This window comes from Brienomyrus brachyistius, unplaced genomic scaffold, assembly GCF_023856365.1.
Source record: "Brienomyrus brachyistius isolate T26 unplaced genomic scaffold, BBRACH_0.4 scaffold38, whole genome shotgun sequence".
NCBI lineage: Eukaryota > Metazoa > Chordata > Actinopteri > Osteoglossiformes > Mormyridae > Brienomyrus > Brienomyrus brachyistius.
The window spans coordinates 1,379,545-1,451,633 of record NW_026042313.1 but is presented as its reverse complement, the minus strand read 5'-3'; the positions used below and the strand labels follow the sequence as shown (position 1 = coordinate 1,451,633).

The 72,089-nt window shown below is 44.4% G+C and overlaps 1 protein-coding gene across 1 annotated transcript; it reads left to right on the top strand.

Moving 5' to 3' along the window:
* The first annotated feature begins 19,856 nt into the window (after positions 1-19,856).
* Positions 19,857-28,293, top strand: LOC125722413 (serine/threonine-protein kinase pim-1-like). Its single transcript, XM_048998567.1, has 6 exons — positions 19,857-19,860; positions 20,404-20,498; positions 20,644-20,688; positions 20,772-21,150; positions 27,928-28,104; positions 28,196-28,293. Exons 1-6 carry the CDS (start codon positions 19,857-19,859, stop codon positions 28,291-28,293), a joined length of 798 nt encoding a protein of 265 aa, XP_048854524.1.
* The last annotated feature ends 43,796 nt before the right edge of the window (positions 28,294-72,089 follow it).

Here is a 72,089-nt window from a genome sequence, read left to right as displayed (position 1 = left end):
AACTCTTCTTGGTTCACGTGCTATTTCTATGTCACATTTACTGTACCCACCTTCCTGTTAAAAAGACAGACAGTGTGTCCGTCCAATCAGCGACGATCCTTGTCAAACAGTATGTATCTACATTTTCCGGTAAAAATTAATGTTGTGTTCAGCATTTTGGGAGCTCGGTTTTGGGGGCATTTCCATTTGGGTGTTTTTGGGGGGGTGGTATTTGCACTTCAGGGCCACCGTACATTATGCACACATCATGTTTCATAACACAGCCTCTTTAACAGTGTTTCTGTAGGTGAATGACTTCAGCAATGGGAACTATTTAAACCCATCTGGTAAAACGCAGCCAGTCCAGCAGTAAAAACGGCAAACAGGATGACCAGGGTGATAGTAATGGCACCGCGTCCAGCCAGCTGCGGCAGGGAAGCATGACGGGCTGAATGACACAGAAATATCTCTCTTTAATGGCCATGCTGCCCAGGAAAGAGGTTGGGACCACAATGTAACAGGAGAGCGATAGCTAGTGCTGCTTAAACGGTTGCTGGACACTCGTGAAAAAATGGAGGTGGATATTTCAATACACTCTCTGTGGAAACGATGGGTCCGAGAAAGATGGAAATGCTCACATCACTTTGCATGTGCATAAAGGCTGCCTCTGTGTCGGGGCATGTATGTTTACGAATAACCTTCCCCCTTTATGCAGCAGTCTTGCTGATTTCCTCTTCTTCAAAATGGTATTTAGGTTGCTACTGTAATCTGACCAGTAGCCCACTAAGCAGAAGAAAATGAAATAACTCCCCAGGATAATAAAATGTTATGCGATGATCTTAAACCTACAAGACACAGAGCATCCAATGTCTGTTCCTAGACCTTCATTTACAGGGTGTGAGAATGACTTCATAGTGCATGTATTATAAGCCAGCATGTGACCCTGAATGTTAGCAAGACTCTGGCTATGAAAGGATGCTGGATTATGCCTCAGATGATGCTGTACCCAGGTCAGGTCAGGTCAGGTTATACGTGTCACATGCAGCTGTACACTAGCAGGATGATGATACTTCTGCGTTTACTTGATCTTTCCTACTTGCCGAATGCACCTTCATGCCCACAGCTTACTTCATTACGCTGTCAGCCTGCTGTACTGCAGCCGGTCTGGTTAAGTTCTCTGAAGGACAGCAGACTCACCCCCAGGGCCCTTGGGCTTCTTTTCAGGGAGCTGCCATTGTTTGACTACAGTCGGGCACCTTTTAAAAGAGCCCATTTAGCAGTTTAATCTTTCTGAATGTGTGGGTTTGTACCTTCATAAGTACAACTTCCCTTATCCACAACTAGAACTTTTCAGTTAGCGGCAGACAGTATCTCTGGACTGACAACTCGGGCAAAACATGAGAGCACAACTGACAGACAGTAACAGTGATTTTGTCTCTAACTGTGATTTCTGCCTGTGTGTGCATGCAGCAGGTCTCACTGGATTCCGCTGGATTCCTATATCAACGCTTGTACCAGTAATGGACCCTACAGAGCCCTGGGAAAGCCTTTGGTCTTGCGGTTTTGTACGCTGACCTTATTGCAATGCATTATGGGCTGCATATATTACCACGATCATGATGATGGAGCGGCAGAGATGGGGCCAGAGTGTTGAGTGAGTCCTATCATCATTAGGGTTGAGATATTCAGTTTTCAGCCCAATCCCAGACTATCCCCTCAACAGTCCTTCATTGCAAGTTGCACTTTTGCTGATCGCCCTTGCAATAGGCCCAATGCACTTAAACAGAAAGATGTGAGACAGACTCAGCCTCGCCCGCCTTGTTCAGTCTGCTATACTGTAAAGAGGAAGTGCGTTATGGTGCCCTGTGACAATATGGCTCCCTGAAGAAGCTGTATTGTTCTTTCTTTAATAATACATTAGTTGTTACGAAAATCAAAAAGTGTGTCTGCTGTGAGAAGACAACAGTTGCGTGGTCTTACCATACTGAGCAAAGTTTGTAAACGTTTTCAGGGTTTATAGGGGAAGTACCTTGTGTGACACATTTGCACAGGATATGCACCTTTTCTGTTCTTCATCTCTCCCCATGTATCAGGGTGAAAAGGCTAAATAACTGACAAACTACACTCGCTTACTTTTTAATTTTACTTTATTCACTAACTAAACAAACTAAGACATATCAAGAAAAATCTGCATAGAATACAGAACCACCGAATAATACAGGACTATCCAAATATACTACAGGGGGTCCTCAGGTTACGACACAGTTTTGTTCCTACCACAGTGATGTAACCTGAATATTGCTGAATATTACAATTCTAAATGTATTAAAGATGTCACATACTCTTTGCAAATGCAAAATGACATTGGACCAAACACACACACACACAGAGGACACGTAGGAGAAGGCCCGTTCAGCTGTACACAGGCGATGCCCTTCATGATCAACCCCAGAAGACTGAAGAGAATCTCATGGATGAAGGTCACTCTCTCCAGGAAGCTCTCCAGGTCCTTCTAGTAAGTCCAGTGGAAAGCTGCAGTGTGCTGCATGATGACGGCGGTCCTCTCTGGGATCTTGGGCATCCTGGCGATGGTGTGGTGAGAAGGTCCTTGGGAGTCGCACAGGGGGTCGAAGTTTCCTATCCGGGGGTCTAGACTAATAAAAACACAGGAATTAAAAGAGCTCGAGACCCCAAGCTCACCCCATGTACCTGACCGTTGCCAAAAGGCTGAGAAGCGACCTACACTATGTTTCTAATTCTATTGTTATTTTTAAGGGGTGGACTGTAGCGAACCCAGCCATGTTAAAAGGATATCCACATGGTCTTCAGTGGTGTTCCACACTTCCTCCTTTAGGTGTTCTGGGTCCTGGAAGATGCTCTTGTCCTTCAAGAAGATTTTGTCTAAGAAGGATAATATCTGGTCCTGAGGACATGACACATCACTGTTACACCCAAACATGAGGACATACGTACAAACAGGACTTAGCTGTCGGGTGCGGCAGTGAGATGTTACTATGACCATCTCCCAGTAGTTCTTGGCTTTCCCCTCCCAGCCAGTGAGCGGGCTGAAAGACTCCAGGTCTGGAAAAATAGTCCACAAATCCAGGAGACTCCTTTTGGGGAAGAGATTTTGAGATTTTAGCAAATAACAATGAGGCTGAATTTGGATAAAATTTTATTGTCATTCTGCATCTTGGAGTTAGTTACCATTTTCAGGATGTTGCGAACACCCAGAAACCTAAACACAACAAACTCCAAACTGGCAGATCTAAAAAAAATACTGAAGCATCCAGTGAGTGATTTTGCTGCAGGATTTGTACAGGGGTCTACATAAAATGGCAATGAAATGACATTGACTTACCCACGCCTCCGCCAGTTCCCTCAGCATGATGTCTCTTTTCCCCGGGTCGCCAAGGAAGGCCAGGAACTGGCTGAATGCCATTTCAAAGGCATGGATGTCCTTTGTCAGAACAAAGAACAGATGAATTGGTTAAAATCAAGACAGGGAATAAGCCCATTGTCGTACCATTACCTCATTGTGGTTGATGACACTTACCCTGTTGTTGATCTGGGCCAGTCCACCAAGAATCATTTTACCAGCTCGGATCAGATCTTTCTGGTAAAATCCTTGGCTGATGAGTGTTTGCAGAGAGCAAGCAGAATTTATAAATTTGACACTGAATTACTGGAACATTACAGTATGATGAAAAATGCTGACTAAGAAGATCTTCCTGAATGTAAAAGCCTGCAACAAACCAAAGATTGATGCGTTAATGTTAACAGTAACTGAGGTGTGAATGTACTCACTGAGAAAGCCTGGCAAAGGGCTGCTAGTTTGAATGTAAAATCTTCAACCCCTCTTCTGGTGAAATAGGTGCTGCAAAACAATGCAATGTAGAAAAAAAATCATATTTTTAAATCACATTAAATAAATGGTGACAATTTAAAGTAAAACAACTTAATATTTTTTTTGCATAATTTAAACAAATAATTGGGGTAATAATTACATGGTCAAAAAGTATTTTTTTTCAGTGCACCTAGAGGAACTTTTATGACGTCCCATTCTAAATCCATAGGCATCTCTATGGAGATGGTACCTCCTTTGCAGCTATAACAGCTGCCACTCTTCTGGGAAGGATTTCCACAAGATTTCGGAGTGAGTCTGTGGGAACCCTGTACTTCCTAGACTAGGCTCCAGGTTCAACAAGATCCCAAAATGGATAAATGGTTATTGAAGATATATGGCTGTAATCTTGTTTTTGTTTGTCCATTTTTTATACCCGCTTGTCCTATACTGGTTCGCTTGGGTCCAGAGTGTATCTAGGAAGCTACAGGCCCAAGGCAGAGAATAACCCAGAATAGGGTGCCAAACAATTGCAGAATTTTGTTTTTATTTACAACAGTATTATAAAAGAAGCAATCTGTCTAGACTGTTTGGAATGTGTCACTCATTGTATGTTTCATCTGAGGAGGACCTCAGGGCTTCCACTGATTCTATTAAAGGAAAAGCTGAAGAAGTTTACAAAAGTGAAGTCTGAGAAAACAGCTAAACACATCAAGGTATGGGGGTTTTATTTTTGATATAATTTATGATATGGAGCATTTATTCTGAGAAAGTTAAACTTTACTGTACAAATTACCTTCAGGTTTACACAGCATTTCTCCCTATCAGTCAGTCCCAGAACACCGAGAAGGGGATAAAGGAGGAATCAGAGAAACTCCATTAGTTCTTGAGAGAGGAAGAGGAGGCCAGACTGGCTGTACTGAGAGTGGAAGAGATGCAGAAGCAGAAGATTGAAAACATAGGAATGTTGGTGAAGGAGCTTCTGATGCTCATTAGCATGTAGCCGAATGAGATTCCTGACTCCTGCCGCAGAGAACATACCCCACCCAGGACACTTACCCCTCCCAGCTTTTCTGACTTCTTCACACGTTTTTGGTGGAGTCTTTCCTCAATTCAACTCCACAAATAATGTTTCCTATCTGTCATCTGACCAACTAAATGAAGCTTGCTTTCACCACTGAAATTAACTCTGGACCCGTTCTCCTCTGTGCACATGACATGCTCCTCAGCAAAGGGCTACTCTCACCTTTGCAGACTTCTTGCTGATGAGTGGCTCGGTCACTGCGGAATGAAGTCATAACAGACATGCTGTCAACCTTACACAACATCACAATGACTATGCGCACACTCAAGACATGTTTAGCAGAAGCTGGGTTGTATAGAATAAAGAAGTATTCCTACTAGCTGAGGTGAGACGAACAATTCAGGCAGAGTTGCGTGGGCCTGGGCAACTGTTTGGCTATCAGACTATGTGGCAAGTCAAGCCACAGCTATGGCTCATCAGTAGGGAACCAGCGTGTGGAGAGTTGGTGGTCCAGTTGGTGGTTCCTTTCAGGAAAGGAAGGTAAGAAACCTACATTTCTTATTACTGGATCAAGAAGACAGTGGGAATCACTTAAGGGATCGGTCAAGGGATTGCTGATTTCATGAATATTGCCGTATAATTGACGTTTGTACAGGTCTACTCATTAGAATAAAAAAGTAATAAAACGGGCAACTTCAATATTTCAATATTGACTACAATATTTTCTAAACGCTGTTTCAATCATAATGGTTCTACGCAGCCTGGAAAAGTAATTTCACAGATTTGGCCACTATTGCCTGGATCATCTTGTCAAAAGCAAAGTTCATCTTTTTTGCAAAGTGATGTAAAATGTCAAATTTGTTAAAACGCATGCAGCAGACCACTTTTTTAAACTGAGGATTGCATTCTTCATCTGTCTTCTCTTCTTCGTCCTCCTCGATGCTGCCAGCTTTAACTTTAAGTGCAAGCCCTACATGATAGTTGGATACTTCATAGGACTCCAGTATTCCGTCATAGAATATTACACATTGCTATTAATGAAACATCACAGTCACTTATGCAAGAATGAATATCAGTGTTTTTGCGCCCATGTATTAAAGCAGACATTCAGTTTGACAAATACCATGACAAATACTCCCTTTTACCATTCTGACTTTATTTTGCTTGTGTTTTATAGATTTAATGTGTTGACACATTTTGTCAAAATTAAAATTAATTATTAAAATGACAGCAAATTCACATATCTGAAGTTGTGCAAAAAATTATAACTAGACACTGGCATGGAAAGTTTTTTGCAAGTTTCTAAGGTGAAATATCAAGGGAAAAAACTAAATTAGTCAGAAACGACCAGTTTTACCGTGGACTCCTAAGGGTTACGTAACTCAACTGCTTCTCCTTAATGTTAGGCCTCTGATGTCATTGCAGTCTTCCAGTTCTTCTCGGCGATGATGGCAGCAAGTTCTTCAAAGTATTGCATCTATTATATAGCAGGGATTTATCAATGATGCTTTTTGCGTGGGGAATTTTCACCTTATTGTCTCAACCCTCCTTTATGTTTGCAGGAATCCGATGTCACTGCAGATCACACACAGGTTCCTGTTGGAGTATTGACAGTTATACCCGACAACAGCCAGCAGCCGGGCCCAAATGCCCTGCATCTCCAACCATCAGGCACTGATATAATACTGGAAGGTAACATCATGGACGGTATTGAAAACCTGCCCCAAGCAGTTTGCCTCACATTTGGGCTGATATATGCTCTTCATCTTGATTATCCAACAAAATTGAAGAAGACCTTTGACTTCATTCAGAGGGTCCTGCTAATCTTTGGAGAAGGAAATCTGAGGCTGAACCTTCAGAGCCTGAAAAATGCTCTTTTGCAGTAGGTCTCTACACTTCACCTCTCAAACTCAAATATTTTGAACTACTAGATTTTGGTTGCATCTTTTTTTTACATTGTTCAGTTTTCTATTTTGTATCATGCAGATTGAAGGGTTATACTTGTCATTAGTAACCTAAATTTGCTGGGATGCTTGATTGAAAGTTTTGGAAAACAAGAGATCGATCTGCTGGCCAAATGTAATAAGAATCATAAATATGTCGCAGGTCGTAAGTAAAGTAAAATATAAATAAAAGGCTGTATCCCGTTTTGATTGATTGATCCCCCAAATAACTAATAAATTATTATCTAACAAAGCGACTTATTTATGCTCCGTTGTTTTGGTGTAGCGGTGTAATTATGTGTGAAGTTTAACCTACGAGCTTAAAGCTGAAGCTGAAATGCTGTGTTTCATCTTGCACCAATAAGGGACATATTTTATATTTCATCGTGAAGGAAAGTCCCGTATTTCTTTAGATTGAAAGTGGCAACAGTTATAGGATGGAATGACCTACAAACACTAAAACTCGCATTGCAAGGAATTATTATTAGCCAGCAGCACTTCTGTCACGTAGTATTGAGAGCCAGGCCGCTTTACCCAAATAGACTCATTTCTCACATGCATATACATGTACAACATGCAGTGAAATGCAACCCTGAATCACGCCTGAGACTGCATTGCTCGTTTTTCGTATGTGTCATGGTCGGCTGTTCTGCTTTTGACAAGCGATATTCTTTCCTTTGACAACATGATCTCTGCAAACTCTGCTGCTGTTGAGGTTCTTCTTAGTATAATCCACTCCTAAGATTCTGTGTAACTCTATTGAACGCAATAAAACTTTCTCTCTCCTCTCTGGATTCCGGTTCTTTACAATTTTTGGAATTCAAAAGAATCCTTTACCTTTGTCACAGACACTTGCTACAGCCCAAAGCAGAACACCCAAACGTGACAAACACGACAAAAGAGCAGAGATGATCCACGCAGACTCAACCGGGGGTGCATTTCCCTTACAATGACGGAAGTTAGTACGATGCATCGTTAATGCTATGTTAGTTCAAACTAACATCCAAAGTACGACTGTTTCCCAGAACCATCGTACTTTGTTAGTACCACTATTCAGGGTTGCCAACACTGCTGACCCCTGGGGGTTGCCACAGGGATGGGAGCAGATCCAGTGGAGGCCGACATGGTCAGGGTGTCAGTGTGTCTCATAGAAAGCATCATGGGGTAGGTGAAAAGATAACTTCCCCACAAGGGAGAATAAAGTATCTCTTCTATTCTGCTGGGTGTCTCAATAATACAGCATGATTTATTACATGCAATAAAAATGCATCCATCCATCCCTTATCCATACACAGTGATCCCCGCCTATCGCGGGAGTTACGTTCCAGACTCATCAGCGATGGGTGAAAATCCGTGATATTAATATATTTTTTTATATTTTAAGCCTTAAAATACCCCTCCCACATCCTTTAAACACATGTAAACATATTAAAACACACTCCGTAAACACGTATGATATGTGCATGTTGGGCTAAGGCTTTCATGTCCTTTCTCTGGCTGAAGAGCTGCTGAACTGAGCTGCTTTGAACGTTCGAATTAAAACTCTAAATGAAATTGAAATATGTTAGGATGCATGCAGAAGTGCTGCAGATCTGTTCTCAAAACAATTGTGAAGTTTCCGGGTGACAATGAAACAAGACAGACCGATTTTTAAATGTTTACAGAGTATCAGTACATCATCAACACGAGATATAGAATGACATAAGTTTATACGGTTTATATCGATATGATTTCATAATTGTTTTTAATTAGGGCTCTATTTAGAATCTTGGAGAGACCAATACTGTTCCTTCCTTATTGTAATGTAAGGTATTGTGTCTCTTTGGAGTATCGCTGCTTTGACTTTGTGATGAGGGAGAGGTTGCTAGAGGAGTCCCGAATGAGGCACATTACCTGCATTGTGATGGAGCGTCAGTTACGGCACTACAGTGTTTCCCTGAGGGTGATCCGGCTCATGGGATCCTCATTGCTGATGACCTGAGTGGCTGGACCAGGCCGAGGGGACGCCCACGTAACACATGGCTGCGGCAGATGGATGGCTATCTCCAGAGGGTGGGACAGGACCATATGTCTGCCTGGGGGGTCGCCAGCCGAGATCCCAAGGAGTTTAGCCATGTGGTGGGTGCAGCAACGTGCTGCATCAACGCACACTCCCCGACCTGACCTGACCTGTTCGGGATTTGTAAGTTTAACTATTATCGATTAAAGGTAAGCTAACACCTTCTCCAGCGGCTTCACATCTAAATTCATTAAGGACAGATGAGAATAGCTGGAACAATCAGCAGGGCTCTTGCAATATTTTAAAAGGGTTAACAGTGGCCAATAGGACATTTCAACTTTAATAGCTAGGAACCTTTTTTTTTTTCAATCATTGATTTCATGAGTATTATTGGTTTTAGTACCATATTTGGATTTCACACATGAAATAGTAGCAAAGGAGTTATGCTGATGGAGCTTGAGCGTTAAAAACTCACTAGGCTTTGCTCCATTAACATAGTACCGTGTCCTGGGTCGGTGAACATGTAATGCAGCCTTACACATAAGCAGACCATTAAGTTTGCCCTGCACTCTGGAGATCTGAGACTCTGGGTCCTGCTGCTGAGATTGCAGACTCCAAACCATTCAGTCGTGCCAAACACATGGATATTTAAACACACCAGGTTCAGCAAGGAGCTTCTGGTTTCCCTGTCTTCTGACATCATTATACCGCTTTCAGCACGTATGGTCTGCTGATGTAAGAAAACGAGGACATACTCACTGCTACATCCCATGCCTGTTTCACCTTGGAAGGCTGAGCTGGAACAGTGGTCCTCCCATAAATGATGTGCTCCAGCAGGAGCAGGTCTGTTTTCACAGATGAAAACCGATCAGGCTTGGCAGGCAAACACACCATTGTAATAGCAATCCGCCATAGCTCATGCACTGCTGCCTTCTAAAGCTGAGGTGGTTCATTCTCATTGGTTCATTACATTTTACGCCTAAACATATCTCTGAAACATTAAGACAGTCAGGACAACCCTTTAGTGCCTTGCACTGATGCAAAGTTTTTTTTTTCGTTGTCAAAATAGCAAAATGGATTTGGATACACCCATAAAATAGCTTAAAGAGCTCTCAGTTATATTTTCTGAAAATATTTTATGTGAAACTTTTGCACTAATGTAACAGACTTATACATACACAGTATTAGTACTTCTTGTGTGTTGTGATAAGTACCATTAGTGAGCTGTGCCCCTTCAGAGTTGCTGTAGGATGGGAGTGTTTTGAATCCATTCATAATCTGTGTATCTTTCATTCTTTGAATTTTCCGTTTCAAAACCAAATTGGAAAAACAAAAAAACAGACGACGGCTTCATGAAGCATTCATAATGCACAAAACACATGGCCATAATGTATTCTGCCTTTTTTGAAACATTTAGACCCATGTTTGTGATGCTTTTTCAATGCACAATAGAAAGTACAAAGTATATTTGCATTTTAAATGACGTCAAGAAACATTGTCAAAATGAAACCAGGAACAAATGAGTTCTCATACCACAAAATGTTGATGTTTTTTAACGCTCATCTCAATCACAGATATTATTTTTGCCCAATTCTTGAAATCCCATTCACTTTCCTCTTAGGCCTTTTGCCGAGGGAAACGGATGATCTAAAATGCTAGAAAACCTACAAAATGACATCAGACTTGCACTTGGCCATACCTCCATTCCATATCCAGAAGCAGGATCTGCTCTGCACAAGTTCAAAAGTCAGTGGGTGAATCTCTGTACCAGGAATTCAAAGACTGTACTTGTGATCTTGCCATAACTGGTCTGCTAACTTGCCTTCCAAGAACGAACTTGGGGCGCAATGAATCATGGGATTGTTCTCTTTTGGCAAGGATGCATCCAATGTATGCTTGACATTTGGGGTGGAGCAAGACCAACATTTACCGTCCTCATGTACTTGTGTTCTTAGTCTTGGAACTGGTCTTCAGCAATGGAAGATGAGGTAAAACAGGTACATGAGCACACAAGTACGGTCAAGTACATATACAGCCTTTTACCAAGTATGTGCAGAATACGACACTGCCTGATCTGTTCCACGTATGCATACATTTTTATGCTGCTTCAAATCTAACTTAGCAATTACCGACCTGATTTACGTTCCATTTTTGGCAAAAGTTCTGGAGAAGACAGTCACTGCTCAACTTCAGTCATACTTGGAGACGCACAACATACTGGATTGATTCCAGTCGGTCTTCCGCCAGTGACACAGCATTAAAACTGACTTACCTAAAATAAGTAGCCCTGTGTACGTGTGTACGTATTCAGTAAGTAATTGTTTCAGATACAGAGCATTACATCACAAAGCATTATGTCATACACAGCATTGTCACATGGCATTACATCATCCTCATATAGGGCATGTTCAGACGTTCACTCTAATCATATTGACTGCAACAGAAACAACCCTCTTTTTTTTCTTTCTTTTCTTTTTTTTTGTAAAAAAATGCAGGTAGTGTGGCCAAGGCGCTGGATTTAGGCTCCAGTCTCTTCGGAGGCGTGGGTCTGAATCCCACCGCTGCCATGTTTACATCATATTCCCTCGCTTCACCGGCAGAAGGAGAGGATGCAGTGCTGCGAGCTCGGGTCCGGACGATGACGATGACTTTTAACTGAATGCTTTGTGGTTTTTTGTTTCCTTTTTTGATGTATGTTTCTTGTCTATTTATTGTGTTTGGTTCATTTTTATGATTTACCATCGTCCCATCGTGGTGCTGGCGGTTTAATTCGGTGTGGGGACGTCTCGCTTTTAGTGGTTTTGTGTGTCTTTTAGCTCCGTGCCCCGGTTTTACTGGTTTTCTCGTGTCTCCTTGTGCCTGCTTTTAAAATGACTCTTTTATTGACTTCTTTGAATGCAGGGGGCTGCGCTCCTGGGCGAAGGTGCAGGCTATGTTAACAATGTCCAAAGACACTACTGTTTTATGTCTCCAGGAGACTGGGTGGGATGGGGCTTTTATTGATCGGGTGCGAGACGTGTGGGCGGGTGACGTCTTCTTCTCCACCGCCTCCGTTAGGCCGGGTGTCATTGGTTGGGGAGTCGCGCTGCTCTGTCGTGGCCCCCTAGTCGAGTCAGCATCACTGTTGTACTCGGACGGTGGGGGTAAGTGCCTGGCAGTCAGGCTGCTTTTAGGGGGCGGCTTCGCCTGTACTATAGTGGTCGTGCGCGTGCTGACTGATGAGGCCCGTTGTGCCTCCTATCTTGACTGTCTGGCTGCACGTGTAGCACAGTGGCCCTGTCCTCTCGTCATCGGGGATTTTTATTTATTTATTTATTTTTCCCTCCACCACCCCCCCTCTGCGGAGGACTACTTTATTTCTATTTCCATCCCTCCATTTTCCAAACCGCTTATCCTACTGGGTCGCGGGGGGACCGGAGCATATCCCGGAAGCAATAGGCATAAGGCAGGGAACAACCCAGGATGGGGGGCCAGCCCATCGCAGGGCACACTGACACACCATTCACTCACACATGCACACCTAGGGGCAATTTAGTAACTCCAATTAGCCTCTGCATGTTTTTGGACTGTGGGGGTAAACCGGAGTACCCAGAGGAAACCCCACAATGACATGGGGAGAACATGCAAACTCCACACGCATGTGACCCAGGCGAAGACTCGAACCTGGGTCCCAGAGGTGTGAGGCAACAGCGCTAACCACTGCACCATCTCAGCCAACCCTGAGAAATGCCCATCATTCTTAGTTTAAGGTCTGGATCCTGCTGCATCCTCTGCTCCAGACTGAGTTGAGGAAGGTCTTGCAGGGGCAGCAGTGCCTACGTCCAACAACTTAGCCTCACAAAGTTACAGAAGACCAATAATGGTTTTTTGTTGATCAAGCACCATCTCAAGTTTCATAAGAACTTCCCTAAGCAATGCTATGAAAAAGAAGTTTAATATATTAAAATGAAACCCATACACACACCATAATGCCCTATGATAGCCATCTTCTTAAAGTACAATCAGCCCAGCAATGTCTAGGCAAATAAAACTGCAACAAAATCCATTTAGTTGTATGGAATACATGCTTATACCGTGTGTCCCCTGGCCAGTGGATATGTAAAAGAGGTGGGGTAACAAAACAATCTGGCCAAGATGACAGAAGCTAATGGCTGGGCAACATGCAGCATGTTTGGAGTACATGTTGGAAAGCTATCTGGGAGATCAAGTTTGTCTACGTCAACACTGACTACTGTTTATATGTTACATTACCTTAAATGAAGAGAAACAGACCTCTGTACATCTTCATTTAGGCACTCAAGCTTTTGTGCTGACTGACAGGCCACCCACTAATGTAATATGATGGACTGATAGCTGCGAATCACCACAATCCAAAACAACATAGTCATCGATGGCAACGGCTATTTGTTATTGATTTGTTAATTTATGGCTTCTAATTAGTTTATTTTCTTATCAAACATAGAATTGAAATTATGTGTTCTTTACCTTCATCCATCGATTTCTTATCTTCACATTTAAAAAATGTAATGAGGTTAAATGAGGCTTCTCGCGGCAGGGCTGCTCTTCTCAGCCTTCCTCTGAGGCTTTGCTCTGAGGTGCCAGGTTTTATGGTCTAAAGTTCATGGACAGGGATGACCAGGAATCCGACACCTGAACCAATGGCTGGCCATCTAGTTGCCGGGCAGATCAACATCCAACACACAAATACCACACTAGTAACAAACTGTGTATTTTAATAGGGGTTATATCAAAGGTGGGATGACCGAACCAGAAAACAGGTCTCATTACATCCACTTGTCTGAGAAGGAGAAAGCTATTACTTTTTATTGTTGGCATTTTATTAGATTTAAATATCCAAATGTTAGTGAAAAGAAGAAAATGTACTTGTCATGACCAGTAAAGTTCTAGAAGTGGGACAATCCTAACAGTGATTTCTGCTGTATATTATAATGCACAAAATTAAGGAATTTCAACCGTAAGTTTCCATCACTTTGCAAAAGAATGAAACCTTTGGATATTATGGATATATAATGTGAGACATGAATTTATAAATAGGGGAGAACCATACATATGCCATAAAGAACCATAATATGATTAGTCATGGGGACTGGGTCATGATCACTGATCATTCTACTCCTACTTATATCCTGAGAAGCTTGATAAATACTGTCCCTGAACTGGAACAGACTGAGAACTCCAACAGAACACCCAACACATCCCTAAAGTTACTCTCAGGCTGTGTGGCTTCCTCATAGCCATGTGACAGGCCAGGCTGCCCAGGTGCTAACATCACCACTCAGCCTGTCTTTGTATGATACTGGGGGAAAATAAGCGACAGCAAGACTATGAACCTCTAATAGCTGGCAATAAGAAGTCAGAAATTTGCAGAGAGTTCTCTATCGGCTAAGATGAACTTGTTGGTGTTAGATTGCTAGTGACGTACTGAATTATCCCCGTTCAGGATTACTAACGTTAGCTAACATTATAAAATCCATTTTTTTCTTAAGGCTCTATCCTAATAACATTAGCTAAAATAAGCAGATACGTTCACTTGTAGTTGCTTATGTATGAGGAAGCGTATAGCTTAAAGCCCTTATCCATTTTGGTGGCAGGAGTTTTAGATGTCAACCTGCACCCATCTTTGGTAGCTTGTGAAAGCATCTCTTGAGTAAAACAGCAGTATATTCAACTTAGATCGTAGAGCAGACCTGACCTGGAAGCAATGTGACCTGTTTTACAGAATATGGAAGTCTGTTGTGCCTAAACCCCATACCCATTATATTAGAGTAGACCAGTGGTTCCCAAACTGGGGGGTGCACCCCAGGTATTGCAGGGGGGCACGCCAATAGGATAGCCTACGCTCCACTCGAACACTGCTAGCAAAAACATGGACAAGTTTGTGCGCCCAGCCAAGCCTCCAGCAGAGGCTGACTCTTCATCAGCTGCAAGTTCAAGCTCCAAAGCAAAGAAGAGAAAATATGATGAGTCATATCTGGCCCTTGGTTTCACAACGACAATGGTGGGTAACCAGGAGAGACCACAATGTGTTGTGTGTCTGAAAATACTCGCTGCTGACAGTCTGAAGCCAAACAAATTAAGACGTCATTTGGAGACAACACACCCTAAGCATAAAGATAAGCCAGTTGGTTTCTTTAAAGGAAAACTCACAAACCGCCGTGCACAACAAAGCATCATTACTAAAGTTATACAGCATCTTTACCTAAAAACGCTCAACTGGCATCATCTAAAGTTGCCTACCGAGTTTCTCACTATCAAACACCACACACAATAGCTGAGGAATTAATACTTCCCTCCGCTATCGATATGGTTGCAACTATGATTGATGAAGCAACAGCCAGCAAGTAAAAGGCAATTCCGTTATAAAACAATACGATCGCAAGCTGCATTCATGACATGCCAGAAGACATAGAGGAGCAGCTGACTGACAAGGTATGGGACAGCTGCTACCTCGCGCTGCAGGTGGATGAAGCTACTCACAGTAACAGACTGTTTATTCATAACGTACATCAGATATATCGATGCTGAGGATTTCAAGGAGCAAATTTCAAGGATTCTGTAAGCAAATTACTGGCAGAGCCACTGCAGAAGAAATGCTTAAAATCATAAACACCGATGGGGCTCAGGGTATGGCTGGGAAACGGGGCGGGCTGCAAGCGCTTGTGGGGCGCGTCTCTCCCAGTGTGCAGTGGACACACTGTATGATCCCTTGAGAAGCGCCGGTGTCTAAACAGCTGAATCCCGAGCTAAACGATGTAATGACGGATGTCTTCGCTACAGTAAACTGCATTAAAACACGCCCCATCAAAGCCCGGATTTTTCCTGCCCTGTGCGAGGAAATGGGCTCCAACCACACAGCTGCTTTGTTTCACAGTGAGGCTCGTTGTCTGTCACGCGGGAAAGTTTTTACCAAAATATTTGAGCTCCGAGATGAGATCAGCGCTTTGATGGAGGAAGAGGGCTACGAGCTTGTCAATAAGTTTAAAAAGGACAAATTCCTCCTGAAAGTTGCATACTTGAGTGACATGTTTCAGAAACTCAATGAACTAAATCTACAGATGCAAGGCACCAACACACACCTTCCACATCGGGCAGATAAAATCACATCATTCACAAGAAAACTGGAGATGTGGGAGCAGCGAGTTACTGAGGGAAATATAGACTCATTTGGGAACCTGAAAACATTCATTGAGCTTAACAAACTTCAGAACACAATGATCCCATGCATGAAAGCTCACCTCTCCGCTCTACAAAAACGTTTCCAGGACCCTAAAATATTTGACTGGATCCGAGACCCCTTCAGTGCTACACCAGATAAGGATTTCAGCACTACAGAGGAGGAACAGTTCATTGATGTCACCTCAGATTCTTCAATGAGGCTGCAGTTTAAGTCTAAAACACTGGCTGCATTTTGGATTGGAGTGGAGAAGGATTACTCAGTGCTAGGAGGGAAAGCTGTGGACACACTCCTTCCTTTTGCTACATCCTACCTACGTGAGGTAGGCTTTTCTGCTGTGGCCTCTATTAAGACAAAATACAGATCAAAGCTGCACATTGAAAAGGAACTAAGAGTGACTGTTTCCCAGCTGCAACCCCGAATTGAGAAGATGTGCAGCACAAAGCAAGCCCACACCAACCATGGAAAAGTGTGAGACGTGAGATGATCCCCTTTTAAGTTTTCTTCTGACTGGGAGCTGGTTAATTTCCCAGCCATTCGTGTGGAGACAGCTGTTTATTCTTCTTTATAACTTCAATATGCTATTTATTTCTCCCACAGTGATGAAATTGCACCATTTGTAATTGTATTTGTTTCGCTTGATTAGAAAACTTTATTAAATAAAGTTTGATTCTGAATCTGTGTAGTTTGAATGGGGGGGGGATCAATAATGTTGCTATCTGGGAAAGGGGGGCCCTGCAGAGAAAGTTTGGGATCCACTAGACTAGACAATGTTATATTAGACAATGACATGGCTAATGATGCAGCTGTAGATCTAGACTCTAGATCTTCCTTGGGCTAAATGATTTCAAGGGACAATAAATAAGACATTCTACTTTTAAAATGTTCAATTAAATCAAGACTGACATTTCTAAGTAAACTCATAATGTATGTGCTATATCTACTGCATCGTGGACTACAGTGTGAGACGATAATAGCCAAAATAAATACTAAAATAATGAATATTAAGTATATAATAGATTATTATGTTATAGTTTTATTATTTATCAAATTATTTATCAATAGAAAATTGAATATAGATATGAGTAACAGTGTTGTGTGGTTTGGTTTTTGGGTTGTGGGTGAGCTTCAAGTTCAGCCATGTCTTTGGCATGGAGCTGGGTAATCTCAACATTTACACGCTAAAAGATAACGTGTTCCCATTAGAGTACTGTAGTACACTGCATTCCTTAGCGGTCAAACCGTCAGAAATATTTACAATATTCTTTTCTTACAATATCGCAACACAGTTTCTATTACACTATACATCCATTTTCTGAAACCACTTGTCCTATTTAGGGTCGCGGTGGGGGGGCCTAACCTGTCAGTCAAAAACGTATTAGCCTATGGGGACGCGCCCCTGAAAAGAAACCCGCCCACGCTAGAAGTTTGTGTCGGAACTATAAACAAAAAAGTCAGGTAGCGCGAGCAACGAAGCTTGCAACGTAAACAAATGAAAACATTATCAAAAGATCAATCATGTGTTTGCAAGTTATAATTTTTACTTCTGAGATGACATTTTTTTGCTTCAGTTAGTTTTTTCCTTTAGCCTTGTTTTTGCTTGATGTCAAAAAAGTTTGCTTGATAATACTGGCATAAATCCGATTCTATATGTAAGTCGCTTTCACAGCGAAGTTACGGAACCTGGTCCCGGTTTACAAGGTCCTGGGTTGTCATGCTTATACCTTTTGTAACTCCTGGTCACTTTCATGTGTCACACCGCAACACAAAAACTGCGAACTTTAAGATCGTAGCTTAAACTCCTAGCTTAAAGATCGTAGCTTAAACTTTAAGATCGTAGCTTAAACTTTAAGATCGTAGCTTAAATAATTACACCGCCAAGCCGAAACAACGGAGGATAAATAAGTCAATCACTTTGTTAGTTAATAATTTATTAGTTATTTGGGGGATCAATTGATCAAAACGGAACACAGTCTTTTATTTATATTTTACTTTACTTACGATCTGCGACATGTTTATGATTCTTATTACATCTGACCAGCAGATCGATCTTTCGTTTCCAAACAGAATAATACATGATGTAACGTTATTCGGCTAATAAGCACTGGGTAATTTCAGGGCTGGTACCGGCAATATTGGACAAAAGTGTATTGGTTATTCATCTAATTTTCCGATGCAGAGATATGGAGACACAAGGGCTCCGTAGTGTTAATATATATCTGATACACACTTATAATGTAGCAAGTGCCAAGTTCATGTCTGTTGTTTTGAACTTTTGAATCAATATTAACAAGCACCTGAGTATTAAGTAACAAACCATTTTAAGATCCATGACCTATTTTATTTGTTTGTATGTTGTTTTCTGTATTTTAACAATATAGGTAATATATTACCTACGTTTCAGGAGCTTACATAAATAGAAACGATCATTTTCACAGCCTACCGTAAAGAGCCAGAAAGATGAGAAAGACAGGCTGCCTTGGGAACATATCATGCATTGAGACAACGTAAGGTTATGAAGATGCGCTGTATACATAAAATTTAATTGAATATTATGTACAGCACTGTATTGTGTTATATCGTATTGGCATTATACACACTTCAAAATTTTAATTGGTACGGTACTATAATTTGAAAAGCGTTTGAGACAACTACTGTAGTTTTAAATCGTCAATAAAATGAAGTAAATAGCGACGCTGTCCTTATTTTAATATAATAAATGTACAAATGTGAATCAGATAGTAATCTGTCTGAGACATAATTAAGAAGCAGAAAAAAGCGGTAATAACCATCATCCGCATATATAATGATCAATTTCTCCCAGACAAACGTGATCATAAGAAGCGGTGCCGAGTGTATTTCCATTCAGCTGAATACGACTGCCTGGTGATCTGGTTCGCTTTTTTCCTCCTTAACCATTTTTATTAAATATTCACACAAACCAGTCACGCTGTTTATGACTGAACCAGAAACTTTAGATTGCATTTCCTATGTGATCGGTGAAGTTGTTTCTGCGTTTTAATCGTAATGGGAGATTCCTTGTCACGCCGTGATTTCTGATGTACTAGTTGGAGATATTTTGAGCTTTGGAACGAATGAACCACAGCTTATTAGAGAACAGGTAACTAACAATTAACAATTCATCCATATTCAATAGTCGTGTATGATTTTGGACTACGGGGAAACCGGGGAACCCGGAAGAAACACCAATATGCAAATTCACAGCTAATTATCCATCCATCCATCCATCCATCCATCCATCCATCCATCCATCATCCATCCATCCATCCATCCATTTTCCAAACCGCTTATCCTACTGGGTCCGGAGCCTATCCCGGAAGCAATGGGCACAAGGCAAGGAACAACCCAGGACATGGGGCCAGCCCATCGCAGGGCACACTCACACACCATTCACTCACACACGCACTCCTACGGGCAATTTAGCAAGTCCAATTAGCCTCAGCATGTTTTTGGACTACAGGGAAACCGGAGAACCCGGAAGAAACACCACGATGACAGGGGGAGAATATGCAAATTCACAACTAATTATATTATTGCTAAATAATATATTCAAATGTCTCATTTATTTTTCAATTTTACAACGGGGGGAGTGAGGGGCCTCTGGGCTGCAGCCCATGTAACCCCGTGCATGATGCCGTCTGTTGTTCTAAAATCAACAATATTTGAATGATGCTCATCCATCCAACCGTAACTGGTCAGCCACAAAAGCATCATTTAATTGCATCTTGCTTAGCATTCAGAAGGACGTCTTTACTCTTTCATTGTCTTTATTACTCATTACTCATAATATTACTTATTATTAATAACATAATATTACTCATAATATTACTTACATCATATTAATAGTAATAATGGGTAAAAAACGCTCCCACTCCGATTCCGTTGATGAATCTCCTGTGAAAAGAAGGAGAGAGAGCACGGAAACCCGGAGTACCAGCGAAGTCGGGTCCAGAACTCCCCGCAAAGGTTGGAAGTTAAAGTTGATCGTCTTTTGATAGAGAATGAAAATGACACCTAAGAAAGTCATGTAAATCTCTTTCATAAGGCTTGCTGATGCGAACAGTGTACTGGACTTATAGATTAAACAAATAAATAAATGCAACAATTGATTCATTGATTAATAAAAAATGTCGCTGAACGTTTGAAAAGCAAACATGCCCAAATTGATTCAATACTGTAGCTGTTTTGATTCAGAACCCGAGCTTACTCTGACTGCAGCATCTAAAAAGCAAACTAATGATAATACTGAATTAAAAGGCTACGTTTAGGATAGGCATGTGGTAAAGAAATATTAATGCATGCTATTTAAAGTTATTAGTGAAGTGTCTGCAACTGTGTTATCCTGTAGAAAATGCTGTATGGACTGTTTTTCTGAAGTGTACCTGCTTAATGTTGTAGAACATCTGGAGGACCTGTACCTCCAGGGCCATCTACTTGGACAGGGTGGCTTTGGGGCAGTTTTCGCCGGCATTCGCAAGGCAGATGGCTTCCCAGTAAGTGACCAAATGGTGTAGTCGCGACATGCGTAGTAATATCTCTCATAGTGATCCCTTTTATTACACCTGTTACAGGCACCTATAAAAGGCCATGCTTTCTCAATATATCCTACACTAAATTTGTCATTTTTTTTACCTTTAGGTGGCGATCAAATATGCCAGAAAGTCTGAAAAGAAACTAGAACTGGTAAGTGTTTTCAGCCATAGAGCTGGGTTTATTTGGAAGAATTTCTCTCTAAATATATGTATATCCTGTCCTCCCATTCATAGCCAGGACTTGACGGGCCCATGCCATTGGAGGTGGCGCTGATGAAGCTTGTTAGCAATACGTCATCCTGTGCCAACGTGCTCAAGCTCATCGACTGGTTTGATGGACCACAGGATTATATTATGATCCTGGAAAGACCGGACCCATGCGAGGATCTCTTTGACTTTTGCCAACGCAAAGGAGGGCTCCTGTCAGAAGGTGTTGCCAGGCACGTGCTGGTGCAGGTCCTCCGCGCCTTACGTCACTGCCGGGACTCAGGCGTCCTCCATCGAGACCTGAAGTCAGAGAACCTCTTGATCAGGACAGACACTCTGGAGGTCAAGCTCATCGACTTTGGCTGTGGCGACATCTGGACAGATTCCCACTACACACAATATTCAGGTCAGTGAAAGAGGCTAATTAAAACCTGTCAAACTAACCCCTGGTTCAATAGCAAGTAGTGGGTAATCCAGTGCTGTGTTTTCCAGTGCAGTGTTTCCCCTACCATTAACCTGCATGAAGTTGCCCCCCATATGTTTCAGATTTCAACCAAACTGGTCTCAATCATATGTGCTGCACTTCTGCCAGATTGGGCCATTAAAACTATCTTTTGTGCTGCTTTAGTTTATGTAAGGAATAATTGACGACGGGCCGTTGAATTATTAGAAAATAATGCACACCCGAGGTGGTAATGCGGCCACGACGCGAAGCGGAGTGGCCGTTACACCTCGGGTGTGCATTATTTTCTAATAATTCAACGGTCCGGAGTCAATTATTCCGCTTATACTACGGTTGCCACACCTCAAGACATCGATCAGATGATATATTTCAAGGGATTCGTCCGGTTTTTTCTACTTAAATCGCTATTGTGAGTAGGATTATTTCTTCCGCATCTCATCCAACGACTCTTTTGCTAGTTCCAAAACGTCATTTTAAAGCTGGCAATGGAGGCTTGAGCCGTTGATAGCAGACTAATGCAGTTAATAATGAAGTTATTAGAAAGAGAGCGAGAGACAGACACAGATAAATAGAAACAGAGAGAGAGAGAGAGCTTGTATGAATTAGGCTACCTCTGTGTGTCCCTCAATAGTGTTCTGAAGCACCGTCTCTAAACTGTAAGTCTGCTTTAAGATGCAGCGCTGTTATTACCTCGCTAGTGAGAAATGTCATGTGTAGCCTTTAAGTTGGTACACTAGGCTAACTAATACTGCTGCAGCCCAGTTGTTGAAAGTTTCATATTCACCGTAAATATTAAAATTTACTTTCGGAAAATCGTCTGTCATGTTGTTGTTTTTGTTAGTCCTGTGTGCTGTATAGGTACTGTATGCTAATTTCTATTATTACAGTTAACTATGCGAAGTGATATGGAACTGTAATGCGGTCAAGAGAGCTACCTGGAACTACGTTCGCCGTGCGGTTATCTGAAAATAATTGCACACCTCAGAACGTTCGTCAGCCAATCAGATTCAAGCATTCAACGGTCCCGTAGTATAAGAGATATTAATGTCTGTTTACATGGTGACGTCATCAGCATGAAGTTGGCCCCCCATTTATGTCTGATTTCCACCAGACCGATTGCAATCCTGTGTGCTGCGTTTATGCCATTAAAACTATCCTTTGTGCTGCTTCAGTGTAGAGATATTGCTTATTTACATGGTCACGTGATTCTGCTGTTAAGTTGGCCCCCCATTTGCCTCCGAACCGGTCTCAGTAGTTTGTGCCATTTAAAAATGGTCTGTGCTGTTATTTTTCTGAGTTATACCTCTTAGTTTACGCCGTCACATGATCGCCGTATAGTGCTCAGGCTCGTGTTTCTCATGTTACCAGAAGGTGGAGCGTTTGATGACTCCGCGACAAAGCTGGACGTAGACTTAATACTGTACAACAATGTATAATAAATTCTTGTCATTTTGCCTGCACTGTGTGTTGCGATGTCTACAGATGTAGCCACTTGAATTTTCCCGTTTCCATGATGGGGCCTTGGCTGGTCCATGACTGGCCCCTGCTGGGTTCTGGGTGGGACTTTGACTGTAATGAGATCCCCCACGATGATGTAATGGACAAGGGGGCCGGCATGATCCGCCCCTTACCTCTCTGTGTGTAAAGTACTTGCAATGATTTATCCATCCACCAGGGGGAGCAGTGATTATGAAAGCTGAAGTGACTTACCAGAAATCAGGTATTGTAACTCCACTGCAGAAAATGAAAATCTAAGCAAGTATAATTTTCTTATGTTTAGACAAAATTCCAATTTCATTAATAAACTGACTACACTGTAATAAATGGCCTGTGAAATTTAAGAAATTGTTTTTGTTGTGAGTCAAAGACGGCCTACAGCAATATGTGTTTTTTTGATTAAATTAGAATTTTGTATTTTACTTGAGGTGTACCCAACATGTGTGCAATACAATAATTATAGGCCTAAACAAAGTAATAAGACTGATATTGAGCAGTGAGGGACAGTGTGGTATATGACAATGAAACAGATTTGAAGCCCGTCGAGCTTGTTTGGCACATGATGAAATACTTCATCCGTAAGGAGGCCAAGCCAGGTACAAAGCAGCAGCGTGTCCAAGCAATAGAGTTATTTTGGGAGAGGAGAGTGACCCAAGATGTGTGTAACAGACTAATTACAGGCCTAAACAAAGTAATAAGGTTGATTGTGGAGAATAAAGGTGGACAGAGTGGAAAATGAAAATTAAAAAAAAACATATGGTTCTGTATTGTGCTTGAATAAAACAGACATATTCCTTAGTGCAGAGGTCTCCAACTCCGGTCCTGGAGGGCTACTGTCCAGCAGGTTTTCTATCCTACCTGGCTTCTGATGAGCCACACCTGTCCTCAGGTAAATATCAGGAACAGGTGTGGCTCATCAAAAGCCAAGTTACTAGTCTGCAAGTTGTGTCTAACTAGGTGAGCAAGGTTTAAAGTTTCATCAAACAAGTGACTGATTCAATAAATGACTTTTGGCAATTGGCAGTTTCGTTCCCAAAATGATTTTTTATATTTCAACAATCTGGAAAAACTAAAATATTTCACCTATCTAGAAAAAACATTTATCCCAAATTGCTACAAATACTTTTATTCAGCACCAATAATCTGAGATCATTTAGAGAGTGATTATTCTATCTTTTTGTTAAAACCTATTTTCAGTGGTGCTGAGAAATCGTAAAAAATCACATCATAAACATTTCTAGTCAAGACGTTTGAGCTCTGAAGCTTATAGACATTGGGGCTGGCTACACAAAGGTGAATGAAACATTCAAAGAATTGTGTGAGGTTTGATTACTAAAGTGTTACAACTTTGAAGTGACTTTGGAGTCACCACACCTTTGCATACTGTCAATGGCCCATCAGTCTGGAATGTCTGTCACTGCTCCTCACACTAATCAGTTTGGAAAGGCAGTGTGAATTCTGCAGTTTTTTTCAATTGCTAAGACAGATACTGCAGTACTGGAGTTGCTTTCTCAAAACTCTTCAAACAGTCACCACAACATTAGCTTATACAAAATGTAATCAATGACTAAAAGTCATGGATTCCTGCCTCACTCACAACATTAAATTTTCAGAGGCCATTTTGCACATACCAACATACTGACCCTAAAACTGCTAATAAGACAGTCAAAACTGAAATATGTAATTTCCCTTTCTAAAAATAGATGGTAAAAGCCACATAATATAAACAAATTGACACAAGATCAAACAATGAATGCTGGATGCCAAGATATTTCTCCAGAGAAATGATAAGGATGGATTATGCATGTGAAGAGATACTACCCTAGATACTACTTTGTCTTAGCAATTGAAAAAATCTGTAAGAAAAGACACAATACTAGCCTTTTTACAGTTTATAACATGCAACAGATTAAATGTTGATGAATAAAGTGCGCAGTCACATTATATTACAGGAATAATACAAAACAATAAATGAATATTAGAACAACAAATTGTCACTGATGAAGATTCCAAGCTTCAAAACAGTTCCTGTCTGGTTGAAGGCAGAGATAGAAAGCACATGCTTTGCACTTCCGAGGGGTTTTTGTATGTACTGTACAATATTATAGCGCTGGATTAGTATGTACCGGCATGAGCGCTAGCAAAGTACCTAGCCCTGTTTGTCTCTGGTGTTGTAAAAACTTCGGCTGTGTCTTCAGTTTACCTTAACTGCAACAAGTTATTCGGCTAAGCAGGAATCCTGCTTTATGAAATACCCCCGATCTCAACCCTATTGAAAATGTGTGGGTTATGCTTAAAAGCCGGGTCCGTGCCAGGAACCCAGCTAGTTTAATTTAACTAGAAATTCTGCAAAGAAGAGTGGTCAAATATTCAGCCAGAATTATGCCAGAAGCTTGCTAATGGCTACCAAAAGATTCTGGTTGATACCTGTTGTACCTGTGTGTGTAAACTTGTGACCACAACTAAAATGTGTTTTTGTAAAGAAAGCGCTATCTCGTGGTAACACCTTGCAAGTGAATAGATGGGCAGGTTTAGACGAGAATTTAGGCACACCCCCAGAAGGAGGGGGGTTACTCCCTTTGGCTGGCTTTTGGCAGGCAGCTGACTTGGAGGGGAAAATTGGTTCCCATGGACCCTCTTACTTGTTGCACATGGCGGTTAAATAAAAATGTCCGATAATGAAGTTTTACTTTCTTTGTAAAAATACAGCGAAAAATATCTATGTCTGTATGTTGGGCTGGGCGATATTGTCTAAAGCTAAAATCTCTGATTTTTTTACTTGTATCGGTCTGGGTCTATGTCAGGGGACAGCATATAGGCTGCCAACTTATTTTTGACATTTTCTGACTTGGACTGGGAGGTAGAAGGCACTTTCTTCTTGAAGAAGCTTGCCAATGTCTTTCTTCTTCTGCTTCTTCATCTTGCACCTGCAAAGCAGGGTCAGGTTGTGGTGTGGCTTCATCAGCAAGGAGAAACGTCAGCTCCATAACAGCTCTTTCCTTAATTTGTTCCACCTTGTCATGTTCAGTGTAAGTCGTGCGGAATCTGGGCTCCATTAGTGAAGCCATGTCCAAGAGTTCATCTGTCTCAGTTCATCTTCTATGAAGGTACTCCAGTATGTTGTTTTTGTTTAGTTTTGTAAGTGCAGTATCTCCCTCATCTGGCTGTAAGAGACTGCTTCTGAACAGATGAAGCATCGGTTTGAGGTAAGAGACACTGACATAAGTCTCCCCAGACTGGGCCTCAGTGAATTCTTGGAGTGGTTTCACAGCTTTGTTTACTGATTCTAAAATATCTATGTCTTGCCATGTTGGCATGAGGTGCCGGGTTTTCTTCTCAGACCCCAAGATCCGGGCTATGGCTTTTTCCTCTTCCAGAACTCGCTCTACCATCCTTTGCCTTGAAGCCCACCTTGGTGGGCCCTCTGTGATAAGCTGGTGGGTGGGGAGGCCGAGCTCGGCTTGTACCACAGCCATGTCTCTTCTTCTTGTCCAGATGAATGTGAAGGCACTGACAACCTTTTTAGAAACGCCAGTGGCTTGTCAATTCTTGGGTCCTTTACACCATTCTCTGTACAGCAAAAAGGCAAACTACAATTACACACTGTACAGCACAGACATTTGTTTACTTATAGGATGCCTAAATGTTTCCCCTCTTTACATTTCATTAATGCATACGAAAGACTAGCATACAAACTCACGTATGGCTGCATGTTTCGGCTGGACCACAGGTCTGAGGTAGTTGAGTAAAACAGCACATTCTTTAGCAGCTGTGTGATTTTTTTCACTGTACTGCTATATAAACATGGTAGGGCTACTTCAGTATAATACTTTCAGCTTGGGAGCTCACATTTGGGGTCGATTGTTTTTAGCTTCTGGACAAACCCATATTTTTCAATAGTGTAAATGGGCACCAAATCTTTGGCGGTATGAAATGTCATCGCATCTGTAATTTCTTTCCATCGGGGTCCCTTCTTATCACATGGTACGCAACGCGAATAAGACGCTGATATTTTTATCTGCTCTTTAGCCAAGTTTGCAAAAGGTATGAATAATTCTGGACATGCCACTTTTTGTTCAAATGTAAGTAAAAGCTGAGAAATATTTTTTTCCACAATGATACCTCTTGTACATGTCTTATTGTCTTCTGGGAGACGCCTGTGTCATTTCCAATCAAGAAAAAACTTGCTGGTTGAATAAAAGTGCTGGTTGAATACCAAAGATATGGTATTCATATCTCGGGTCCTTATTGAGCTAGCATCGGAAATTCATCGCAGAGTCTCAAGCACTTATGTAAGTATGTAAGCACTTATGTAAGTCGCTCTGGCTAAGGGCGTCTGCCAAATCCTGTAAATGTAAAAGTAACTTAAAGTCAAAATTTGCCAGGTGTATGAATGATTCTGGGCTTGACTATATGTGTGTGTGTGTGTATAGTTAATGCACACGTATAGACTTCACAAATATAAACGCTCCCCCCCATTTCTGAAATGGCATTGCTCACGTGAAAATTCAGCACTCCCTTATTAAATAGCAGCACAAAATGAATACAAAGTGCTACATATGAAATGCATATGGCTGCTAGTCGCTGAGAATCTGAATTTATTCAGCAGGACCCTGAAATGCAGTATCTGGCTACCGGGGCTGACTAAGTCTATGTCCAGCTTTGTCGCGGAGTCATCAAACACAATCATGTAAAGGCATAAACTAAGAGGTATAACTCAGAAAAACAACAGTACAGAATTTTTAAACGACACTACTGAGGCCGATTCAGAAGCAAATGGGGGGCTAAGTTAATGGCGGAGTCACGTCACCTTGTAAATAAATAATATCTCTGCACTGAAGCAGCACAAAAGACAGATTTAACAGCACAAACCAGCACAAACGCAACACACACGATTGCAATTGGTCTGGTGGAAATGGGGGCCAACTTCAAACTGATGACGTCAACATGTATGATGACATCTGATGACAGCAAACATTTATATCTCAGAAACTAAAACAGCACAAAAATTTTTTTAACGGCACAAACGCCGTTCAATGCCGTTAAACGATTGAGACCAGTATCTGAACACTGCAAAGATCAAGAAATCTGGACATGTGATCAAACTTCCTGCAGGGGAGTTGGATTTGTGTTCATGAGTCCTAATCTAACTTGTTTCAGTAAAAATATGTACGTTTCTGAAGATTTTGTGAGTTTATGAAAGATTTTGCTTTGTTGTTTCAGGCACAAAGATCTTCGCTCCCCCAGAGTGGTTCCTGAGCAGAAAGTATCTGGCTGGTCCCGCCACAGTCTGGTCTGTGGGGGTTACACTATTTAGTCTAGTGTGCGGCTACCTACCCTTCCACAACCAGACGGCAATCATTTCAGGCCGCCTGAAATTCCCCCCATGGGTCTCTTCTGGTGAGCAGCCTATTTTTTGTCCCGTGACTTGAGTCTCCTGAAGGTGAGTGTTCATTTCTGACTAACTATGTGCCAAATTATTCTCTGACAGGCTGCTGCAATCTAATTCGCGGGTGCCTGAGACGCAAGGCGGCGAACCGGCGGAGCTTGGAGCAGATTCAGCGGCATTTTTGGCTGCAGCAGAAGTGACTGCTCACTATTATTGGGCCGTGTCAATTATTTCACACAAGTCAAGTCCCAGCGGGCGGGCGGCCCCAAGTCAAGTCCCGGCGGGCGGGCGGCCCCAAGTCAAGTCCCGGCTGGCGGGCGGCCCAAAGTCAATTCCCGGCGGGCAGTCAGCCCCAAGTCAAGTCCCGGCGGGCAGGCGGCCCCAAGTCAAGTCCCGGCGGGCGGGCGGCCCAAAGTCAAGTCCCGGCGGACGTGCGGCCCCAAGTCAAGTCCCGGCAGACGGGCGGCCCCAAGTCAAGTCTCTGCGGGGAGGCGGCCCCAAGTCAAGTCCCGGCGGGCGGGCGGCCCCAAGTCAAGTCCCGGCTGGCGGGCGGCCCCAAGTCAAGTCCCGGCGGGCGGGCGGCCCAAAGTCAAGTCCCCGGCGGGCGGGCGGCCCCAAGTCAAGTCTCGGCGGGGAGGCGGACCCAAGTCAAGTCCTGTCGGGCGGGCACCCGCAAGTCAAGTCCTGGCGGGCGGGCTGCCCCAAGTCAAGTCCCGGCGGGGAGGCGGCCCCAAGTCAAGTCCCGGCGGGGGGGCGGCCCCAAGTCAAGTCCCGGCTGGCGGGCGGCCCCAAGTCAAGTCCCGGCGGGCAGTCTGCCGCAAGTCAAGTCCCGGCGGGGAGGCCGCCCCAAGTCAAGTCCCGGCGGAGAGGCGGCCCCAAGTCTACTCCCGGTGGGGAGGCAGCCACAAGTCATGTCCCGGCGGGCGGGCGGCCCAAAGTCAAGTCCCGGCGGGCAGACGGCCCTAAGTAAATTCCCGGCGGGCGGGCGGCTCCAAGTCAAGTCCCGGTGGGCGGGCCGCCGCAAGTCAAGTCCCTGCGGGGAGGTGGCCCCAAGTCAAGTCCTGCCGGGGGGGCGGCCCCAAGTCAAGTCCCGTCGGGCAGACGGCCCCAAGTCAAGTCCTGGCAGGCGGGCTGCCCCAATGTCAAGTGCCGGCAACCAGACAGCCACAAGTGAAGTCCCGGCGGACGGGCGGCCCCAACTGAAGTCCCGGGGGCGGGCACCCGCAAGTCAAGTCTCGGCGGGTGGGCGGCCCCAAGTCAAGTCCCGGCGGGCGGGCGCCCCCAAGTCAAGCCCCGGCGGACGGGCGGCCCCAACTGAAGTCCCGGGGGCGGGCACCCGCAAGTCAAGTCTCGGCGGGCGGGCGGCCCCAAGTCAAGTCCCGGCGGGCAGGCCACCGCAAGGCAAGTCCCGGCAGGGAGGTGGCCCCAAGTCAAGTCCCGGCGGACGGGCGGCCCCAACTGAAGTCCCGGGGGCGGGCACCCGCAAGTCAAGTCTCGGCGGGTGGGCGGCCCCAAGTCAAGTCCCGGCGGGCGGGCGCCCCCAAGTCAAGCCCCGGCGGACGGGCGGCCCCAACTGAAGTCCCGGGGGCGGGCACCCGCAAGTCAAGTCTCGGCGGGCGGGCGGCCCCAAGTCAAGTCCCGGCGGGCAGGCCGCCGCAAGGCAAGTCCCGGCAGGGAGGTGGCCCCAAGTCAAGTCCCGGCTGGCGGGCGGCCCAAAGTCAAGTCCCGGCGGGCAGTCAGCCCCAAGTCAACTCCCGGCAAGCGGGCGGCCCCCAAGTCAAGCCCCAAGTCAAGTCCCGTCGGGCAGACGGCCCCAAGTCAAGTCCTGGCAGGCGGGCTGCCCCAATGTCAAGTGCCGGCAACCAGACAGCCACAAGTGAAGTCCCGGCGGACGGGCGGCCCCAAGTCAAGTCCCGGCGGACGGGCGGCCCCAACTGAAGTCCCGGGGGCGGGCACCCGCAAGTCAAGTCTCGGCGGGTGGGCGGCCCCAAGTCAAGTCCCGGCGGGCGGGCGCCCCCAAGTCAAGCCCCGGCGGACGGGCGGCCCCAACTGAAGTCCCGGGGGCGGGCACCCGCAAGTCAAGTCTCGGCGGGCGGGCGGCCCCAAGTCAAGTCCCGGCGGGCAGGCCGCCGCAAGGCAAGTCCCGGCAGGGAGGTGGCCCCAAGTCAAGTCCCGGCTGGCGGGCGGCCCAAAGTCAAGTCCCGGCGGGCAGTCAGCCCCAAGTCAACTCCCGGCAAGCGGGCGGCCCCAAGTCAAGTCTCTGCGGGGAGGCGGCCCCAAGTCAAGTCCCGGCGGGCGGGCGGCCCCAAGTCATGTCCCGGCTGGCGGGCGGCCCCAAGTCAAGTCCCGGCGGGCAGTCTGCCGCAAATCAAGTCCCGGCGGGGAGGCCGCCCCAAGTCAAGTCCCGCCTGGGAGGCAGCCCCAAGTCAAGTCCCGGCGGACGGGCGGCCCCATGTCAAGTCCCGGCGGACGGGCGGCCCCAAGTGACGTCCCGGCGGGCGGGCGGCCACAAGTCAAGTCCCGGCGGGCAGTCTGCCGCAAGTCAAGTCCCGGCGGGCGGACGGCCCAAAGTCAAGTCCCGGCGCGGGGTGGCAGCCGCAAGTCATGTCCCGGCGGGCGGGCACCTGCAAATCAAGTCTCGGCGGGCGGGCGGCCCCAAGTCAAGTCCCGGCGGGGAGGCGGCCGCAAGTCAAGTCCCGGGGGCGGGCACCCGCAAGTCAAGTCCAGGCGGGGAGGCGGCCGCAAGTCAAGTCCCGGCGGGCAGTCGGCCCCAAGTCAAGTCCCGGCGGGCAGGCGGCCCCAAGTCAAGTGCCGGCGGGCAGTCTGCCGCAAGTCAAGTCCCGGCGGGCGGGCAGCCACAAGTAAAGTCCCGGCGGGTGGGCAGCCACAAGTCAAGTCCCAGCGGGCGGGCGGCCCCAAGTCAAGTCCCGGCGGGGAGGTGGCCCCAAGTCAAGTCCCGGCGGGCAGGCAGCCCCAAGTCAAGTCCCGGCGGGCGGGCACCTGCAAATCAAGTCTCGGCGGGTGGACGGCCCCAAGTCAAGTCCCGGCGGGTGGGCGGCCCCAACTGAAGTCCCGGGGGCGGGCACCCGCAAGTCAAGTCTCGGCGGGCGGGCGGCCCCAAGTCAAGTCCCGGCGGGGCGGGCGGCCCCAAGTCAAGTCCCGGCGGACGGGCGGCCCCAAGTCAAGTCCCGGCGGACGGGCGGCCCCAAGTCAAGTCTCTGCGGGGAGGCGGCCCCAAGTCAAGTCCCGGCGGGTGGGCGGCCCCAAGTCATGTCCCGGCTGGCGGGCGGCCCCAAGTCAAGTCCCGGCGGGCAGTCTGCCGCAAATCAAGTCCCGGCGGGGAGGCCGCCCCAAGTCAAGTCCCGCCTGGGAGGCAGCCCCAAGTCAAGTCCCGGCGGACGGGCGGCCCCATGTCAAGTCCCGGCGGACGGGCGGCCCCAAGTGACGTCCCGGCGGGCGGGCGGCCACAAGTCAAGTCCCGGCGGGCAGTCTGCCGCAAGTCAAGTCCCGGCGGGCGGACGGCCCAAAGTCAAGTCCCGGCGCGGTGGCAGCCGCAAGTCATGTCCCGGCGGGCGGGCGGCCCCAAGTCAAGTCCCGGCGGGCGGGCACCTGCAAATCAAGTCTCGGCGGGCGGGCGGCCCCAAGTCAAGTCCCGGCGGGGAGGCGGCCGCAAGTCAAGTCCCGGGGGCGGGCACCCGCAAGTCAAGTCCCGGCGGGGAGGCGGCCGCAAGTCAAGTCCCGGCGGGCAGTCGGCCCCAAGTCAAGTCCCGGCGGGCAGGCGGCCCCAAGTCAAGTGCCGGCGGGCAGTCTGCCGCAAGTCAAGTCCTGGCGGGCGGGCAGCCACAAGTAAAGTCCCGGCGGGTGGGCAGCCACAAGTCAAGTCCCAGCGGGCGGGCGGCCCCAAGTCAAGTCCCGGCGGGGAGGTGGCCCCAAGTCAAGTCCCGGCGGGCAGGCGGCCCCAAGTCAAGTCCCGGCGGGCGGGCACCTGCAAATCAAGTCTCGGCGGGTGGACGGCCCCAAGTCAAGTCCCGGCGGGTGGGCGGCCCCAACTGAAGTCCCGGGGGCGGGCACCCGCAAGTCAAGTCTCGGCGGGCGGGCGGCCCCAAGTGAAGTCCCGGGGGCAGGCACCCGCAAGTCAAGTCTCGGCGGGGAGGCGGTCGCAAGTCAAGTCCCGGGGGCGGGCACCCGCAAGTCAAGTCCCGGCGGGGAGGCGGCCGCAAGTCAAGTTCCGGCGGGGAGGCGGCCGCAAGTGAAGTCCCGGCGGGGAGGCGGCCGCAAGTCAAGTCCCGGCGGGCAGTCGGCCCCAAGTCAAGTCCCGGCGGGCAGTCAACCCCAAGTCAAGTCCCGGCGGGCAGGCGGCCCCAAGTCAAGTGCCGGCGGGCAGGCGGCCCCAAGTCAAGTGCCGGCGGGCAGTCTGCCGCAAGTCAAGTCCCGGCGGGCGGGCAGCCACAAGTCAAGTCCTGGCAGGTGGGCAGCCACAAATCAAGTCCCAGCGGGCGGGCGGCCCCAAGTCAAGTCCCGGCGGGGAGGTGGCCCCAAGTCAAGTCCCGGCGGGCAGGCGGCCCCAAGTCAAGTCCCGGCGGGCAGTCTGCCGCAAGTCAAGTCCCGGCGGGCGGGCAGCCACAAGTCAAGTCCCGGCGGGGAGGCGGCCCCAAGTCAAGTCCTGGCGGGCAGTCAGCCCCAAGTCAAGTCCCGGCGGGCAGTCAGCCACTATTCAAGTCGCGGCGGGGAGGCGGCCGCAAGTCAAGTCCCGGCGGGCAGTCTGCCGCAAGTCAAGTCCCGGCGGGCAGTCAGCCACTATTCAAGTCGCGGCGGGCGGGCAGCCTCGAGTTAAGTCCCGGCGGAGAGGCGGCCCCAAGTCAAGTCCCGGCGGGGAGGTGGCCCCAAGTCAAGTCCCGTCGGGCAGACGGCCCCAAGTCAAGTCCCGGCAGGCGGGCGGCCCCAAGTCAAGTCCCGGCAGGCGGGCGGCCCCAAGTCAAGTCCCGGCGGGCGGGCAGCCCCAAGTCAAGTCCCGGCGGGCGGGCGGCCCCAAGTCAATTCCCGGCAGGCAGGCGGCCCCAAGTCAAGTCCTGGCGGGCAGGCTTCAGGCACTTCCTCAGAACAGCAATCAGCATTTTGATAGACTCTAACCACCCAGCACTGTCACTTTTCACCTTCCACCCATCCATCTACAGAAGCATTTCCAGATTTAGACGGGTTTCCTTCCCATTGATTAACAGCAGTCAATGACGCTCACGTTTCCTCACACTGCCACTATTTCCTAAACTAGGTAAAAAGATGGTGGATTGACGGTACTTTTATGTTGATTTAAAGTCTGACAAATTTATTAGCTACAGTTTCTACTTTTAGTCCTGTTTTTTTCATTAGTTTCCAACTTTCAGTTATTTTCTGGTAATATCACTGGTCCCAAACAATCCCAATGCGTACACACACATACTGGTACTGTCAATCAATGTATAATAAGTCCAGCTGTTTTAGGTGAACCCCATGATGCCCTGTAATAAAGCTTGTGATGATATTCCTCGTTTCTCCTTTGCAATGTGGTTATGTATAAAAACATTCAGGAAGGAATCTTATCTGTATTCTTCACTTGATGTGGGTGTCACTATTTCAGTGATGTGTCTTTATGGTAAATATTTAGGTGTTTGTCATAAATACAGATGGATAAATATTAATTACATTAATTATTTAGGTAATACACAGAAGAAATGTGATTGAAAGGAGATTAATGTGATGTAACATAGACCGGCAGGCGTAATGTACTCGCTGTCTGCTGTATGAACAACATGGTTGCACACAGACAGGTAACCCCATAGAAGCGCATCTCCAGGTTTTTAATTTTTACAGTCTTCATATCTAGATCAGCATCATTGCTTAATTTCAAAATTGCACGTAGGAGCTGCACAGTGGTTAGACCTGTTGCCTGACACATGTGGGAAGAAGGTTCAAGTCATGTCTGTGGATCTTGCATGTTCTCCAGGTGTCATGGGATTTCTTCCGGTTTCCCCCCACAGTCTAAAAATATTCCAAGGTTAACTGGAGTTGCCAAATTACCCATGTCTGAGTGGTGTGTGTGCCCTGTAACAGGTTGGCACCCCATCCTGGGTTATTCTCTGCTTTGTGCCCATAGCTTCCATGATAGGCTCCAGACCCCTTGTTACCTTACACAGGAAGTTCACCATTCCTGTCCAAAGCTTTGAGGAAGTTACAGGATCCCCGCGGATCTTTGAAAAGTATCAAAGTCTGTTCCCCCCCCCCCCCCCCTTTTTTTTTTAACCAGCGCACGTCACTGCCTATAGCACAGGGGGCAGTGTGTACCCGATAGGCCTATATGCACGCCATAGAAATAGAAGAAATAGTGCTGCATGTGCGTAGCTGATGTGTAGCAGGGTGACTGGTTTCCCTTAAAATGGTAGAATGGGTAAATGCAAATGATGAGAAGTACTGTGGCTGGTTGAAAAAGACGACTAATGTCTACAAAGCGCGATACAACCTTTGTAAAAAAGTTATGAAACTGGCAACAATGGGCTCTAAAGCCATCGATGCACATATCAAGGGAGAGAAGCACAAGCGTTTTGTCAATAGTCGGACAACTGTCCCCATTCAGTTTTTTGCCAGAATTGGTATTGCAAGCACAACCTCTACAGATAGGCCTACACCCGTTTTGGCAGTGTCTCCGGATCCCACAACAAGTAATGCCTTCAGTACATTCTCCTCAACTGACACTGAAAGCAGAAGTGCTAGGGGCTTTGCAAACGGTTTGCCGACATCACTCCTATACGTCCAATGATGACATTCACACCATCTCTAGGGCGATGTTCCCCGACTCGTAGTGTGCCAAAACATTCACTTTTCTTGCGGGATTTCAACTCGCTACATATATTAAAAGGGAGCTTCGTTGTCATGTTTGACGAAAGTATGAACAGGACCATCAAAAGAAAACAACTGGATGTGCATGTCAGGTATTGGGTAAATGACGAGAATGGCTCTCGAGTGCAGTCCTGGTATCTGGGATCACAGTACATGAGCCACTCCACCGCTGAAGACTTACTGGAGAAGTTTAAGGTAAGCCATTCAATAACATTTAAACTCATTAACGAACCCACTCTGAGACGACGAGCGAAGGAGAAGAAAGAGCAGTTTGTGGTCTTAAATGCAGATACTGAAGAGTAGGCTACTGAATTGCGACTCCTAACACATCACAGAGTGAATCGGTGGAAACAAAAATATTTAGGTTCTTTGCACTTTTGGGGTACTTTACTTTTTGTGCCTGTTTGCACATTGTTCACAGCTATAATATTTTATAATTACAAGGTAGTTTTATGTGAGAGCTCTATGTGCCTTGTTGAAATCAACTAAATTCTCGGCTATTGTGTTTTTTTGCTGTCGTGGGTTGTGAAAAATGCCTTCTTGTTAGGGGTACCGCTGGGGCCAGCCGGGCGTATGTCGTGGCTTCAGTGAGTACTTATGTTTGTCATGCTGCCTGTGTACTTTATAGCAGCACAACATATTTCTGCAAATTGCATGCGTCAAATTGTCCGTCTCTCTTAAAAAATCTGAAGCGTCACCAAAATTTTAAACGGGGAATCAATCTCAATGAAAAATATTCATCAAGTATTGTTGGTAACGTTTCTAAATAATAAAGACATAATAATAATTATATATTAATAAATCGGATGAACGATGCATCCCAAATTGTATCCGCCGCGCACTTCTTAATCAGGGCAATCGCATCGTGGACGTTTATGCAGACGCCCAAAAAGACTTATATAAGAAAACTCTTGCATGATAATTTCTATCATCTTCAAGGGTGGGGGGCGTGCAGTAGATGCCCCCTTTATTTTTTGTGCCTCTGCCCTTCAAACCGAGCAGGACTGAGTTTGTCACGACAGCTGACGCCAAATCTCCTGCTTAGCTGCTTCTGACAGAACTATCTTCAAATCACCACTAGGGGGTGTCAATGCTGCAGCTTCGTTCTGTTCTATGGTTGATCTTTTTCAAAGACAGTTTTTTTCCTCTCCACATAATCAACTTAATTGAATAACGTGCTTTCATAGTAATTGTTTTAATCAGTGTTAATCTTCTGAACAATTACTAGTATAAGGTTGTCCCAGTTATGTGATAACAAACTTATGAGTCATGGATTTAAAATTTTTATCAAATTGTTGAAACTATTTTCCGCTGACAGATGCCAGTCCTATTCGCTTTTATTTCTCTCTTCACTCGGCACTCTTCACTTCCAGGACTGCAGGTCTCTGAAGAACAGATTTAGATGTGCATAATGCTTCAATTCCTCTGTTAACAAGACATGGGTCACTAGACCACAGATGGTGTGTCTCCTGCTCACAGATTCGTCTAACAAAGGCCTCCTTATATGCCCTCAGAGTCCTCCTCAGCTCCCGGTACAGACTGTAGTTGCCACCAATTTGTGCGCTGATACTCCTCTCAATAATATCCCGGGTGCCCTGTGAGATTAAGCGCCAACACATCCCTCAGCAACCTTCAGGGTCTTATCACGGAAGGTCTCTCACATCACATCTGTAAGTTCCTCACACAAACTGAGTGCAAATGCATCAGAAACAGCTTGATCTTGGAGTCTGGCCAAGTCCAGCCTCATTCTCCTAGTACATGGTAGCCAACTGGATCTAAGCCGAATCTTCAGAGTAGCAACAAGAAGTCTGTGGTCAGAATTCTCAAACTGGACACTGTAGGTCCTGCAGTTCAGCATCTGTACCAATCCCACTAGCAACCCCCAACATTTTTTTGTAACAATAGCAGTTTCACTGGATTGCCTGACTTGTTTTTGCCCATCACTTTAAAGCTCCTGATCACCGTAACTGATCCGCATCTGAGTCCTTTTTCCCGGACCCCATCCTCACAATTAGCTGATTAGAATACTTGCAAGATTTTTTTTTTTCCCTCCACCACCCCCCCTCTCCAGAGGACTGCTTTATTTCTATTTATTTATTTATTTTTATTTCCTCAAGAGAAGGAGAGGGAGAAAGAGGGGGAAAGAAGGAAGAAAATGGACAAGAAGGGAGATAGGGAGGGAAAAGAGGAAAAAACAGATAATATGCTTCAATACCAGCTAAAAAGAGAAAACAATAACCAACATCTGTACAAATCACAATGACCATGTTTAAGAAACAACAGCCGATCAAGACAGTGTGTGTCTGTGAGTACCTGTTTGTACACCTGTGTATGTGAGCGCGCTGGTGTTCATAAGGTTTCTCCATGTAAATGTCTAGTAGTGTGTGTGTGGGGAGCCACAGCCCCACCCCCCACGACATGAAGTAGACATGGAGGGGACCCGGGCCCCAGACATCCAGAGGCCCCCCAGGGCATGGGAGCCCCGTGAGGACCACCGCAGGGAGTATTGCAGCATCCACTCAGAAAAGGGCAGAGGAAAGCTCCGGAGTGAGGTCATCCGGCAGCCACAGTGCAGGAACCCTAGGGGGCCGTGGCGGCGAGCCCGCAGGCTCCGCCGGTGGTCAGCCACACCATGGCAGACCGGTCCACGGGCCCAGAGATCCAAGGGCAACCCCACCCCCCAGCAGGGGCCCGACAGAGCCAGGAGGGCCAGACCCCGCCAGGCAACCGGCGAGGGTGAGCCAGTACCCACCCGAGCATCCAGCCCCAGACTTCAAGAACCACCAACGCACTAGCGGCCGGGGGCCCCATCCACCGGCAGGGAGTGTGGCGACGGGGGGGAATAGAGCCGGAGATGTTATTTCAGGTGGAGTCTAGGACCCAACCTGACATGCGTATAGACAAACAGGCACACACATACACAAGCATACGTTCCCACCCTCATGCACACATAAACAAATATTTACACATTCACCCAACATAGAGTCACACAGAAATGAACGCCGTACACATACTCTCAATCCCCATATATACTCTATGTGGACCCCTATTTTTTCCTCTGGTGTGGAGACCAGAAGACCACCCCGGACCCTGCAGCAGCCGAGAAGCCCACCAGCCCAGACCCCGACCGGACGGCCAGCTCTTCCTCTCAGCCCCCAGCTCCAAATGGCGAACAGAGAACGGGGGTGTGAAAAGACCCCATGCCCCCCTTCGCCCACTCAGATGTGGTGTTGGTGCGTGTTATTCTAAAGTGCTTTTAAAACAGGGGAAGGGCATGGCGCTAACTACCTCCTGCCAACCAACAGCTGGTGTTAGCTCAGCCCCTCCCCAGAACCCTCAATGTCTATGTGCTATTTAAAATTGAGATGTGGGCCCTGACACCAGAGGTAAGGCTGAATGAACAGACCGCCCTCTGGATGCCATTCTGTGTGCCCACCCCCAAGGCCCTAAATGTATGTGTCATGAGAGAGTAAGTAATGAGAGTGTCTAAGTTGTGATGTATGATTGAGATACAGGTGGTCGCAAGGGGACAGAGGAGGAATGCCTCCCTGAAATCCACCCAGGGCCGGGGGGCCCAGGCCCATCCAGACCAGGGCCCACAGAGCCCAGGGCGCCCCACCGGATCCCACCACAGAGGAAAAACTACACCCGGCCCAACATTCAGGCAACTCCCAAACTACATAAGACAAAAGACACCCAGGTTGAGTCCATCCTCCTCCATTGGATCCCCCCCCCCCCCCCGGCAGAGTGGATACCCCAAAAGCAGGGGCCCCCTGCGGAGAGATGGTAAGAATCTCTCCCCCAGATAAGGAGGCCGAGCCCCCGTGCATGCACCAACCCACACCCCGGCGACACACCCACCAGGACCCGAGCCCCCCCGGCCCAGCCGGAACCCCAGCCCGGAGGCAGAGCGCCCCCAGAACCCCAAGCCCACCCCGGATTCACCGAGGAGCAGCGCTGCTGCCAGGCCGGTAACCTACGTCCGCCGGCACAGGCTCCCCCAGCAGCTCCGCCTGCAGCCACCAGAAGGACCCCACCCAAGAGCCACCAAAACCCCACCCAGGCCAGGATCGCAGTCGCAGTGCCGAACCCCCCAGCAACCCACCCCCAGGGAACCCCCAGACGGCCCGAGACAATATGCCCCCCACGTACAACGACAATGACCAAAGCGGGACAGAACCGTGACCCCCCACCCCCACTAGGTGATGGAGCTGATCAAAGGAGCACAGAGAGATTGATCTAGTGTGGCAGCAGAAGCTGTATCAAGACTAATATGGTTCAACAAACTGTCTCTATATTGGTCGATATTAAAATTATTTTTATTTTTCCAGTTCATAAGGACAGTCTTCTAGGCAATGCATAAGGCGGTGAAAGCCATGTGGATTGTGTTAAAATCTGTACTGACGCCATCTAGGTCACCCAACAAGCAGACTGAAGGAGAGGCTGGAATGGTACATTTCAGACATTTTAAGTCTTCACAGATCCTGCGCCAGAACATCTGAGTAGGTGGACAGAACCAAAAAGCATGGATGTAACTGTCAGGTGTATCGCCTTGACAGTGTGAGCAGATGTTAGAAGACGTAAAACCCATCCTGAACATCCGATGCCCTGTATAGTGCACTCTATGCAGGATTTTGTATTGTATTAACTGTAAACTGGAATTTCTAATCAGTTTAAAGGTTTTTAAACATATCTTAGACCAGAAATTGTGGTCCCAGCTGACTGATAGATCTGCCTCCCATTTTGCAATGATTCATCCATTTTAGAAAGTGTCCTGTATATTTTAGACAGTAATTTGGGGGTTTCAGATTAAGGAATTCTGCCACACTTTGTGGTATTTGTAATTTGATTTGATTAGACCTTAATTTTTTTTACTATAGATTTAACTTGTTGATATTCTAAAAATCTATTCTTGCTAATCCCATATTGTTTAATATGTCAAAGGGAATAAAGTCTATTCCTTGAAATATATGTTCCAAGTATTTAATACCTTTACAGCTCCAATCTGGGAAGTTTATCAATTATTGTTTAGTAGTACATCAGGGTTGTTCCAGATGGGAGTACGCTTGCATGGGATTAATGAAGACTCAGTCATTTTTAGAAACTCCCACTACACTGTCAGAAAAGAGCTGATACTGATGCTTTTGAAGCATTCCTGTCGTTTGATGTTTGAGCTAATGAATGGTAGATCAGAAATCTCTATCTTATTGCATAATGCCTGTTCTACGTCTGGCCAAGGCTCATCTAAGAGGGTATGTTTTAACCACCCTGAGATGTTTTGGAGCCTGTTGGCTAAGAAATAGTGGTGAAAATTAGGCCGATCTATTCCTCCTTTGTCCTTAGTCCTTTGCAGTGTTTCTAAGCTAATACGTGGGGGTTTATCTTTCCAGAGGAATTTAGAGATGGCGGAGTCCAGAGATCTAAACCAGTCAGGTGATGGTTTACTCGGGATCGTTGCAAATAAATAATTAGTACTTGGCAAAGCCATCATTTTTATTGAGGTGACCCTTCCCATAAGTTATATGGGTACGGACTTCCACCTGACCAGATCATCCGCTACTTTATTTAAAAGTGGGAAATGGTTTAGTTTAGTTAAATCTGCCAGCCTAGGTGTAACATTAATACCTAAATATTTTATATCTCCAGACGGCAGTGGAGTGGGAGAATTATTCTGGAAGGAGCAATTAATTGGAAGAACTGTAGATTTTAACCAATTTATCGAATAATCTGAGACTCTTGAGAAAGAGTTTATTAATGCAATCACCTCAGAAAGAGTGGTTTGTGAATGCTGGAGAAAAAGTAACACGTCATCCACATAAAGACTTACCTTATGTTCTACATTCCTGCGTTTAATGCCTTTAATCACTGTAGCCTGTCTAATTGCTGCTGCTAGTGGTTCAATAAAAATCGCAGACACTGAGGGGGATAGAGGACATCCCTGCCTGGTGCCCCTCTTCAGACTGACCAAACATCCTCCAGTTTCTTTCGTCCTGACACATGCTGTTGGGGAACGATGTAATATTTTTAACCAGTTTATGAAAGAGTTTCCGAAACCAAATTTGCATAAAGCTGCAAATAAAAAATTCCAGTTACTGTAACTCTATCGAATACTTTTTCTGCATCTAGAGACAATATTGTAATTTGAAGGTTTTTATTGCATGAATAGTCTATGTCTAGATTAAGTAATCTACGTGTATTTGTTGATGAGTGCCTCCTTTTATGAAACCAGTTTGGTCAGGATGAATTATGAGAGGGGTTAACTTCTCTATTCTTTTTGAGAGAGCTTTGCAGATTATTTTAAGGTCAACGTTTATAAGGGATATTGGACGATAGCTGGTAGATACTGTAGGATCTTTGCCTGGTTTTAGCAAGAGACTAATGTTGGCAGAATTCATATTTGGTGGTAGCCGACCATTTTCCCTGGTTTCTTGCAACATTCTGCAGAATGTTGATGCCAGAATTGTCCAGAATTCTTTATAGAATTCTGCTGGAAATCCATCTGGACCTGGAGCCGTTTTACTGGGCATACCGTTCAGGGCTTCCTGGAGTTCACCTGGTGTCAGCGGAGAATCCAGTGCCATCGCTTGATTGTCTGATAATTTCAGAAGGGTTATACTATCAAGAAACTGATCAATTTCGTCTTTAGATGCGTTTATCTGTGGTGAATATAAAGATTTGTAAAAGTCCCTGAAAGTGCTGTTTTTTCTGTCAGGGTCATATACTGTATCCCCATGTCAGTCTTTAACAGCACATATAGTTGTTTTTTCCATATTTATTTTTAACTGATTAGCTAAAAATGACCTGATTTGTTACCATGTTCATAATTTTGCCAGCGAAGTTTTTCTATTAATAATTTCATTTAAATCTAGTTTTGCTTTGCGTATTTTATTCAGCATTTCCTGTTCCTGGGATGATATGTAGGCTTCTTCTAAGGATTTGATGGTTTCTTCTAATTCCTGGATGCACTTGTTTTCTCTTTTCTTTTTATATGATGAGAATGAGATTATTTTACCTCTCATCACAGCTTTGCCTGCTTCCCAGAGAACAGATGCTGATGTTCCAGGCAGGTCATTATAGTCTAAATATAAAGCCCACTCTTTTTTAAAATAGTTAATAAAATTTCCATCTTTAAGCAATGATGTATTAAATCTCCAGTTTCTGCTTGGTGGAATGGCCTTCTTATTTATTAGGGTTAAAGATACAGGAGCATGATCGCTGACAGCTATAGGGTGTATCTCTGTGTCTGAAATGTCACTCAGCAGAGAGCTACTGACTAGGAAATAATCCAGATGAGAGTAAGAGTGATGGACATGTGAGAAGAAAGTATATTCCCTACGGGTGGGGTGAAGAGAACGCCATGCATCGCAAAGTCCATAGTCGCTCATGTGCTGTTTAACTATATTTGTGGATTCCCAATTGCGCTGAGCAGCTGTACTGAGCCTGTCCATTTCTTTATTTAGTCCAAAGTTGAGGTCGCCCACAAGAACAAGTGCGCAGTCCTGGTGTTCAGAGAGTGCGGTAAAGAAAACGTGGACAAATGAGGGGTTATCAACATAACTTTTTGTTAAGTATAGATAATTTAATGATTATAAATCTACCCTGTGGATCTATAATTGTGTTGAGTACTGTGAAATTGACATTTTTATGTATTAGAATGGGGAGGCATGGTGGTGCATTGGTTAGCACTGTTGCCTCGCACCTCTGGGACCCGGGTTCGAGTCTCCGCCTGGGTCACATGTGTGTGGAGTGAGCATGTTCTCCCCATGTCGTCGTGGGGTTTCCTCCAGGTACTCCGGTTTCCCTCCACAGTCCAAAAATATGCTGAGGCTATTTGGAGTTGCTAAATTGCCCTTAGGGTGAGAGTGAATAGTGTGTGAGTGTGCCCTGCGATGGGCTGGCCCCCCATCCTGGGTTGTTCTCTGCCTCAAGCCCATTGCTTCCGGGACTGGCTACGGACCCCCCACGACCCAGTAGGATAAGCGCTTTGGAAAATGGATGGATGGATGTATTAGAATTGCTACCCGTCTTTGCCTAAAGTTATAGCAGGCTGAGAACACATTAGGAAACTCAGGTGTTTTAAGTTCATCATTTGGCAGGTCTATGAGTCTCTTGTAATAAAACAACGTCTGCCTGTAGTTTTTTAAGCTGGCTAAATATTTTTAACCTCTTCTCTCTGGAGCCAGCTCCATGCCCATTCCTTGAGACAATCCTTAGTGTGTCCTTAGAAATGTGTGTGTAGCTAATGTAGCACATGCAAATGAATGAGGTTTGAGCGAGCTTGTACGTGCTTGTGTGTGCCCTATGTGTCTGTGTGCGCTATGAGGTCGGAGTGGTTGTGTTGACGCTGACTGCATATGTACGTGGTTGTGCTGTGCAGATGCGTAATGATTGAGGGTTTTGTGTGTGACAGAGTAGAAAAGCAGGTGATCGGTGCAGTGAAAGAAGGGGGAAGTGAGAGAGACATACAAAGGGGCAAGTTGGTGAGGGTATACGTGAGGACAAGAGAGAAGCGGAAACATTGTTAGCACTGTAGCGCTGCGGAGACTGACGGTAATGTATTTGATATGACATCACGTTAAATTAGCAGATTAACATGTATAAGCTAGAGAGATGTTAATGGAAGAGGATTAGAGGAAATAAGAAAAATATATAACGGGTTCTTATCTGGACTGGTGTTAATATAACCAGGGAGTGGTACTGGGGTCGCGGTACAGCTGCCCATCCACGTACAGCTGGTCTACGGCGATGACAACTCGGGAACCCTTCTAAATAAAGTTGCGTCGGATTGGGAGCAGAACTTTGCGTCGCTCCAGGATTTCTGGGGAACTGGTCGTTTACGCCAAAGTCCGTTCCTTTCAGCTCCCAGCCGCGGCTCTTCACCTGCTCCTTCTGCTTAAAATATCCAAATTTAGCCACAATAGGACGCGGTCTCAGTGAACCAGGCCTCTTGGCTCCCAGCCGATGGACTCTCTCAAAGCAGATGTTTTTCACAGTGTCCTCCGAAAGCTTCAGGTGGTTCTTGATAAAGGCTTTGACAGTAACTTCTGCGTCCTCTTCGGCAGATTCTGGGATTCCTGAAAACACCAGGTTATTTCTCATGCTACAGGCCTGTAGATCGACGACAGTCTCCTTTATTTTTTTATTTTCTTCATTTAGATGGGTCACATTTTCAGTTAGACACTTAACCGAGTCCCGTAGTGAGGCGTTTTCAGCAGCGAGTGTTTCCACCTGCTGCTGGTTAAATTCCAAAGATTCCCTCAGGGATATGAATTCCTGATCTCAAGCAGATAAACCTCGCGTCGAAACTGGACAATCGTTTGTCGATTGAATCCAAGATGTCGGCAAAGTCTTTACCAGTCGGCGATGCTGTGCCAGGGGAGTCTGCCGGGCAACTTCTTTTGGAGGACGGCATCTCGCTTTTGGCTGGAGAAGATGCGTTTGCGTTCTTCTTCATGACTATAATGTTTGAAGTACCAGTTGATATATTCCACAAGAGATTCCAAATTCCCCTCGCTGTTCATTCAGATTTTCCACCAAGTCTCCGGCGTCTGACGTCACCTACAGCATTTCCGCCTCTGACGTGCCCTCCAATGTTCTCATACTTGTACTTGCAAGATCTCAATTCTGCATTACAGTAGCGTACATTGTCCTGGAGGATATGGGTGTGAGGCAAGGAACAACCCAGCATGGGCCACCAACATATCACAGGGCACAGATACCAGTCACACCTACAGGCAATTTGGTAACTCCAATTAGCCTCAGTATATTTTTGGACACGGGGGGAACCCCACAACAACACAGGAAAAACATGCAAACTTCACACGCATGGTGTTATGGCCGCAACTCAAACCCAGCTCCCAGAAGTGTGAGGCAATAGTGCTAACCATTGCACCACCATGCTGGACCATAAGTGGAAATCCAACAAGTGAAACTGATTTATTAGGGTTAAGCTAACAGACACCCAGAAAAATTTAAATGTAAATCACTGCAGTGCCGTGCAAACCTGTGTGAACAGCCAATCAGATCAGTCTGCTCTGTAGCATGTACCTCCCTGTTTCCGGTCCCTTTGTCAGTTTCTCACTGGCTGATTCAAAAGAAGCGGAACCACTATGATGTTCAAACCCTTTGCTCTTCTCATTTTCATTAGTAAGCTCCTGATCACCGTAACCAGTCTGCATTTGAGACATTTTTCCCACACCCCATTCTCACAATAAGCTGATAATAATACTAATAATACTACTGTAATAATAGTATTACAGTAGACTTACTCTTTAAAGCCAGATGGCAGTGCTCACATACTGATGAATGGTTGCGTAGCCAAGTGCTAGAAAGCTAGAAAGCAAACAAACTGATTCACCACTTACTCTCATGTACATCAATTAAAACTGTTTGCTCCAAGATAAAAGATAAAAATACAAAAGTAATTTTTGCTGTCTAACCTCTGATTACTGCATGACATTTCTGATTAACTGATAAGTAGAAGATACGTTTAGTCCAGTGGCGGCTACTTGTCTGTCAAATAGGGGAAGCTCATTTTCGGCCTACATCATTAAATTGTTTATTTATTTAAAAGTAAATTCTAAATCGCAAGGTGACCTTCTGTCAGGGGCCCAGAATTTTTAGCTACACCTCTGTGTTACTGTGTTTTTTTTGTTCTGTTGGGTGTTGGGTTTTTTCCCCTAAATATACGCTGAAAACCAACCAATCTCTGAACACAGAACAACACGGACAGCTGTGATGACTTTTTACTTGCTGCAAGGGAAGTCCGGTCCTGACTTCGAGGTGTCAGCCTCTCAGTCGAACTCAGCCAACTTCGAAAGAGTAACTCCCCTCGCAGTGTCTTTTATTAAGGTACACAAACAGGATATGCAAATAACATTTTGCATTGTTAATCACCATGTATGGGGTGGAAATATTCAAGCGAAAGTTCTTACGAAGGGTTATTGCTAAATTAAGATCAAGCTGCTGCAGGGTGTTATGTCTAAGAAATGGCATCTAGCAAAATGACAATAGTAAAAGTACATATTTCTCGAACAGTGGGTGTCAGCAAGAGCCGGCCCACTTATTCATTACATCATAGTGGGGGATCTCATTACAGTCAAGGTCCCACCCAGAACCCAGCAGGGGCCAGCCAAGGATCAGCCAAGGACCAGCCAAGGTCCCATCATGGAAACTGGGGAAAATTCAAGCGGCTACATCTGTATATATTTATAGAGATGACTAATTGGCTCTGTTGTAGAAATTTCCAGCCAGAGACTTGGTTCCTATATGACAAGGATATTTTATTTTTACTCGGACTGAGAGGCTACAGAAAATCATCTCTGCATGTGATCTCCCCTTTACTGCTCGAGCAGAGCACATGTACATCAACAAGTGTCAAGGCAGCAAGTGCATACAAACAACTTCTCAGGACAGTTATAGGGCCTTCAGGAGGAGCCAAACTGCTGCGTCATTCAGAGATACCATTGTCTAAGACTTGCACTAAAACATTCTGAGCACTTGGGCATATTTAAACAAAGTAGTATGGCACCTGTGTCAGAATCCATCCCTGCCTTGTCCTGTTCACATGTCACTGGCCATCCTATTCTCTCCTCTGTCTTGTACCCCTTAGCCCATAGTGTGTTTGCCTGCTCATAGGGCCACCATGTGGCTTAACGGGTCAAGTGGTTCCTGACTCCCCTTTTGGTTGTGGGTTTTGAGGATATCACAGGGTCTGTGTTTTCATGATTGTCCCCCAGGCCACCATGCAGCTCAGCCCAGGATTCTCCACCCATTCTACCTTTACTCCTTCAGCCGCATACATGAGTCAGACCTATAGGTTATTCAAATTTCGTCGTGCCAAATTTACTGGACAGGAAGTGGACACTGCAAATGAATGTGTGAATACTCCAATACCTACATCTTTACAAGTTACATTAAGGGGTTTGGTACAGTAAATGGTTGTGAGGTGGGATTTCTTCTTGATGTCTGTTTGTAGCCTGTCCACCAGCAGCTGCTGCTGTATTTATCACACCAAGCAGGGAACGTATATTGCTAAGTTTTTCTTAGTTCAATTACACTTGACTAAGCTAATTAAGCCGGCTATGTTATTTACATTCAGAAGGATGCCGCCATATTGGGTTATACACAGATGCCACGATAGCTCACACTCACATTCCCTCTTCATTATTTTTCTAAACACAGTCTATCCTGCCTTGTCACCTGCAACAAGATCTCACTCCCTGTATCGAGTAAAGTCTTTCTAATGATTGAGCAGATTTCTGCTTCTCTCCTAACCATGGGCATCCAAAGTAAGATGAAGCAAAATGTTAGGGAATTTGACAATACATGGTTACTCTTTTGGTAACAGTGACCTTGGTTTTATTTTGATAGATGTAAACCACATAATATGGTCTTAACCTTGTTTTCTGTCCTAAAAGCAAACTTTTGTGTTCCAGGAGAAAAGTGCACAGCTGCTCAGATCAACCCCAGCTAAGCAGCGCATATGGGAATCCATCCATCCATCCATTTTCCAAACCGCTTATCCTATTGGGTCGCGGGGCGCATATGGGAATCTTTTCAAAATACCATGTGAGTCTTATGCAATTTACCCAAGTAATATAAGCTCTTTAGATGACGCTCAAATAATCAATTCCCATCAACTTAGTGTCAGAACACAAACTCGGTGGCAAAAAAGTGAAGCACAACAGACTAAGTTGTGAAAATGAAATCTGCATGTGATGAAAGGGCATGTGACAGTATCTCGATGATTATAATATCAGATCAAACGGACCACGGAGTTGGCGGTATGGCCACACTGCTGGTCCCATGTCAGTAGGGTATAGCACACCCCTGGGCCCGGATACCACTAGGATGTCACTGGTGTACCACTGTGCCGTCAGAGTGTGGTGTGTCACTCCACAGCGTTGGCAGGATTGCTCTTCTCCCTGCGGCGCCACCATACGCACACGACGGTCATCTGTGGTACTGTAGAACTGAGATGTATCGCTGAACATGGTAGGACGCCAGTCGTCATCAGTCCATGCCTCCCAGTGACTACACCACTCCAAATGCAACAGTTTCTGTGCTATTGTGAACGGCAGCCTATGCATGGGACGGTGAACCTATAGTCCAGCTGATGCCAGTCATCGCGACACGATGATATAGGGTGTTGTAGAGAGTCCAGTAGCTGTGTCCATATATCAGGCGCAGGTGTCATGGGGATCTGTGATGCTTGGAGCACAATCCGACGATCCTTCCTTGGCGTGGTCTGTCTTGGATGACCAGAAACTTCACGACGTGTGTGGATGCCTCACGTGCCCATTGGTTTCAATATCAGGCCACTGTGATATCCGCATGGCCCACATGCAGTTGCACCATATGACCACCTGGCTTCATGCAAACCCGCAATGCAACCCTATCAAACTCCGTCAAGTGCTGTTAACCATGTCTAATGTGACTACGAGGCATCCTGTGTCTGGTAATTAAACATGCCAACTCCTTGCAATTCTAATCATTTACATATCCATCACTGGTCTGCACGTGTACCAAATTACATCTAAATTGGATAGTTCTGGGTTTTCAACTTTATTTTTCCCCGAGTGTATATGCCCGTCACTGTTGAGAAATTCATCAACATCTAAGTCCTACATTCATGTACAATGCATATTAAATGAATATTTTGTCACTATTAGTCTTGATGTATCATTCTTTGAATGCACTCAATTGAATCATGGACAGTGGTTCCACATGGAAAAAAAATGAATATTCTGAAAAGGAAACATCCTTCTTCGGTTGATACATTCACTTTGTTTTCTGAGAAGGTTTTTCCCTTGATTGCTTCGTACAGTATGTCTAGTGTGTTTTTTGGTATGAATGTGGCATTAATCATACAATGAAAAAAACACTGACTTGTAGTGAACATGTAAAACAACAACATGCAGTGTCATCCATCCATTTTCCAAACCGCTTATCCTATTGGGTCACGGGGGGTCCGGAGGCAGGGAACAACCCAGGATGGGGGGCCAGCCCATCGCAGGGCTCACTCACACATGCACACCTATGGTTAATTTAGCGACTCCAAGTAGTCTCAGCATGTTTTTGGACTGTGGGGGGAAACCGGAGTACCCGGAGGAAACCTCACGACGACATGGGGAGAACATGCAAACTCTGCACACATGTGATCCAGGCGGAGACTCGAACCCGGGTCCCAGAGGTGTGAGGCAACAGTGCTAACCACTGCACCACCACGATGCCCCTCATGCAGTGTCATATATAACTGAAATAAGAAATGCTGGATTGCCTGAGTTGCATGCGTGTGTGTTTTTTAATATGGGCAACATGGTTCCCTGAGATGCCTCAGTGTTGCTCACCTCCATCTCTAACACACAGCCTCACAAATGATTTTAAAACTACTGAAAGAAATAATTGGCTACACTGCAGCTCCACTGTTTTGTTTGACACCCCTGCATGTCCTGCATTGTGTGGGGAAAAAAGTTGAAGGCTGTGTTACATACTGTAACACAGCTAGAATGCAAAAACACTTTATACTTCACATAAGATGGTGGACCTTATTGACAAAGGCAAATTTGTGTTGACACCAGCAAGGTAGGTAGCGTACTTTGCATTTTTCACTTACCCGGATATGACAATAAAGTGCTCCACTACAGTAAACCCTGCAGACAGCATTCCCCTGGAGGATGAGGGGCAGCCACATGAGTGTGTGGCAGAGTCTTTGGTTTACACTAAACTGAGAGCAGACTTGGAGAGCTCTCCCATTGAAAATAGCGAGATGGTTTTGTTTGTGGATGGCTCATGTTGGAGAGATGGGGATGCCTTGAAGGCTGGGTTTGCTGTAGTCCAGGCACAGGGTGATGATTTTCACACTCTCGTTTCAGAGCACAACCCTGTTCCGCTCAATTAGCGGAGATAAAGGCTTTGACTACAGCGTGCCGGCGAGGACAACATAAGACAGTTACTATCTACACAGACTCTGCATACGCACACGATGTATGCCATCAGTTTGGAGCAGTCTGGAAGCAAAGGGGCTTTCGCAAAAGTGACAGCTCCCCCATTCAGCATTATAATCAGATTTTGGAGTTGCTACACACAATGATGCGTCCCAAGCGTTTGGCTATTGTTAAGTGTCAGGCCCACTGCAAAGGTCGTGATTTTGTTATTCAAGGAAATGCAGCCTCTGATGCGGCAGCCAGGGCGGCTGCGCAGGTGAGTACTGCTGATCTTTTACCTATGGTGACTACAGAGCAGGTTTCTGATCTGGTGGCCCTGCAGGAGCGGGCGGGCCCCTATGAGGCCTCAGTGTGGCTAAAAAGGGGGGCCTCTAAGGATGCTAATGGTCTGTATCGCAACCATGAGGGACTTTTGGCTGCACCTCTGTCTCTGGTGAACATTTTGATAACGGATGCGCATGGTCTTGACCATTGCGCACGGGGGGAGGAGTTAAGGAAAATTACACAACAAGCTGCAAGCAATGATGGATGCAAGGTTGTCAGAATGTGAATATGAGGTGTGCATTAAGAACAATGTACGCAAACCAATCACGGCCCCAGTAGGGCACATTCCAGTGCCTGAGGGACCGTTCAGACACTTGGTGGTGGACTATGTGGACATGGGAAAAACAGCATATGGAAAGCGATATATGCTTGTGATTGTGGACAGGTTCAGCAGATGGGTGGAGACAATACCGTCCAAGGACATGGGGGCGATGACAGTGGTGAAATTCCTGATCAGAGAGTCCGAAGTTTGGGATACCAACTGAAATAAGCTCTGATAATGGAGCTGCCTTTGTGGGGAAAGTTAAAAGTTAGTGGTTTAACAGCTGAGAATAAAACAAAAGTTGGCATGTGTGTATCACCCTCAGTTGCCGGGTATGGTGGAGAGAGTGAATGGCACACTTAAGCAGAAGCTGAATAAGATTTGTGCCACCATGAAAATGAACTGGGTGGATGCCCTGTCAACAGCCTTGATGGCATATCGGATGGAAACGCACAGGTGATGCATTTGTCTCCGCATGAAATGCTGACAGGGAGACCTATGCCTGGATCGACTTGGAGGGGGCGTATAAGGGACCCAGCCTAGATCAGCTGGGGGATGAATTAAAGTTGTACATGAGGACTTTAACCAAAATACACAAAACTATTTCCAAACAGGAAAAGGAGAAAGCACAGAAAGAAGACACAGACCAGGAGGAGCCAGTCATCTTTCCCGGAGATAAAGTCTACCTGCGAGTGTTCCGGTGAAAGTGGCACGAGCCCCGACGAGAGGGACCCTTCAAGGTGACATGAGCCACAGCAACAGCGGTGCAGGTAGAAGGGAGTAATATGTGGTACCATTTGAACCACTGCACTAGAGTACCGCACGAAAGACAGAGTCACTGAAAACTACACAGAGGATGCAGCTGCCCTTGACTCAGATGGCCCTGATGGAGCTCCCAGAGGAGCTCCACAGCTTGGGGTGGAGTCAGTTTCAGGATCAGAGCAGAGTGAAGGTCAAGAGGGAGCATCGCAAGCAGACCAGCCACTCCAGACAGGACACGAAGCTGTGGGTTCTGGTACGGCTGACAGCAACGATGTTAGTGATGCTAATGATTTATCAGGCCCTTCAGGTCTGGGTGCACAGCAGGACCACAGGTCAGGTGAGCACAGGACAACTGACTTCACTGATTCAGCCTGGTCCTTTGATGCTGAATAACCTCTCAGATTACAGTGAGCGAAAGCGGAGAGAAATGGGGGGAGATATGGGAGTGAGGAGAGTGAGCAAATTTTAGAAGGATGCCCAGGATGAAGTAGACCTGTATGGGTTAGCAAAACGTACACTTGGAAATTGGTGGTATAAATGGGCTAAGTATACCACCACTTCATTAGGGCAGGAGGGGTGTGTGTTGTGTGCAAGTCCTGACCCTTCAGTTAGGGTTGTCCCGTTCCCATACACTAATAAACAGTGTGAAGAATGGGAAATGGAGAGGAGTATGAGATTCTGGAAGAGTCTGTGTCAGGAGGGGCAGGCCCCTAAGAAAGTGCAGGCCCACATCTAACCAGACGGAGCGCATACCGTACTGCCCATATCAGCGTCTGATATATCAGGGAAATACTAAATATGCATAGAGGGTGGAAAAGCATTGTGGGCAGTTTAAGCCCTGGGAAGGAGGTCAGCAAGATATTATGGCGAACAAATTGAGTTTTTTTACAGCAAATTTTCCTCTCTTCACGTTGTCCCTACTGCGCAGATTAATCGTCCCATGTGCCTGCCAGTAAATATTGCTCCTTTACCTGCCGAATGCTGCCTAATTTTAATGCTGCAATTGAAAGGCTTCAAACATGATATGGGTGTGTGGGTTCTTACTAAAAAGTTATAATTCAAGTAGCCTCAATAACAGTCCATTTTGATGGCAGGTACCTGAAAGTACAACTCTGGAGGACCTTGAGAAGTGAAAGACACCTCTGCTTGACTTCATGGCCAATGCAGGTTGTCTGAGGCCTATCCGGTCAATAAGAGACGGGAATCTGCTGGAACATGACATTGTCACGTTTCAGGTCATCCACAGGGGTCAGGGTCCATTTCAGAGGTATTCTGTGTTATGTTTACATGTACGTTAGTTAGGATCAGAATTTTATCCTTTGACCAACATGGATCAAGTTGCTATTATTTCTTTGAATATAAACTAATAAAGTAACCAGTAACACATTGATAATTAATAAGTGAGTTATAAACACTGTCTACATTCTGCGCCACCTGTTCTGCTTTGAGCCAATCACAATTACTGCTGACCAGATGGAAGATCTTTTCAGCATTCATCTGTCTCCAGAAGGTAGCAACAAGAGAGTTGCTGAGGAAATAGACTCTCCAGAAGGTAATGACCATCTCCAGGATGCAGAAGGTACTTTAATTGACCATATAGTGTAGAAGTAAATGTTGTTTTTGTAAAACAAAATATACCTGTATAACAAAAAACACTGTAGCTAAAGTTAAATCCTCTTTCTGGACATTCACCTATTTTAAATTGCTCTTCAGTTTTATCCGTTTTCCAAACCTCTTATCCTTCTGGGTCACGGGGGTCGGGAGCCCATCCCAGAAGCAATGGGCATGAGGCAGGGAACAACCCTGAATGGGGTCAAGCCCATTGCAGGGCACACTCACACACCATTCACTCACACATGCACACTTATGGGCAATTTAGCAACTCCAATTAGTCTCAGCATGTTTTTAGACTGTGGGGGAGAACCGGAAAACCCAGAGGAAACCGCACGACGACATGGGGAGAACATGCAAACTCCACACACATCTGACCCAGGCGGAGACTTGAACCCGGGTCCCAGAAGTGAGAGGCAACAGTGCTAACCACTGCACCAGCATGTCGCCCCATCCTATTAAGCTTATTGTTCAGAATTAAAAATGGGGTTATTAAGAAAGAGTAGCCTCCTATAAAATAGCCCAGCACTCCTCCCTCCAGGCCAAGAATATTTTCTTTATGGTCCAGTTCAAAATAATGTCATCTGCAGAAATACGGAGCACTTGTAATTTATCTGTATTTTAGATGGTAGACGAGTGGCTGGGTGACGTCGTGGCTGGACGACTTGCAGTGTAGCTTGTTATCTGTGCGTTCTGGGCAGGCTGCTGACTTCTGATTACTTTTGGCATTTGGTTCGATGTTATGTCATTTCCAGGTGTGTCGGTGCCCAGTATGAAGCTAATCGCCGCATTATAGTTATGAAAAGAAGACAGAATAGCAAAGAAATTGAGGCAGAATTAATTCAACAAAGTATTAAAAATATTACTCAAGTAGATGAATCGCTTCTTGAGACTGAAGGCGACTGTATTTGCACGAACGAGCGTCGAAAAGAAATGCATTATTGTCGCGTTTAAATGAAATAGTAGTAAGTGTCACATTTGCGATATTTTACAGGAGGATGTTTATCTTAACTTTGACTGTAAAATATCATAATAAACAAGAAATGTGAGTTTTTAGTCTGCTTAAACAAGACAACCGATGTTACAGCGAGCGGACGCTGCTGCCACGCAGGAGAAGCGAAGCGACATTGCCTTTAAAATGAGAGATTACATTCGTGGCAGGGGGACAGTTTACAGCACGACACCGGCATTAGGCAGCAGGATGGGTGGGTTAGGTGATCTCCCAGACTGAAAGGGATTCTGGGGACTCAGGGGACAGTGTCGCCCTGAGGGACTGAGGGCCACGTCAGAGGGGGCCTGCTGTAGAGGGGCCCAGACAAGGGATGGCTGATGTAGAGGAGCCAGGTGTGGAGGTGCCACATATTGAGGAACCCTGGTGATCACACTACAGGGGGCCAAATGTTGGTGGGCCAAGAGGAAGTGGCTGGGGAGTAGAAAGCATAGATGTCTTGGAGGTGGGTAGACTACAGAGATTTATGCACCCCGGGATTCCCTCAAGTGCCTCTCAGATCTAGGATGGCCAATACTCGGTCCTCCCCAGGAGTGAGAGGATGCAGACTGGCTCCCCCCAGCCCTCCTCACCGGCTCCCTCCAAAGAGCTGTAGCCCTCCTTTTGGTGATGCCGACATCGTCCCTGCACTTCCCCCTCACACCCTCTGCCATGCGGCAGCAGACATGGCCCACAGAATGTATCAATTTTCTTTGATCTCTTGCTATATATTTTCCTGACATATATTTGTCTTTTGCCAATGTGCATTGTGGTATAGGAAACGTACCCCAGAGCAGGACTTTAGACTAAACCATTTTCAGTAAGGATAGGTGTGCTTGGGGTGAAAACACTTTAAATGAACTGTTGAGATTGATTCATTTTATCTGTACTTTTTTGAATATGAAGAATTATTTTAGTGGATATCTCCCTATTCCCCCCCCCCCCCCCCCCCCCAAATTTATGCCTGACCCACAAACCCACACACTGTCCACAGATGAGAACAGCGCAGACCCTGCACAGTCAGGTTTGGCAACTCCTTCCAATTTTATAGCCCAAACCAGGAGTAAAAGATGCAGAAAATCAGACCCTTCATAGAAAAATTTATGTTCAACGACACTCCATAATGCTGCTTAAAATGAAGCAATGCAAGCACAAGTTAAAGCTCTTTTCGTTTTAATGAATGAGGAAAGAAATAGTTTTGGATAAAGAAATGAATTAGTCTTATTTTTTTCATGTGAGCATCCTCCTGCAACATTTAAATACGGTAAAGTGGCTGATGGATGGACTTGTATTAAATTTGGGAAGGTCTGAATGAAGCTCATCACCCCAAATTTTCTTAAATTGGCTTATATATTTACAACATGGTGACTGCAACAATAATACACTCACGACTGTGGTGTTCTACCTAGAGCACCACTAGAGGGAGCTCACACATTCTGTCATACTTGCCACAGTAACAACAGTGATGTATAGGAACAGAGTTAGAAGCCGGTAATTTATATATAAAAAATGTCATTTCATTAATCTGACTGGGTAGGTCAATCCCACCCAGGCCTATCCTCAGCTCCGCCTCTGCGTCAGTCCATCTCTTTGCAGTCCAAGTTGTACATCTACCAAACTTGGCAACAAATTGAGAACCGTTCTGTTTCGGTGGTTGTATTTAAGGAATGTCACATTAGTAAACATCTGGACATCTGAAATGGGCAGAGACTAAATCGGCAGTACAGGCAGTCCAATGTCTTTGAAACTCCTTTTTCCTTCAGCACCCTCTTACTGCAAAACCTCAATCCAAAGTTCTCCATGTTGTTCATCTCTGTGAAACTGCAACAGGAGAGCTCTCTCCACTGGTGTTCTAATTCACCAAGGGAACAGGAAAGGCCCTCTTTTGGTAGACTGCCTACTGCAGGCTCTCTTTCCCGGGGATGAATTATCTCCAGCTTACTCAAGTGACTCTGGAAGTCGCATTAGATACTGTGTCCAGAAGCAGTCCATGCTGCGCTTAGGAATGATGTCTCTTCTAGTGTAGAACTGACTGTGGAATTTGCTGTAAATACCTAGCAAAAAAAAAAGCTGCCAGAAAAGTATTGCAAAATTGCTGTTAATCACTGTAAAACCCCCAGCTCCATGGGTGTCCCTACAGGTGGCTGCCCTTTGCTGCCAGGTTTGCTGTTACCTTTGTCTGTGCCCGTGTGTCAAGTAGAGCAAGATGGGGTAGGTGAAAAGAGAATTTCCCCAAGGGGAGTAACAAAGCATCTTCATTTCATTTAGAAAATAATTACAAAATGTCTTTTACAGGTTTTGTCCTATGTAAATTACAGCAATTGTCTTTTTTAAACAGAAAAATAACAATTAACTATAATCTAGTTTAAAATATTATCTTGTATTCTATTCAAAATATAGAAGTTACCTAGCAACTGGAATTGGCAATAAATGCTATTAATACTCCACAATACTGAATGTTGTTGTATAATGCTTTCCAAGTTAATTTTTGTATTTTACATTTGCAGCTATGCAATCTATGCATATTGTTAAGTGGTTTAAATGAGACTAAGACGAAAATGACAGCCTGAGACAGAGACCCACACAGAACAAACTCACATTAACTGGAATGACATTAACTTGAAAATTTCAGGATAATCTTCGCACCCGTTAACCACTTGATGGAATTCAACTTAGTCAGAGTTGCAACAAAGTCAAGTATTTTTAAAACTGACCATATTCTAGGCTTAAAGGCCCAATTTGAAATCAGGACTGGACATAGAAATCTATTCATAACAACATTACATTAATGTTAGAATAATGTTATATTTTTTGCTGGTCTGTGTTAATGTAATGCAACAACTCTGGTCTAATACCTCCCTGTCACTTTAATGCTGGATGTGTGTGCAATTTATAACAAGTTAGGCAAGCCACGGATTCAACCATTAAACTGCATTTTCATTCCACATTTTTTGACAGTTCTGTCCAAAATCATATTCCACCAAATCAGCCGTTACAAATTCCAATAACTTCAACCTTCAAATGTATTAAAGTTGATCTTTTTCAGTGTGTTCCTAAATCTTACGGTATAAGCAAAAGGTATAAATAAAAGATTAAGAACAATTTCCATTTGAATAGTGGAGAAGAGTCCTCATCTTTTGTACATGTCTCATGCTCAGAGTCCATCAATCGCCTGAGGAGAGAGGAGATGTGAGGATTGACTGAGTTGTTCTTCTCAGGCATCGTCCCACTTCTTTGGCTTGCAGTCTTCATGCTGCTGGTTGGATTGATTCCAATGAAACAGTTTAAACCGCAAAATCACATGAATAAAACTTACGCTGACCCTCACTGAAGCGGCCTGGTATCTGTTTCATACCTCACTTTACAACACACAGGACTTTTTTTTTTTAATTTAAAGGCACAAGTTATTTTACGTCATGGCCAACCCACGTTTGCTAGTTTAATGGCAGAAAAATAGTCAAAGCCAGGCGCCTGGTCCACAAGGGTGTACTCAGTCACTGCTGTTTTTATGGTGTAAACATGCTATTAACTAATTTTTTCAAACATTTTCTTTAAGAGCTAGGGGCGCTAGGTGGATTGCTATTATAATGATGGATTTGCCAGGCAGAAGAAAAGAATGCTTCTCTGCAGAGATACAAAAAATCTGCTTGTGCACAATGTGAAAGCGTGCGAGCAGACCATCTACAACAGCAGCAGGATTACACCAAAGTAGAGGTCTGCATTCCTGTGGAACCCACGGCAATAAAGTGCAGTGCAGGACAAACTTTCATTTTTGAATGCAGGAGCAGGAGGGAAGTGACTGATATGTTCGCAGGGAAAAAGAATGAAACAAGTGTTTTTTGTTATCAAACAAATTTTTTATTTGCGTGAGTAAATACAAAATTGCACAACAAAGTATTGCACGTTATCACAACATTACATTGTGTGAAAGCGCTTTACAGCATCCCCACCCAAAGCCCCCAGTGAGTAAGCCATAGGCGACAGTGGCAAGGAAAAACTCCCTAGAAGGAAGAAACCTTGGGAGGCACCAGACTCAAAGGGGAAGCCCAAACCTCCAGGGGCCGGCAGGGAGAGTCAAAAACACACACACCAGATAACTGCAACAGGTTCTTCTACATATCCTATACAGGGGCATGGTACAGTGATGCAGTGGTTAAAACTGTTAACTCACACCTCTGGGGACATTCATCCATTTTCTGAAACCGCTTCTCCTGTTCAGCGTTGCTCCAGCTGACAGCTTTTGCAATTCATCTGTATCTGAATGAGGAAAAACAACATACAGGCAATACAATGGAGCTGTCAGTCACTCCTGGCACATGGAATACAGTTCTGCACTGACACCTCCGCAATGAACAATTGCATTATAGCATAGGAAACTAGTTAACTTTCACATAAAATTTAGATATAATCAAAACAGAAGCCTGGAACAATTTAAAATTTTACTAAATGGCAATATACTGATTTTAGTCACCAAACAAACTTTACAGGACTTGCTTCACTACTTTTATCTGTGTTCGTTGCAATACATCTGCCCTCTCCTGGTCTGGTGGAATATCATTGCTGTAGGCAGCACCGAGCGAAACCACCCGCATCCGCAGTAGAATGCAACATGAAAGCGCACGCGGAAAAGTGAAATATCACCTAGACTTTGCGGCACAGGAAACTAGCCGACTTGCACATGAAATTTAAATTTAACCAACACAGCACCCCACAACAATGTTCACTTTATTTAAAAGAAATGAACTAATTTACTCACTAGCAAGCGCAATAATGTACTTAAACGCAGGAAAGCGCACGCGGAAAAGTTAAATGTCAACTACACTTTGCGCATAAAATTTAAATATAATTAACATAGTAGCCCGGAACAAAATCACTTTATTTAAAAGCAATATACTGACTTTACTCATCAAACATATTTTAATATACATGCAAATTTGACAAATACTAAATAATAAGATAAATTATCCGATAAAATGGGAGCAGAATGGCAACCCACCTTGGTGCAGAAAACAAGTGAAGCCGCGTCTTTCAAACCGGCAGCGTCCCACGTGCCGAGGAGTCAAATGTAATCAAGCAACACGGCCCACACAATTAAATAATAACATCATAATAATTATAGCTCTTTTATAATTATTCAATACATTATTCTATAATTAGATGAACAGACTTTTATAAGTTAAGTTGTACACCGAGAACAGTATGCGACAGCATAAGCATATAACCCTTAAAGGTTTACTAATTAAAAATCACACATTCATCCTGCTTAACATAAAACAATGACTTAAAGAGACTTAATTGTGAAATGAACGCTACTGTCCGAGGGTATTTATCTCCACAAATTGCTATGGAACATAATGTCTTAAATACTCAGATTTTCAGAATGACAGAATCTTAACATTTTAAATTTTGTTTTGCGATACCGATACGTAGTGATATTGGTATGTGGAACAACGTTAAACTGTAGTTAGATGAAGTGCGTATTCATAATTTACCCGTTTGCCTTTTATCGTGACTGAGCACGATCCCCCACCCCAGCTGGTCTGCACTCCCCACATTGCAATTAATGATCCATATTAATGATCCATGAGCCAGGGCATAGGCGAGCTGACACAGAGGCTCTGTTACTCGTTGCTCGGTTGAGTGAACGCTGGCGCGTTTTTGCTGCCGCTGCTCACCGGTATTCTTATTTTTAATTTTATTTTTAAATATTTTTAGTAAACAGCTTTTATCTATTATATTTTCTGACACTACTGGCGGATTTTGCAAGAGTTTGAGTATTGGGCCTAGTTTAACCTACCGGTTTGTTTTGGCTGCGGTCTCCCACGGACTACAATATCTGACGGATTCATTTTACCTGGCTGCCTGGTTTTCCGGCGTCTTCCCCTGTGATGTTGTCTGGTAGGACCTGTGTACTGTTCGTGTTTGCCTGGACTCTCATGTCGTTGGTCCATCGACCTGGTTTTGGCCTTTACCAGTATACAGCTGATGCGCTCCTCCGACTTCGTTTTCACCTGGCTGCTCTACCGCCGGCTGTGCTTCATCCTTACACGGACATCGCATTTTTCCCTCGCCGAAAGTATATTCATCGGGGCTCTCGCCGGAACTTTCATTATGACAACGCCAAGCCAATACAATCTTTCTGGTCCACTTCTCGTTGTTCTCCACTGAACTCTGACCGGGCTGTTAACCACAGTGTATTAGCCAGCCTGGCCAGGTCGGCTAACACTTTCGCCAAATCTGATAGCACCTGTGTCAACTTCGGTCTGCTTAACATCCGCTCGCTTACGAGCAAGGGACATCTCGTTCAAGACCTCCTCACCGACCGTAAGTTTGATTTTTTTCTGTTTGACTGAAACGTGGCAGCAGCCCAAAGATTTCTCCCAGCTCAACGACTCCACTCCCCCGGGGTTTGTTTACACCTGTCAACCTCGGGAGTCCGGCCGTGGTGGAGGTCTTGCGGTAATCTATCGTGAGAATTGGAAAGTTCGGTCGTTGTCGGTACCTATCTTTAGTTCTTTTGAATCCGTTGTTTGCCAACTCTCGGGACCGGTTACAACTGTTGTAGTTGCTATCTACCGTCCTCCAAAGCCAAATTCTGATTTCATAAGTGACTTTGCCGATCTGCTGACCCACTTGGCTACTATTTCTCCTAATATAATACTCCTGGGTGATTTCAACATACATATGGACAACAGTAATCATCCTCTCACCATAAACTTTTCATCCTGCCTCGACAGTTTTGGTTTCAATCAATATATAAACTTTCCCACTCATACTAAGGGCCATACTTTGGACTTAGTTTGCTGCTCTGGATTAACTCCTTTCAACTGTAAGGCTGACGAACTGCCAATCACTGATCATCTATTACTCTCTTTTAATGTTAAAATGACCCTTTCTGTATTAAAGAATCCTCGCACCATTTCTTACCGTAACATCAAACAAATTAATTCTGACACCCTTTCTGTTGCTTTTTCAAGTATTTTGCATTTCAATAACTTGCTCACTTTAGATGATCTGGTTTCTCATTATAACAGTAGTCTTAATAGTATTTTAAATTCTGTTGCTCCTATAAAAATCAAATCTGTATTATTTTCTCAGTCAGCACCCTGGTTTACAGCTGAACTCAGGCTTATGAAAGCAAAGGGTCGACAGCTTGAACGTTTGTATAAAAGAACTGGTCTCACAATCCATAAAGAAATGTATAATAATCATATTTCATATTATAAGGAATGCATTAACCAAACCAAATCTACTTATTTTACTAACATTGTCTGTTCAAATGAAGATTCTACTAAATCACTGTTTTCACTGCTTAACTCTACTTTCAAGCCACCAGATTCTCTACCTGTTCACCTCTATTCATCTTCCTTTTGTGACTCTCTAATGTTATTTTTCATTAACAAAATTCACAAAATCCATCAAGACTTGGTTCCTGATATTTTTTTCGTAGTACCTCTCCTGAAATTATGTTGCCATTACATTGTTTTTCTGCTTTTCAGCTTCCCTCTGTTTCTGATATTTCAGATCTTATCTGTAAGTCAAAATCCTCCACCTGTCAGTTAGACCCCATTCCTACACCTCTAGTCAAAGCCTGTCTACCCTCTCTGCTTCCCCTTATTTTTGCAATCATTCATTCTTCACTAACCACTGGAACCATTCCTGTTTCTTTCAAAACTTCTGCTATCACCCCAGTATTGAAAAAAACAGGTCTTGATCCTAATCATTTTGATAATTTCCGCCCTATCTCAAATTTACCATTCCTTTCAAAAATTCTTGAAAAAATAGTTGCAACCCAGATTCATTCTCACTTAACTAATAACAATTTATATGAACAGTTTCAGTCCGGTTTTCGCCCTCTCCATAGCACTGAAACAGCACTCATAAAAATAACCAATGACCTTCTTATGGCAGCTGACTCTGGATTTCTTACCATACTTATTCTCCTTGATCTGAGTGCAGCCTTTGACACTATCTCTCACTCTGTTCTCCTTAGTAGGTTAATCTCCATTGGTCTCTCCCATACACCATTAGATTGGTTTAAATCATATTTGTCTGACCGCACTCAGTTTATCCAGCTTAAATCTTTCACTTCTCAGCCTTCCCCTGTTGCCACTGGTGTCCCCCAGGGATCTGTTCTGGGGCCCCTCCTCTTCATTATTTACCTTCTTCCTCTTGGTCATATCTTCCGTAAATATAATATTCATTTTCACTGCTATGCCGACGACACCCAGCTTTATTTGTCTACTAAACCTGATTCCACTCTTCTTCCACCTTCCCTTAGCCTCTGTTTAGCTGAACTTAAATCATGGTTTTCTTCAAACTTTCTTAAACTTAATAGTACTAAAACAGAGTTTCTTCTAGTAGGCTCCAAATCAACAATATCCAAAACTAATTGTTTTCCCATTGCCATAGATGACTCTTTGGTTTCCCCATCCCCATATGTGAAAAGCCTTGGTGTCATACTAGATAGCACTTTATCTTTTAATTCACATATCAATAATATCACTCGGTCTGCATATTTTCATCTGCGCAACATTAATCGTCTCAGTTCTTCTCTCACCCCACACGCCACCGCCATTCTTGTCCATAGTCTTGTCACTTCCCGTATCGATTACTGTAATTCACTCTTATTTGGTCTTACTCAAAAATCCATCAATAAGCTCCAACTTGTCCAGAACTCTGCTGCTCGCATTATCACCAGGACCCCCTCTATCCACCGCATCACTCCTGTTCTGCAGCAGCTTCACTGGCTACCAGTTAAATATCGCATCAATTTCAAAATCCTCCTGTATACATTTAAGGCCATACACCACCTCTCCCCTCCATATTTGTCTGATTTGGTTCAGGTCGCCATTCCATCTCGCTGCCTCAGATCCTCTTCCTCTCTTCTTCTCTCTGTCCCTTCCCACCGTCTTGCCACTATGGGGAGCAGGGCTTTCTGCTGCTCTGCTCCCCGGCTCTGGAATTCGCTTCCTCCTGACATTACAAACATTGCTTCTCTTCCTCTGTTTAAATCTAGACTCAAAACTCACTTGTTTAAAACTGCTTATTCAATATAACCATTTTTTGAATCTGTCTTCTTATTTTGGATTGTTTTTTAAGGATTATGTTAATTATCTGCTTTTATGTTTGTTTTATCATTTGTTGTGTACAGTGCCCTTGAGTGTCTTGAAAGGCGCTTTTAAATAAAATGTATTATTATTATTATTATTATTATTATTATTATTATTATTATTATTATCCAGACCTCAGCGCTTTTGTTACCGTGGGACTTTGTTGCGTTGAAGAAAACAACATTAAAATGAAGTCTGAGGAATGTTACATGACACAGCTAAAATGCAAAAACTCTCTCTGGTGTAATTCACTGCATAAAACCAATAGTCTTAAGTGTGGTGCCTTCTTCATAACACTCCCTGACTTTTGTATACGTGACCATGAGATACTGTGGCCTTTTCTTCCTTCATTTGACTAGTGTTCCTCCCTTTCCTCCCAGCCTTGGTTGGTGGTTCAGGCAGCATCACCTTCTTTTAATAGACCCAGGTGTATCCATCCATCCATTTTCCAAACCACTAATCATACTGGGTCGTGGGGGGTCCGGAGCCTATCCCAGAAGCAATGGGCACGAGGCAGGGAACAACCCAGGATGGGGGGCCAGCCCATTGCAGGGCACACTCACACACCATTCACTCACACATGCACACCTAGGGCCAATTTAGCAACTCCAATTAGCCTCAGCCTGTTATTGGACTGTGGGGGGGAAACCGGAGTACCCGGAGAAAACCCCACGACGATATGGAGAGAACATGCAAACTCCACACACATGTGATCCAGGCAGAGACTCGAACCTGGGTCACCCAGGTGTCATTTATTTTGAAATTCGGTTCAAGTGCAGAAAATGTTCTAGCAGAAGTCTTGGACAATCTCTGAATTACACAGAAATCTGACTTCTTCTGAAGCTGTGAGAAATTGTTCTTCTGTAATTGTTGCATTGATATTTGTTGATGTGCGTGTGCCCTCCTTGAGCAGTAAAGGGGAGATCGCATGCAGAGCTGATTTTCTGTAGTTTCTTAGTCTAAATAAAAATAAAATATTCTCTTCATATAGGCTGGACATTTCTAGAAAAGAGCCAATTAGTTATTTCTAGAAAAATATATGGAGCCAATGAAAGGACCTGACGTCATAGTAGCACAGATCACTGTCCGTGGTGCTGAATTTTCTACTTGTTGGGCTGGCGCTGAACAAATAGGATAACCGGCCACCGTGTCCGTGTGCCTCCACTGATTGGCCCCCTGACATATAATTATTTTTAAGACTGAAGGGGAGAAAGATCATACAGGAAATTAGTTAACAGTAATTAGCAATCACTTATAGTTCTCATTTATAATGATGTAAATTTAAAAAAATAATATATATATATATCATTAAAAACAAAATATAATCCTGATTTAATGTATCCCTTCTGCTCTTAAAAAAGCACAATATGTCTGAAAGACAAATATGTCTATTACTCTACATGTTTTAATAATTTTCTTAATATTACCTGATTTGCTTATCTTTTTTTCTGTAATCACTCTGCATTAAAGCAATTTTTAAAACTAGCTGTGAAATTGATGATTCTGTTGTTATTCTGACTGTTGTTGCCCTGGTGCCTTAGGATACGTCTGTCTAAACATAATTGAGAGGATGGATGCATTATTCTATGGAGGCCTCTGAAGAGAATAAATGATCCCAATATTATATTGAGAGAGATGGTTAAATCAGAGCTGGATAAGATTTTAACAACTCTGAGCTATTAGTTAAGTTCTTCCCAAACGAGCTTGATGGGCCGAATGGGCTCCTCTAATTTGTAAATTTCTTATGTTCTAAGATATACAGTACTGTGCAAAAGTCTTAGGCAGTCCAAAGAAATGTTTAAAGCTGTTTATCTGGGTAGCAAGTGTACTTTGGCTTAGAACAAATAACACAATTTAACATTAGAACGTGTAAATTAAGAGGAACACAATAAAAACTAGTAATAATTTCTTCTCTTTTCTAAAAAGATACTGATATCTAGTCGGATGGCTAGATGAACACCGCTTCAGTTCCCAAACTTCTCCTCAGGGGCACCTCAGCCGTTCCATGATTTTGTTAAATTTCACCAACAGCTCAATCAATTAATTAATTATATTGGTTTAAAAAGTCAGTGACAGATTGACTAGCTGTATGAGGTGTGCTAGTGGCCAAGTCAAAAAATTCATGGCTGCACTGGACGGTCGCTACAAATACTAGGATGATGTTAGCAGAGGTTCTGAAATGGCTAAGCTGAGACACTTTGACAGGCATAATATCATAGTTTTACACCAACACGAGGACAATCTAAACATCGTTTTCTTTGCCTGCCTAAGATTTTTGCACAGTGCTGTACATGGAAGTCTCAATTCAACCCTAGATTGGAAACCTTTTAATAAAGAAACTGTGATAGAAAATTCTTGATTATGCTAATCAGTAATCAATAATGGAATATAGATGATTATGCAAAATGCATTACCTAATCAGTAATTAACAATTGAGTTTACAATGTGTTGTTGATTTACACATAGTGGTTGAAACAATGTAATTTACTTGTCATTAATTGAATGTATCAAACAAGCAAATCTGCTTAAGTAAGAAATTTCTATTTTCTATAGAGGAACTAACATGTTTGCCATATATTGCTTGATCAGCAAGAGGCCCAGGTCAAAGCAAAGGCATGACCTGAGAAGTAAGCTGTTGCAGAAGATATTATAAAATGAATGCATGGTATTGGATAACATAAAATGTAGAAAAAGAGAACAACGAGTCCTAGAATAATATAGCAAAAGGAAAAGTCTCAAATAGATAGACTTGTTCTAAGCTGATAGGTGGACCTTGAAAACGTAGAAGAAACTGGTATCTCCAGATGGCCAAACTTTCTTTGAACTGCCTGGACCTTGAAAGGCAGAAGTAACTGGAACGCCCAAAAATCCGATTTGTCCTTGATTTGTCAGATGACTGTCGCATTTTAGGCCATAAAAGATGTATGCATTTGTTGCTCGGGGAGCAGAACACAAGACGCATGCTTGCTGAGTGTCTGTTCCCTGTGAGCTCATCAAATAATAAAGTTCTGTCAAACACTTAAACATCGGACTTCGAGAAATTTCTTCCACAAAACACTCTGTTCTCGTTAACAATTTTTCAGTTATAAATTCCATATTATACACTTTCTTTCCTCTTTCTTTCCATTGTACTGTCGTGGGTGGCTGGGGTTTTAGCCAGGAGATTATCATCCTCCTGGCAATTACAAGAAGAACTCTCTGTAATACAACCTTATTTTCATGCACTATATTCTGTGGCATAATTCCTAGTATGAAACGAGCTGGTTCAAGTGGTAATTTTATGTTCAAACATTTTTTTTATCTCTTCCTGTATATTTTGCCAATACTCTGACAGTTTTGGACAATCCCAAAAAATGTGGGTGTGGTCTCCTACCAGGTCACAACCCCTCCAATAAACCCCTGATTAGAGGTGTTGCCAAACGTAGTGGTGAGAAGGGGAGTCTTAAAGTATCTCATCTTAACTTTCCAATCAAATTCCCTCCATGTAGGACTGTTTGTTATTCTGTGTCCTTCTTTACATGAATGAGTCCAATCTTCATCGTTAATGATAGTATTCATCTCTAGTTCCCATTTCTCTTTATTAACACTGTTGACTCTTTTTGCAATATTTTATAAATATATGATATAATGTTCTTTTTAACCAATCCTTTAATTGTTAATATAAACAATATATTTGTTGACTGTAGGTATCTAAAACAGTTGGGCACTGGGAGGCCACATTTGTTTCTAAGATGTTCGAAGGACATTAGATCTCCTCCATTACACAACTGATCCAACTGGTTAAACCCTCTTCTCCCCATGTCTTAAACCCTGTATCTAATTTAGATGGTAGAAAATCAACATCATGTGCAATTTTCATTGCTCTTGATATTGATGAAGAGCGTCCCAGCCTCTCTCTCACTTTTCAGAGTGTTTCCTATCCAAATGTTAATCATTTTATTTACTTTCCATGTATCTTGATTAAAAATAATTGCTATGTCCAGCGGCAAATTTGGGCAGATACTCTGTTCCAATCCCACCCACTGAGCCTCCCTGTCCTGGGTTATCCATGCCACTAGTGATATAAGTTGGGCTGCCAAGTAATAATTTTTTAAATTAGGCAAAGTCAGGACCCGCGTTCTCTTTTGGGTTTAACAGTCTTTTCAGTTCAATCCTGGGTCTTTTGTTTTGCCAGGTAAATTTGGATAACCATTTATTGAGCGTTTTGAATGTGGATATAGGGACCCCTATGGGCAGGGACTGGAACATAAAGAGAAGCCTAGGTGGTATGTTCATTCTAATGCTCTCCACTCTCCCCAATAAGGATAGAGGGAGGATTTCCCATCTTTGGAGATAATTCTTTATTTCACATAGTAATTTACCATAATTAGTTTTGTGTAAGTATGATATACCAGGATCCCTCGGTATCTAAAGCCATAACTGTGGAATCGAAATTTAATATTTGCGAGCTTTAATGCAAAAACTTTCTCTGTAGTATAAGTGTGGGTAGGTTACTGTAAAATTTGGACGAATCTTAAACTTAAAGCAACAGTAAGGTGTAGCGATCAGGGAGTTCAGTATAGGACTAAACATGCAGGGAAAGAAGTAGATAATTAGTGAAAGTTTTGACCGGACTGGAGATCTGAGGAGTCATACACAGATGTATGGCACAGCAGATATTTTTGTCTGCTTTTCAGATGGTTGACGTGACATATTTTCCGACGCGCGCTCTCTGTCCGTTGGTGGGAGTGTGCTCACCTGTCTGCATCGGGGCGGAAGTCCGCCAAGCGCAATACAGAGAGCAGAGGAGAATTGTAAAGGCGCGACCATGTAGAGACAAAAATGACAAGCTTTTGCGTAAATAAGATAAATAGCATAAGGCTATTTAGTTTGTTTAATAAAAGGACAATGTATAGACTTGTTCTATAGGAAAAGTAACCTTAAGAACATAAGAATTTTACAAACGAGAGGAAGCCATCCGGCCCATCAAGCACTTTTGGGGAAAACTTACCTAACAGCTTAGAGTTGGTAAAATCTTATCTAGCTCTGATTTAAAGGAACCCAGGGTTTTAGCTTGCGCTACACTAGTAGGAAGACTATTCCATACTCTAACTACACGCTGTGTAAAGAAGTGCTTCCTCAAATTCGTTTTAAAATGTTCTCCCGCTAAATTCCACTTGTGGCCACGAGTTCTAGTATGTCATGTCACCGCCATCCAGACCTGTTAGAATCTTATATACCTGGATCATGCCCCCACTTAGTCTTCTTTGCTCGAGGGTGAACAGATTCAGCTCAACTAATCTGTCGTCATAAGACATACCTCTAAGACCAGGAATCATTCTCGTAGTCCTGCGTTGCACCTTTTCCAAGGCAGCAATGTCCTTCTTAAGGTATGGTGACCAAACCTGCACACAATATTCTAGGTGGGGTCTTACCAAGGAATTGTACAATAAAATCGTAGCATGACCTCCCTTGACTTAAACTCCACACACCTAGAGATGTAACCTAACATCCAATTGGCCTTTTTAATTACTTCCCCACACTGACGAGAGTGGAACATGAAAGCATCAACATACGCACCGAGGTCATTCTCATAATCAGCTAACTTTATTTCAGTGGAACCCATAAAATATCTGTACTTTATATTTCTGCTCCCTGCATGGACAGCCTTACATTTATCTACTTTAAATTTCATCTGCCATGTATCAGCCCAGTTGCTAATTAAATCCTATTGTAGTCTCTCCGCTGATAGATCAGTATCTGCTACATCACTCACCTTGGTATCATCAGCTAATTTAACCATTTTACTGTATGTTCTGATGTCAATATCATTGGCGCAAATTAGGAACAATAGTGGTCCTAAAATTGAACCCTATGGTATCCCACAATGAACGCAGGTCCACTGTGACATTATGCCTCTAATAACTACCCACTGCTTCCTGTCTGTAAACCAGTTTTCAATCCAGGCTGATACAGTTTGTAAAAACCCTGTAGCTTTGAGCTTAAGGACTTCTGGAAATCTAATAATTCAATGAATCTACATGGTGCTGAGTTATTTGTGTTCTCTACTGTGAACACCCGTGTAAAATAATCATTAAATTCATTTACTATATCAATTTCATTTTCAATTATAAAGCCCTTACTATCCTGTAAATTAGTGATTTCAGCTTTTAGACTCTTTTGGAGATAAAACATTGGAAGAAACTTTTAATGTCATTCTTAGCTTCCAATTCAATCTTCCTCTCTACATTCCTCTTATTGAGTCTAACGTTATTTTTTAACTCAACCTGTAGACTCCTGCTTTATTTTGCCCTTCTCCTCCGGACTTTATTCTTAATTTCCTTAGTAAACCACCTTGGTTGTAGTTTCCTAGATTTAGTGTTGCTGGAAACAGGTATGAAGTCCTCTTGCACTTGCAACAATGTCCTTTTAAAAAATTCCCATGCCTCTTCAACCGTTTTGCCATTTAACTTGTTTACAGTTTCTAATTTCAGTCTCATACCATTAAAGTTTGCCTTCCTCACAATATATTTTTTTCTTTTGGATTTTGCTCTTCCGACACGAAAATTAGCCTGAAATTTAACCATGTTATGCTCATTACTGTCCAGTGGTTCTAAAACCTCTAATTTTCCAATCCTAACCTGGTTATTAGAGAAAAGAAGATCAAGAATGGCTTCTCCCCTGGTAGGGGTATTAAACTGAGTAAAAAAACAATCCTGTACCACTTCCACCATCTCGAGTTCATTTACAGAAGAGCCAGAGACTGTGTCCCACTGTATCCCTGGTAAATTAAAATCACCCATAACCACCACATCATTTTTATTACTCATAATCCTGATGTCGTCATATAACATTCTGCTTTCCTCTGCAGCTACATTAGGTGTCTATAACAAACATTGACAATTAGGCCATTTGAGTCTTTAGCATCTATTTTAGTATCTGTCATTTCCGTACTGGGCATCTTCCCAGTGGGCTGAGGGCTACGGGGACCTTCAGAATTCATTATGCCCCCCCCCCGCTCCCCATTATGTACTGGGGATCCCAAAGTGGAGGGGTGGGTTTGAGTCCTTCTCTTTATCATATTGATTGTTGCGATGAACCAAGGCAGTAGAAAGTGTAACAGGAAGCTTCATCACCATACCAGGTCTGAGGCTTAGAACGGCCATGTCCTCTGCTGGGTCTCACTTTGTCTATGGCCAACAGCTTTTACCTGCTTGTCATGCATACATTAGGCATCGCTTGAGGAAGGCTCATGCTGCACCTCACGGGGGCTTTATAACCTAGGGTCTCTGAAAAGAAGCACCAAGTACCATTATGTGTGTCCAGAGCCCCTTTGCTGTTTAAAGTTTGGCGCAGAGGAAGTGAGCTGGGCCCATAACCCAGAGGTCGATGGATTGAAACCATTCTCTGCTATGTTGTCTGTCTTTTCTTATGCCAAGTTTAACTAACTTGTTTAAGTGCTTCACACCAAATTGCTGATCTTTCCTTCATTAAGGCTCTTATCCCCTAGTGTTCAGAGGTTTTCAAAGGGGGGTGTTTTCCCCCCCTTTCCTCAGCTCTTCTTTGAAACTCTGCTTCTAAGGTCAGCATCCCAGACACCTTTTCACTGATGTTGATGACACTGATAGAGATGGTGAAACATGGCACCAAGATAGAAGAATGAGTGAAGTACCAAGTACTCTAAAGTGTGTTATGATACCCTTTGCTATTTAAAGTAGAAACACTGAGGAAAGACTCAGCTGGTCATTGTTCTACTACCTGCAAGCCGATCATTAGTGCATCTCCAGCCAACCGCCTCTGCTGTTTTACAAAATTCACAGCTAATCAGTTCAAAAATTTGTCAGACTTTTTCATTTTCTGTTGGGATTTAAACCCCTGACCACTAGATGGCAGTGTTGTCTTCTATCTTCAGCCATCTGACTCATCCACTCCAACGTAAACAGAGTCAAAAACCAAAACGGCAGTGCATGCAGAAACAGCGGCCTGGAGCTTTTCAATGCTACGCTGTTGTTGTGTAATATCTAACAATGTGCTAGTGATGGGAATTCCGGCTCTTTTAAGAGATCCGGCTCTTCTGGCTCGGCTCACTTAAAAGAGCCGGCTCTTTCGACTCCCAAGTGGCTCTTCAGATTTTCTTTGGTGCTTAAATGAATTTATTAGCAGAAATAATGTAAAATTATTAGTGAAATGAATTACTATGGTTGGAAATCACACACAATCATTTTAGACAATTCCTCATCAATTGTGTTCTGTTTGCAGAAACTGCCTCATAGAGCTCTAGGTTGTAGGTCTAGGTGGTTGTGGTGCTGTACTGGATGACGGTGTAGACATTGACAAACTGCAGTAGACAAACTGTCACTTTCCTTAGTAGCAGGTTCACTTGCTTGTCTTTTTTCTTCCCACTGCACTGATGGATGTACAGTTCTCATGTGCCAATGCAGGTTATTTGTAGAACCTGTTTGATATGAGATTTTAACCTTGCAAGCTCTACACTCTGCCTTTGTATTATCAATGCAATTGAAATGTATCCAAATTTTACTTTGCGTTTCCTACAGTCACTCATTTTGTCGCGCACATCTCCTTCCTTCCTGTTTCTCTCTCAGTGCATGTGATTGCTGTATTTGTCTATGGGTGCGTTCGACTTCACACAGCCATTTGCAGTGCTTGCTTAAAGCAGTGCATTGTGGTCCCAACGCAATGCATCATGGTTAGATTTTTTTGTCCGACTTCAGCCGGCGCTGCAAAATGTTACCATCCGTGACCATGTCACATGGTACAAAAACCTCACGAGAGCAAGACGACTTAAGACTTAAATCCCAAGTCGAACGCACCCTGTAGCACCGCCCCTCCCCCTCCTGCTCAGTGCAGACACACATCGTGTAGTTGACCAATCCGTGCGGGTGGAAAAAATAGAGAAAGAAAAAAAGCGGTTCTGACTCCGGCTCACAGGCAGGAGCCGGCTCCGATCGTTCACTTCGAAGAACCGGCTCCGAGAGCCGTTTTGTTCGCAACCGACTCATCACTACAATGTGCTACTGGTTTCTTTGCTTCCAGCACCAGAATTTTTTCTTTATTTTTATTCTTTTTTATTTTTGGTGTATGTATCTTTAGCCTTTAAATGTATTTTTTCTGTATTTAT

What these genes read in the sequence shown, in the direction of transcription:
- LOC125722413 (XM_048998567.1), top strand. An exon ending in CTGAAAAGAAACTAGAACTG is followed by an intron (nt 20,689 to 20,771) that starts GTAAGTGTTTTC and finishes TCCCATTCATAG; the next exon opens with CCAGGACTTGACGGGCCCAT. An exon ending in CCCCCCATGGGTCTCTTCTG is followed by an intron (nt 28,105 to 28,195) that starts GTGAGCAGCCTA and finishes ATTCTCTGACAG; the next exon opens with GCTGCTGCAATCTAATTCGC.